The sequence below is a fragment of the Somniosus microcephalus genome, chromosome 30 (assembly GCF_052327205.1).
Source record: "Somniosus microcephalus isolate GS21.2 chromosome 30, FLI_Smic_1.0, whole genome shotgun sequence".
Classification (NCBI taxonomy): domain Eukaryota; kingdom Metazoa; phylum Chordata; class Chondrichthyes; order Squaliformes; family Somniosidae; genus Somniosus; species Somniosus microcephalus.
In genome coordinates, this window is record NC_141016.1 from 14,087,759 (window position 1) to 14,148,706 (window position 60,948).

The following is a 60,948-nucleotide window of genomic DNA, read 5'->3' on the forward strand; positions in this document are numbered from 1 at the left end:
TTATGTGCTTCTTTACGAAGTGTAAATTAGAACACCTTGTCCAGGGTGAACCATTGTTTCATTCTGAAAGGTTCAGCCTGCCGGAGCCTTTAACCTTCTGTTTCAATAAGGTTATTGATTCCATGTCAACAACTATCTTATCTCTATAGCCAGAATGCTTTCACAGCTTTTTCATAATTAGGTTTCTAGATTTCCAAACCCAGTTTGTCATGTTTTAATAAAGCCAGAATTCTTTCAAAAGATAGTGGCCTAGAAATTCGGTATAGCCGCGTTTGGGGCGCTCGTCCTGGCGATGCACAAAGTTTAGCGCCAGGCGCAATTTAACGCCACCTAGCACGATATTGGGTTGCAGCGCCCCTAAAGGTGATTGCGGCGCTAAATCAGGCACTGCACGCCACTCTTAAGGCGCTAACCCGGCGGCGCAACCCAATTTTGCGGCGGCGGGGCGCAGCGAGGGTGCTGTCAATAATCACTTTCCCTGAGACACACTGGCGCCGGCCAGCTCTTAAAGGGGCAGGTAAATTGGCATTACCAGGCACACTCACTGCCTTGTAGACCTTCAAAGCGGTGGGAGCCTACCTGTGGCGCACCAGCCTAGCAAGACATGGAAAGGGTGAGGCAGAGGGCGGAACGCCTCACTGATGGGGCATTGGATGCTTTGGTTGGCGCAGTGGAATCAAGGCCAAGGAAGATGGTCGGACTGTGATTTATGTTTTGGACAGTCTCCCAGGTGTGAGAGGCAGTTATGTGTCAGTGTATTAGTTTTGCTTTCTGTTGCTATAGCTTTCTCATGTTTGAAGGAACCACATTTTGTGTAATAAAACACTTTCTTCATTTACAATGGCCATGCCTTCTATTTACATGCATCTTGCCCTTCACAGGCTTGGGGGTATCAGACCGGTTCCATTCCTGTTCTTGGAATGGCAGCAAGCATTCCATGAGAGGGGCCTAGAAGCTACTTCTGATCAGCCTCTGATGCGCAGCTTGAGAAGAGCCGCTCGCGTAGAAGTTCAGGCCAGCAGGCATCTTCTCAGCCACCGACAGAGATGTCCTGCACCTTACCTGAGGCTGCAGATCTGACTGAAGCAGCTGGCACAGCTCAGTCACCACCTCCTTTCTAAATCGCAGCCTTCTGACACACTGCTCCTCCGGCATGTTCATGTAGGAAAACTGCTGTCGGAAAACCCTGCCAGCGTAAGGTCTGCTGTGGCGACGTCTGTTGGCCCTCCTCCGTCTGGCCATGCCTGGCCCCCTCTCCCAGCGTCTCAGTGCCCTTTCCAGATGATTCAGCAGCAGTAAGTTCCCCTCCAATGCAGCCCCCATAATAAGTGCCCACAGGAAGGTTCCCCATTGTCAAGGCTCACCAACAGCAAGGTGATGGTCAGAAGGCTGAAGATCATCTGCCTGCGCTGGCTCAGTGGTCAAATGGCTCTCAGTGTGCGGCTCAGCAACTCTTTGTAGCTCTCGAGGAAGTTGTGCTCCAAAAATGGCTGCCGCTTTTAAACCACACCAGTCCCCTTTAAATAACGCTCCTCCAGCCCGAGAGCGACTTGGTAAGGTTCCAGGTAAGCTGTCACTATTAGCGCCAGGTGCTACGGAGGGGGGCGCCACTGAATTTCCGGTCCGGGGTGCCCAAAAGGCGTTGCACACTCAAATGACGTCATAATCAGCCTGCGCCCATGAGCGGGCTTAGCGCTGGTGCTAAATGCATGCTCAATATGGGGTGAGGCGCTAGGCGCCCTGCGCCCGCCCAGAAATTGGCTAGCGCCCCACTTCTCGGCCTCTTTAGGCGTTAATCGGTGGCGCTAACAACCGAATTTCTCCCCCTATATGTCTTATTCCTTCACAACCTAGCCTTAGCTACTTCTTCAAAGCAACAATCAGCATTGGACAATATCCACAAAACAAAAATGGACAGAACTGAGCGAATGCTGTATGTTAATGTCTTGTGACTATTTGATGTTTAGGAGGGCCTCTGATGTTGCGCACCTCTTAAAATAAGAACATAAGAAATAGGAGCAGGAGTAGGCCATACGGCCCCTTGAGCCTGCTCCGTCATTCAATAAGATCATGGCTGATCTTTGACCTCAACTCCACTTTCCCGCCCGATCTCCATATCCCTCGATTCCCCTAGAGTCAAAAATCTATTGATCTCAGCCTTGAATATACTCAAAGACTCAGCATTCACAGCCCTCTGGGGGTAGAGAATTCCAAAGATTTACAACCCTCTGAGTGAAGAAATTCCTCCTCATCTCAGTCCTAAATATCCGACCCCTTATCCTGAGACTGTGACCCCCTGGTTCTAGACACTCCAGTCAGGGGAAACATCCTCTCAGCATCTGTTGTAATGTCAAGTCAATCAACTCTTATATGTCTCCTCTACATTGGGGAGACCAAACGCAGATTGGGTGGCTGCTTTGCGGAACACCTCCGTTCAGTCCGTAAGGGGGACCCCGAGGGTTTAGCTGTGTCGATGCAAATGACCCTTGCGTAGGGGTTTGTATTTTGGGGTTGTTAGTCTAATATAAATCGTAGGGATTTATACTGGGGATCTAATTGTGTGTGTTCAATAAACGACCGAATCAAAGGTTGAGCCAAAACCTTGTGCCGTGTGTAATTAGTTCTTATAAATCCTGACGTCCAAGAACTGTGTGCAATGGGGGACCAGTATCGGTCGACCCAACGGGTCCATGCCGGTGTTTATGCTCCACACCATCCTCCTCCCACCCATCTTCATCTCACCCCATCAGCATAACCTTCTATCCCTTTCTCCCTCATGCGTTTACCTAGCTTCCCCTTAAATGCACCGATGCTATTGTGTTTTTACAAACTATTTTGTTGCAACTTGGAGTACTGATGATCTCATTGATGGAGCTAGTGCCACAATGTAGATGTGCACAAGGCATAATTTTCCCCTTTGATCTCGCTGTGAAATAACCCATTACCGTGGACCAATTGCATGGCGCAATCTCACATCAGCTTTGATCCATCGCACAATTCCAATCACAAATGCTGACTCAACTGTAGAGGCACGGTGATTACATTTGTATTTACTGTCGAGCTGTAATAGTGCATCTTAAAAACTGTGACCTTACTCTGGGTTCACACGGAGTAAAACCATTTGCGTTCTGCCTCTGATTTAGGGTCACTTAAATTAGCAAATGTGTGAATAGCTCACAACAATTTTTATCTTAGAGGTCAGTCGGAGTTATCAGCAGGTTGAGAAATATAACAGAAACAAAAAAAGCTGCTACTGGAAATCTGAAATAAAAAAACAGAAAATGCTGGAAATACTCAGCAGGCCAGGCAGCATCTGTGGAGAGAGAAACAGAGTTAACGTTTCAGGTCGATGACCTTTCGCCAGAACTGGAAGATGTTACAGATGAACAGCTTTTTATACAAGTGGTAAGCCAGGGAAAGCAGAGGAGGGCAGGGAATGAATAAAAGGGAAAGGTCCGTCATAGGGTGGAGGGCAGGAGTGGTTAAATCATAAAAGGGATGATGGTGCAAAGCAGAAGGTGAATGACAATGGGACAAGAACATAAGAACATAAGAACATAAGAAATAGGAGCAGGAGTAGGCCAATCGGCCCCTCGAGCCTGCTCCGCCATTCAATAAGATCATGGCTGATCTGATCCTAACCGCCAATCTACTATCACAGAACCATCTCCTGAATCTAACAGAATTAGACACACGAAATAGGAGCAGGACCAGGCTACACGGCCCCTGGACCCGCTCCGCTACCCACAGGGCCATGACCGATCCAAACCTAGACTCATGTCCAAATTCCTGCCCGCTCCCCGTAACCCTTAATTCCCTTTACTTCTAGGAAACTGTCTATTTCTGTTTTAAATTTATGTAATGATGTAGCTTCTACAGCTTTTTGGGGCAGCATATTCCATGGACCCACCACCCTCTGAGTGAAGTAGTTCCTCCTCATCTCAGTTTTGAAAGAGCAGCCCCTTATTCTAAGACTATGCCCCCTAGTTCTAGTTTCACCCATCATCGGGAACATCTTCCCTGCATCCACCCAATCCAACCCCTTCACAATCTTATATGTTTCAATAAGATCGCCTCTCATTCTTCTGAACTCCAATGAGTAGAGTCCCAATCTACTCAACCTCTCCTCATATGTCCATCCCCTCATCCCCGGGATTAACCGAGTGAACCTTCTTTGTACTGACTCGAGAGCAAGTATGTCCTTTCTTAAGTATGGCCACCAAAACTGTACGCAGTATTCCAGGTGCGGTCTCACCAATACCTTGTACAACTGAAGCAACACCTCCCTATTTTTATATTCTATCCCCCTAGCAATGAAAGCCAACATTCCATTGGCCTTCTTAATCACTTGCTGCACCTGCATACTAACCTTTTGAGTTTCGTGCACCAGGAAGTATTCGCTGCTCACGATGCTGTCTCCTCCACGTTGGGGAGACCAAACGCAGATTGGGTGACCGCTTTGCCAAACACCTCTGTTCAGTCCGCAAGTGTGACCCCGAGCTTCCGGTCGCCTGTCATTTTAATTCTCCGCCCCATTCCCACTCTGGCCTCTCTCTCCTCAGCCTCTTACACTGTTCTAATGTAGCTCAACGTAAGCTTGAGGAACAGCACCTCATCTTTCGATTAGGCACTTTACAGCCTTCTGGACTCAACATCAAGTTCAACAATTTCAGACCATAACCTCAGCCCCCATTTTTTCAGACAGCAGCTGCTGATGATTCTGCCGTTCCCATTTACACCTCCTCTAAACCCATCTTTTGTTTCTTTACTTGTCCCATTACCGCTTCCTTCTGCCTTGAACTGTCGTCCCTTTTGTCATTTAATCTCTCCTGCCTTCCACCCTATCACAGACCTTCCCTTTTGTTCTTTCCTCCCCTCCCCCCTTTCCCTGCCCCTACACTTGCTTAAAAACCTGTTACATCTCCAACTTTTTCCAGTTCTGACGAAAAGTCATTGACCTGAAACGTTAACTCTGTTTCTCTCTCCACAGATGCTGCCTGTCCTGCTGAGTATTTCCAGCATTCTCTTTTTTTATTGAAGAAACATAAAATGGGTCCAGAGGAGGTGCAAATGGTTACAGCAGAATAGCAGAGGAGGAGAGAAGCATGGAACAATTGGCAAGGTGGAGAGGGTTGGCGTTACCTGGGCACATGGTGGAAGAAAGATAGGTCGACCCCAGGGCGGTGAACTATAACTAGCTTGTTCATCCATAAAGGGAAAAGAGAGACTTGCATTTGTGTAGCACCTTTCACGACCTCAGGATGTCCCAAAGCGCTTTACAGCCAATGAAGTACTTTTGAAGTATAAACAAAATGCTGGCAATATTCAGCAGGTCCGGTAGCATCTGTGGAGAGAGAAACAGAGTTAACTTTTGAAGTGTCATCAACTTTGTAAAGGAAGTCAAGCATTATTTCTGCTTCTTGAAAACAATGCTGCCTTAGATTTAATCTGATCCGATACTCTCTGGAGTTTCGAAGAATGAGAGGTGATCTCATTGAAACACATAAGATTCTGCGAGGGATTGACAGGGTAGATGCTGAGAGGTTGTTTCCCCTGGCTGAAGAGTTTAGAACTGGGGGGCATAGTCTCACGAGAAGGGGTCGGCCATTTAGGACTGAGATGATGTAAGGCGTTTCCTTTCGGTGCGTCACAGGTTTAAGATTCTGACCCGAGAATTATAAGTGAATAATTGACACAAACGCGGATTCCGACTTAACCCAACTTTACTGAGACGTCAGAGATCAAAGGTTACAATACAATGTCAAAACAAAACTTGTTGCAATACAATGCCCATCACCACTAACACATGTTGCGGATAGGATATACATACGATCACCCACGGATGGTCAGTCCGTGTTGATTGTAGGTTCCTTGGTCCAACCGACCAAGTCACACCCCTCTTCCGACTGCAGCAGGTCCTCATAGGTGAGATGACTGGCCAGGCCTCCTCGTTCCGACTGCAGCCCCGATATCTTTTTGGTCATTGACTTTTATTCTTCTCAGTAAATCACTCTGGGTGCTGCAAAGGGGCGTCCCCTTCTTTCTCCAGTATGTAGGAGGAGTTGGTCGAGTTGACATTCTTCCATTGTGTCCTGAGTCCTCTGGCTATTCTCAACTGTTAATGTCTTTATCTCCTTATCAGACTCGAGGTCACTTAAACAATGTCTGAGAGGGCTGCAAAGTTTGCAGTGGTGATCAGCAACATAACATGCACTGTGCAAAGGCCGTGAACCTGTCTTGCAGACCTCCTTTCAGCTACAGATGTCTTGATTGTAGCGCTGTGGCCTCACTCAGTCTGATCTCATTATCTGATATCAAGGTTATTCTCAGAATGTTTCAAAATAGCAAGTTTAAAGAAGTTTACTCATGAACATGACTTTCAGTCTCTTGAGGCATGCTGGTCCATTAAAATTCAGTCAAGCATATTTACAGCCAATCTTAATTATCAAAAGACATTTTGCTACAATGAGGAGAAATTTCTTCACTCGGAGGGTTGTAATTCTTTGGAATTCTCTACCCCAGAGGGCTGTGGATGATTAGTTGTTGAGTATATTCAAGACTGAGAGCGATAGATTTTTGGACTCTAAGGGAATCGAGGGATATGGGGATCAGACAGGAGAGTGGAGTTGAGGTCAGAGATCAGCCATGATCTTATTGAAAGGTGGAGCAGGCTCGAGGGGCCGAATGGCCTACTCCTGCTCCTATTTATTATATTCTTGTGTTCTTATCCTGGGGATTTGGCACCTCAGCTACAAGAAGAGACTAAGGAAACTATGAATGCTCATTATCAAAAGGCTCAGGAGAGACCTTATCGAGGTTCTCAGTATTTTAAAATGTACAGGAAACTCTCTTTTAACCGGCACCTAAATAACCAGAAATCTCTCTTAACCGGCAAAATTCAGGAGTAGGTTCAGGTAAGTTTTACCAAATATTAGTGGCCGTGTAACCTGGGTTCCTGCACCTGTGGCCGTGCAACAGGGACCCCTGGATCTGTGGCCGTGTACGGGGCTCCTGCACCTGTGGCCGTGTAACTGGGGCTCCTGCACCTGTGGCCGTGTATGGGGCTCTCGTACCTTGGTAAGTATACCTCTCTGTAATCTGCACTTTTTGATCAACCGGCACCCCGCCGGTCCCGTCGGTGCCGGATAAAAAAGAGTTTCCCGTACTGAGATTGTATAAACTGTCCCACAAAACCACATACCACAACCAGAGGTCACAGATTCAAGCTCGGAAGAGGGAAGATGAATAAACAGTTTAGATTTAATTACTTTACACAGAGAGTGCTATAGGTGTCGAACAGACTGTCCGGGGCGGCAGTGGAGATAAATAATATCAGAAAATTCAAGATGCAGCTGGATAATTTTTTGGATTGAAAAAAATAGGAGAAAAGGCTCGGATTTTTTGTTCTATCGAATATACTTCAAGTAAAAATCAATAACAGGAAAACATAAAGGAGGCACAGCATTCGAGAATTAACTGAACTAATTCAAGACATCTGACTTGGAAGGAAGCAAATCGCATATCAACATGAGGCAGATGAAGATCTAACCAAGATCTCCGAGGTAGAACAGTAAAGAACAGCGGTGTTCAATAAGGTTAATCTGGCGAATTCACTACAGTCCCAGTTAATATGTGGTCACAATTGTTGTGACCAAAGCAGAGCCAATAAAACATTCCAAGATTTGCTGCGATGCTGATCTTGGTTTCATCCTGAACTCATTTTTAAGAAATACAGGAGTGAAAAAAATGACTGGTTAGGTTTTGTGCAGAAGAACTTTTAGGAACAGGAAACGATCATTAGACCCAATGAATCCAACTCTTTTTGAAATATCAACACCTCTTAGCCACCTTCTCACCATAGTTAGGCAAGAAGCTTAATTTCACATCTCAAAGTTGAAGTCGTTCAGGACAATTCAGATTTTGAACGTGGGCTGTGAATTCTTTAAAAGAAGAAAGTGGGTACAAGCCATGTAACTGATCTGACTCCCCGTTACTTATTACCCTTTGAGGAGGTATCCAAGCAGCAGCTCTTCACATCAGCATGGCTGAGCTCAGAAACCTGGGGAAAATCAAGCTTGAGCGCCCCAGTTCCACTGTGGCTCACAGTCCCAAACCTGCGACCTCCACCACCGGCGCACCGTGGCTGCAGTGTGTACCATCTACAAGATGCACTGCAGCAACTCGCCAAGGTTTCTTCGGCAGCACCTCCCAAACCTGCGACCTCCACCACCGGCGCACCGTGCCTGTCCATTTTTAGATGCCTGGGCTACAATTCAGAGCCTTGTACTGAATCAGAAACAATGGCACACCACAGCTGGTGTGCACCACACCTGAGCAAATGTGCTGCAATCTGCTGGGGGGAATTTACCGCACTCCCGAATCCCACTTGCAGCACTTGTTCAAATCCTCGGAAACTGAAGGGATGTACCTATGGGATACATTCCTCCCATTAAGTTTTAAAGAGTGTGCAGGGACAGAGGGACCTGGGAGTTAATGGGCCTAGGTCCCTGAAGGTGGCGGGACATATTGAGAGAGTGGTTAGCAAAGCATATGGGATCTTGGGCTTCATAAATAGAGGTATTGAGTACAAAAGTAGAGAAGTTATGCTGAACCTTTATAAAGTGCTGGTTAGGCCACAACTGGAGTATTGCATCCAGTTCTGGTCACCGCACTTTAGGAAGGATGTGAAGGCCCTTGAGAGGGTGCAGAGGAGATTTACCAGAATGGTTCCGGGGATGGGGGATCTTCGCTACAAGGACAGGTTGGAGAAGCTGGGTTTGTTTTCATTAGAGCAAAGGAGGTTGAGGGGTGATTTGATAGAGGTGTACAAGATTATGACGGGTTTGGATAGGCAGGGCTACAGGGATAGAGCGGGGGAATGGGACTGACTGGATTGCTCCACAGGGAGCTGGCACGGACTCGATGGGCCGAATGGCCTCCTTCTGTGCTGTTATGACTCTATGGGCACGATCTTGCCAGCCCTGGGGAGGTGGGTATGGAGGCGTGACTGCCGGGAAAATGGCAGAACAGGTAGTTAACAGGCAGCAAATAGGATTATCACCATTTTGCCCTCACAAGTGCGGGCTTCCCGAAGGCTCTGAACTCCGCCAGGGTCACCGAGGCGAGTAGTGGGCCTGCAGGGGTCTGTGGGGTGCCAAAGTGTGCTGTGGATGTGAGTGATGGGTGCAAGTGTGGAGAGGTGAGTATCTGAGGCAAGTGCAAAGCGTTAGAAAAAGTTTACTTACCTTTGTTTCTTCCTGCAGGCTTCAGTCGGTGGGTATGCGGAGAGTCTTGCACCTCCGCGGTAGAGATGACCGATGGCCGTTGCATTCTCCAATGCAACAACCATCTCATTTCTGCAAAAGAAAGAGGTTTGATGAGGTCTTGAATTCAAGACCTCATCAAACTACAGAGAATGTCAGTGTTTGACAGCTTCACAGAGATGTCAAACGATGACAATTCATCTGTCAAAAATTTTTGACAGATGAAATGTCATACGTTGACGTTCTCTGCAACCGGCCTCCCCTCAATTGGCCTGCTAAGCCCACTGGGCGGACATAACAAGGTCATTCAAGGGAAGATAGTGTGGGTTGGCCAAAAGTTGATGGAGGCGGGACTGAAACCCGACAAGTGGGAGTCCCGCCTCCAAAAGCTTCCCATTGGCAAAATCACCCCCTATGATTCTATGACGAATGGCAAGTCGGCAGAACATGTTCATCTTGGAACGTGCAACATCTATCAGTCTTGCCTCACTTGAGAAAATCCTTTTATTTGAAGAGCAAAGGGTAAAGCTTCTTTTGCAATAACCAATAAGAATAATTGATTTGAATTGCATGGTGGGAAAGACTTGGATTGTAGAGCTCACAGAAACATCACAGAGCACTTCACATATCATGAACGACTTTGAAGTACAGTGAGTATCGTCATGTAGGCAAGTCCAGGACAAAGCAGCCCGCTTGATTGGCACCCCATCCACCATCTTAAACATTCACTCCCTCCACCACCGGCGCACCGTGGCTGCAGTGTGTACCATCTACAAGATGCACTGCAGCAACTCGCCAAGGTTTCTTCGGCAGCACCTCCCAAACCTGCGACCTCCACCACCGGCGCACCGTGGCTGCAGTGTGTACCATCTACAAGATGCATTGCAGCAACTCACCAAGGCTTCTTCGGCAGCACCTTCTAAACCCGCGACCTCTACCACTTAGAAGGACAAGGGCAGCAGGTGCATGGGAACACCGCCACCTCCAGGTTCCCGTCCAAGTCACACACCATCCTGACTTGGAAATATATCGGCCATTCCTTTATCGTCGCTGGGTCAAAATCCCGGAGCTCCCTCCCTAACCACACGGACTGCAGTGGTCCAAGAAGGCAGCCCACCACCACCTTCTCAAGGGGCAATTAGGGATGGGCAATAAATGCTGGCCTTGCCAGCGATGCCCACAGCCCAGGAATGATTGAATAAAAAAACAAAATGTCCCTGAAACATCAATTCGATTCCAGTGACTTGCGGTTAGAAGCAGAATCATCATTTTATGAAGAGTCTAAAGATCATAGACATCGTCTGCTGGCATTCAATTGGTTTTCTTTACAGAGTGCAGCCTGGTTCCTTTGGCAGCATACTTGACTCTGAATCATAAGGAGCTTCAGACCAGGAGTATCAGCTGATAATCTAAGTTAAAACTGGTATTGCGGAGAGAGGGTTCCATTACATTTCAGGTAAGAGGCCCCATCTGGTTGTTCTAGTGGTTTAAGCAAAGGTTCACGATCTGCCAGCACTATTCAAAGGAGAGGAGGGAGTTCTAATATCCTAAAGACAACGTTCTCCTTTCAACCACCATTACCTCATGACTCTTTGTGGCATCTTATTGTGTGTATTCACTACAAAGCAATCCGCTGCAAATAAGAACATAAGAAATAGGAGCAGTAGTCGGCCATTCGGCCCCTCGAGCCTGCTCCCCCATTCAATAAGATCATGGCTGATCTTCTACCTCAACTCCACTTTCTTGCACTATCCCCATATCCCTTGATTCCCTTAATATATAAAAATCTATCGATCTCTGTCTTGAATATACTCAAAGACTGAGCTTCCACAGCCCTCTGGGGTAGAGAATTCCAAAGATTCACCACCCTCTGAGTGAAGAAATTTCTCCTCATCTCAGTCCAAAATGGCCGACCCCTTATTCTGAGACTGTGACCCCTGGTTCTAGACTCCCCAGCCAGGGGAAACATCCTTCCTGCATCTACCCTGTCAAGCCCTGTAAGAATTTTGTATGTTTCACTGAGATCACCTCTCATTCTTCTAAACTCCAGAGAATATAGGCCTAGTCTCCTCAATCTCTCCTCATAGGACAATCCCCCCATCCCAGGAATCAGTCTGGTGAACCTTCGTTGCACTCCCTCTATGGCAAGTATATCCTTCCTTAGGTAAAGAGACTAAAACTGTGCACAGTACTCCAGGTGTGGTGTCACCAGGGCCCTATATAATTGCAGTAAGACGTCTTTACTCTTATAATCAATTCCTCTCGTAATAAAGGCTAACATACCATTTGCTTTCCTAATTGCTTTCTGTACCTGCATGTTAACTTTCAGTGATTTGTGTACAAGGACACCCAGGTCCCTCTGAACACCAACATTTCCCAATCTCTCACCATTTAAAAAATACTCTGCTTTTCTATTTTTCCTACCAAAATGGATAATTTCACATTTCCCCACATTATATTCCATTTGTCATTTTCTTGCCCACTCACTTAGTTTGTTTATATCCCCTTGAAGCTTCTTTGCATCCTCCTCACAACTTACATTCCCACCTAGCTTTGTATCATCAGCAAACTTGAATATATTACATTTGGTCCCCTCATCCAAATCATTGATGTAGATTGTGAATAGCTGAGGCCCAAGCACTGATCCTTGCGGTACCCCACTAGTTACAGCCTGCCAACCCAAAAATGACCTGTTTATTCCTACTCTCTGTTTTCTGTCCGTTAACCAATCCTCAATCCATGCCAGTATATTACCCCCAATCCCATGAGTCTTAATTTTCTTTAATAACCTCTTGTGTGGCACCTTATCAAATGCCTTCTGAAAATCCAAATACACCGCATCCACTGGTTCCCCCTTATCTATTCTGTTAGTTACAACCTCAAAAACTCTAACAGATTTGCAAACACGATTTCCTTTTCATACATCCATGTTGACTCGGCCCAATCCTATTATTATTTTCTAAGTGCCCTGTTACCACGTCCTTAATAATAGATTCTAGCATTTTCCCTACTGCTGATGTCAGGCTAACTGGTCTGTAGTTTTCTCTCTCCCTCCTTTCTTAAATAGTGGGGTTACATTTACTGCCTTCCAATCCGCGGGAACCGTTCTAGAATCTATGGAATTTTGGAAAATGACAAGCAATGCATCCACTATCTCTATAGCCACCTCTTTCAAAACCCTGGGAGTTAATGTGCATAGGTACCTGAAGGTGGAGGGACATATTGAGAGAGTGGTTAGCAAAGCTTATGGGATCTTGGGCTTCATAAACAGAGGTATTGAGTACAAAAGTAGAGAATTTATGCTGAACCTTTATAAAGTGTTGGTTAGGCCACAACTGGAGTATTGCGTCCAGTTCTGGTCACCACACTTTAGGAAGGATGTGAAGGCACTTGAGAGGGTGCAGAGGAGATTTACCAGAATGGTTCCGGGGATGGGGGATCTTAGCTACAAGGACAGGTTGTAGAAGCTGGATTTGTTTTCATTAGAGCAAAGGAGGTTGTGGGGTGATTTGATAGAGGTGTACAAGATTATGACGGGTTTGGATAGGCTAGACGGGGAAAGGCTGTTCCCACTAGTTGATGGTACAAGGACTAGGGGACACAGATTTAAGGTTCTGGCCAAGAGATACAGGGGGGACGTGAGGAAAAACTTTTTTATGCAGCAAGTGGTGATGACCTGGAACTCGCTGCCAACGGAAGTGGTGGAAGCGGAGACACTCAATGTTTTCAAGGGGAGACTGGATAGGCACTTGAGGGAAATAAACTTGCAGGGCTACGGGGATAGAGCGAGGGAACGGGACTGACTGGATTGCTCTACAGAGAGCCGGCATGGACTCAGTGGGCTGAATGGCCTCCTTCTCTGCCTCTATGACTCTATGGGCTGGATTTTGCAAATGGGGAGCTTTTGGAGGCGGGTCTCCCACTTGTCGGGTTTCAGTCCCGCCTCCGTCAACTTCTGGCCAACCCACACTATTTTCCCTTGATTGACCTTGTTAAGCCCACCCAGCGGGTTCAGCAGGCCAATTAAGGGAAAGCCGGTTACAGAGAACATCAGCGTATGACACTTCATCTGTCAAAAATTTATGACAGATGAACTGTCATCATTTGACAGCTCTGTGAAGCTGTCAAACACTGACATTCTCTGTAGTTTGATGAGTTCTTGAATTCAAGGCCTCATCAAACCTCTTTCATTTTTAGAAATTGGATAGTTGTTGCATTGGAGAAGGCAACGGCGATCTGACTTCTCTACCGCGGAGGTGCGAGACTCTTCGCATACCCACCGATTGAAGCCTGCAGGAAGAAACAAAGGTAAGTACACTTTTTCTAACACTTTCCACTTACCTCAGATACTCACCTCTCCACACTTGCACCCATCACTCACCTATTATTGGGCAGCACGGTGGCATAGTGGTTAGCACTGTTGCCTCACAGCGCCAGGGACCCGGGTTCAAATCCAGCCTCGGGTGACTGTCTGTGTGGAGTTTGCACATTCTCCCCGTGGTTGCTTGGGTTTCCTCCGGGTGCTCCGGTTTCCTCCCACAGTCCAAAGATGTGCGGGTTAGGTTGATTGGCCATGATAAAAAAAATTGACCCTTAGTGTTAGGGGGGATTAAATACGTGGGGTTATGGGGTTACGGGGATAGGGCTTGGGTGGGATGGCTGTCGGTGTAGGGACCGGGTGCTAGGGTTTGGATGATCAGCCATGATCTCGTTGAATGGCGGAGCAGGCTCGAAGGGCCGAATGGCCTACTCCTGCTCCTAGTTTCTATGTTTACCACAGCACACTTTTGCACCCTCTGACTCCCGCAGACCCACCACTCGCCTCAGTGACCCTGGCAGGTTTCGGAGCCTTCGGGAAGCCCGTACTTGTGAGGGCAAAATGGGGGTAATCCTCTTATCTGCCCGTTAACTATCTGTTAACAGGCAGATAAGTGACACTAATCCCCTTCCCGCCTCCAAGGAGACGGGACCTGGCACGGGTCGGCTTCCCGCCTCCTGGCAAGATGGCACGGAGGCGGGTTGGGCCCCTGCCCCCAAATTCTGCCATTTTCCCGGCAGTCCTGCCTCCAAACCCGCCTCCCCAGGGCTGGCAAGATCACGCCCAATATGACTCTATATAGGCCCTCAGGTGCAGGGCCTGAGACATGATAATGTGTTACAGAAACGGAAGTCCTTTTTTTTCCCCAAGTGGTAATGCATTGATGAGGACGATGAGCTGCTATCCAAGCGATCCTTCTGGGCAGCCGTGCAGAACTTGAGGTGCAGAATTTGTACAACCCGCCTCATTTATTTCCGAGCAGCAACTCATTTGGTTGACCTTTGCATCGCATCAGAAATGTGCGCGGCCAGATCTCTAACTAATCTGAGTCAATTGTTAGCTCATCCAGCGGACAAATAAGAGCAATCCTTGCCTTACTTTGCTATAATATCTGTCAGCAAATAGGTTCTGCCTAATTTAACTAAAACAATTGATTTGTGTTGAAACCCTCACAAATACTGCCCTAAGAGAAGCTCCTTAATGGTTATTAGAGTAACTTAACAAATTTGCTGAACGTCAGGATTCTTGGAGTAATGTGCATAGACATTTCCCGAGAAATCAATTGTGCTGCCTTGTTTGTTGTTTAGTTATAATTGCTCAAGTACCGCCCACGGTCAAGCAGCACTTGCCTGTAGTTTTGGCACAGAGCACAGGAGACAGAGTGAGCCTTATGGGATGGTCCAAGAAGCTGGTCCCGGTGGGCTGTTTCAATATTTAGGTGCTCCCGTCGTACTATAGCCTTTTGTCAGCCCTAACGTTGGATAGAAATGGCCCGCGGGTTGGCCGCAACTTTAGCATTGTCGCAGAGTCCTTTTCCCTTCAGTGACACAGAAGCTGCGATATCGTCTGCTCCCCGACCTGAAGGGCGCAGTGGATTAGCCTCTATAGGAGGCAGTCTCAGGCCACTTGGATTTGATAACTGGGTGGAGTAGGATTCCAAGAGGGCGTCGATGCTGCTTTACAACATGCTCAAGGGTCCCTTGGACCTCTTGGATGCCATAAGCCTGACTCTAACCCAAGGCTTTTGTTTCCCACAAGTGTACTGAGAATATAGATGCTCCTGTGGCGGAGCCACCAAGAGACACTGAACAATCTGTAATCATTCCTTTAACCACTCTGTAGTGCAGTTGTGGACTGCACCTTTAAGCTGTGTGTAGGTTCTTGTATTCCCACGTGATGACGTCATGACGCCGATCACGTGACCCCCAGTTGGCGCGGAAAACGTGATGACATCATGACGTCGGTTTCCAGTATTTAAGGGCAGTCTGAGAAAGGCTGGGGACCTGGACAGACCTGCTGACCTCTGCTCTTGTAGTTATCAGTTAAAGTATTTTGTTTATTAAAGTTTAATTATTTCGTTTCACTGCGTTGGACTTCGTTATTCGGATAGGAACTTCCGTTCCTACACTCCCACCAGCAGAGAATCATAGAATAGTACTGCGCCTTAAAGAAGATCAAGGTAGACATGGGACGGAAACAAGTAGAGTCAAGAGTTAGTATCCAGTACGACCTAAAAATGAGAGAGCCTTTTCTCTAATTACTGCAACGCTAGCTCATCTAAGCATGAAGCAGAGGATACTACTTTTCAACATTTGGCTGCATCAGTGGTTTGGTTTTGCTTCTTAACAGTGAAAGCTTGCTTTCCTGACTGAATTATTATGCTTTCAGTGGTGCTTCTCTCCTCTGTTCAGCAAACATGGACATCATGGCATCCATCAATTGCTCTATTTCCCTCGCTTTGCTGTACGCCGCGCTAAAAATAATTTTTGAAAGACTTACTCTGTGTATTCAGTTTGGAATGAATTTTCCCAGCTCATAGACCTCCCTCTGAGCAGCCAAGGCACAACAGGAGGGAACCTGCAGAATTAAGTTAACATTGGCTATCCCATTATGAATACAATGGCATAGTGTGAAATGCAGTGTTCATTCCCCAATTATCTTGACTCCAGAAATTTTGGAAAGCAACAATTTAGGACTATATATTTTGCATTGAGCTGTCCAAAAATCAAAGTCGTGAATGATAACTTCTTGCCTGCTCTGATTCACCGATTTCTAAAGGACAACCTTCAGACAAGGCTTAGTCATGTTGCAGAACAAAGAGGAGCAGAGGTTTCTTGGCCTTAAGAATACATCGCAACAATCAAGGGACATAACTGAGCCAGAAAATAAGATGAACATTTGATTTCATGGATTATTGACTAAAGGATCATGTATAACATCTATTATACGGTCCCTGGAAAAAAAATGAAGGAACCCATCAGCCACAGAAGCCACTTATCCCCTCAACCTCTCCGCCGTTACCTTTCTCACGTTAATATATCAGGAGGCAGAGTGTATTCTAGGACCTCAAGTCACTTGAGAAAGTTAAGGATGTTGTGCAAACTGGTTTCCATCAGCTGCATATTGACTCAACTTCCTTGGGCTCGATTTTCTCAATGGAGATGAGTTGGAGGCGGGACTGCTGCTTGTCAGGTCTATGTCCCACCTCCATCATCTTCTGGCCAACCAGTGGGATTTTGCCCTGATTGACCTTGTTAAGCCCGCCCAGCGGGCTCAGCAGGCCAATTAGGAGGAAGTCACTGACAGAGCACGTCAACGTCAGACGTGCCACCTGTCAAGACTTCTTGAAAGAAGAAATGTCAGCGTTTGACAGCTCTGTAGTTTGATGATTCCTCGGGGGAAAAATTGGGTGAGTAGCGCCACCTCTTAGCGCCTAAAGAGGCAGTCAGTGGCTGTAGCGCCACTGGCTGCGCCTCCCACGATAGTCAGCAGGGGCGCTAATGGTGGCGTTAGCCATTTGCGCTGCGCCACCACCGATGACATCATCGGTGTGCGCAGTGCCCCATTTGCGCCCCGTTCGCGATATTTGGTAGCGAACGCCGCAGTTGCGCCGTTCGCTACCCGCGCCTGGTTCACGGGGCCTTACTGTGCCGGCAGCGGCGCAAGTTAAGGTGGAGGTGCGGGGCGGCCGCCTGCCAGCACCTCCATCCCCGGCCTCCTAACCCCCGCCGCCCACGGCATTGCCGGCTGTTTCCCGAGAGCCCGGCACTTCTCCTTGGTGCCGGGCTCATTTGCCGGCACTCACGAGCGGGGATCGCACTGTTGCAGGCCCCTCCCCCTTAACAGTGGGAGGAAGGCCTGCAGTACCGCAGCGCACCGTGCCGCAGCATATGGCGCTGCGGCACGTTGCGCTGCGATATTCAGTTTCAGCGCTCTAAGAGGGACGCGGAGCGCCTCGAGCCGCGCCCCGTCTCCCTCTAGGGGCACTTCAACTGAATTTGCGGCGATCGCTAATGTGGCGATCGCGGCGCAAATTCCAGCGCACAAGCGAACTTTGTGCCGCTTGGGCGCCTCAGGCCAATTTCTAGGCCCTTGTGTTCAGGACTCATCAAACCTTTCAACTTTGTAGATTTCAGATGACTGTTGGGTCGGAGGATCCAACAGTCAGTCTGTGAAATCGACAAGGAAGATGTTGGGACTCCCGATCCAGAGCAGATGAAGGCTGTAGGCAGAAACAAAGGTAAGTGAACATTTTTTAACACTTAACATTCACCTTACATACTTACCACTCCACACTTGCCCCCATGACTCACCTCTATATCTTACTTCCAGGTGCCTCCAGCCCCCGCAGACCTCCTACTCGACTCCTCCAACCCGGCGGGGTTCCCCGAGGTCGGGGAGCCTTCACCTAAAAAGGTAAAATGGGACTAATCCTTTTTTCTGCCTGTTAACTACCTGTTAACAGGCAGTTAAAAGGATTTATTCCCTTTCACGCCTCCAGGAGACGGGACCTGAAGCAGCACATCTTCCTGCCTCCTGGCAAAAGGGCACAGAGGCGGGATGGGGACGGGTTTGCCATTCGCCCCCACTTTCTGCAACTTTACCGGCAGTCCCGCCTCCATACCCGCCTCCTCAGGCTGATGTGTCCAAGTTGGCCCGGTACGGTTGAAGAAACAGTGGCTGTAAATGTTAGATCCGTGATTCTGAGAGCATGATGTTTTTCTATAACCACACGGATGCTGTAACTTAACAATCAACAGGTATTTACTGGAGTAGGGTAGTCTCAAGACTGGGGGTACAGAGGCATGCTCAAGGCTTATATACAGGTGTGGTCACTGCCGGTACTACAGTATACAGGAGCTGTAAAAGTAGTTCTCTCTTAAAGGTACATACACTACAATTCCTCCCCTTTTAGATTAGCAGTACCCATAATATTCAAATAACAATTAACACTTTAACATGTACATTAAACAACAATAGTCCATTTATAGATTGAGTCTTTGGGGCGGCTTCCTGATCCTTTCGGGATAGCGCCTTTCCTGAGGTTCTTGTTCTTGGTGCGGAGGCAATTCTGACCCCTTTTCGTCGGTTAGTTCATCAGTTTCCACTGCTACTGGTTCTGAGGTAAATGCTACCGGTATGTCGGGTTCATCCCCAGGTACTCGAGACATGGGGTTGACTCGTTCCTGTGGCGCTAAGATCTGATCGACGTGGCGTCTCACAATGTTCTCCCCGACATCCACTGTGTACATTAATGGCCCCTGCCTTGTGCATATCGTTCCGGGTTGCCATTTCTCTGTTCGGTATTCACGGGCCAAGACTGGTTGTCCTACATTGAAGCTCCTTGTCGGCTTCTCATTGATGTGCTGGAATTGTTTATCCTCAACATTTCTTCGCACATTTAGTCTGAGCAAATCCAGATGAGATCTCAACCTTCGGTTAAAGAACATCATGGCCGGGGTCTGGTTGGTGACTGCATGTGTCGCATTTCTGTAGGCTAATAGGAAATTGTCCACCTTATGCTGTAGTGGAATTTCATCGTTGCACATGGCCTTTATCGCCTTTTTAAAGATTTGTACGAACCTCTCAGCCAATCCATTTGTGGCTGGATGATACGGGGCGGATGTGTAATGCCTGACCCCATTGCTTCTCATAAATTTCCGAAACTCTTCGGACACAAACTGTGGTCCATTATCAGAGCAAATCTGCTCTGGCAAGCCGTTCCTGGCAAATATGGTCCGTAGGACTGCAATCGTTTTCTCTGTAGTGGTTGAGGACATTTTTATCACCTTAGGCCATTTCGAGTGAGCATCCACTGCTATTAAGAACATTGAGTCCATGAATGGACCAGCAAAATCAATGTGCACCTGTTGCCATGGAGAGGAGGGCCACTCCCATGGGTGTAGAGGGGCATGTGGTGGTGCATTTTGGACCTTCTGGCATCCTGAGCAGCTCTTGGTTAGGTCCTCGATTTGTTGATCGATCCCCGGCCACCACACATAAGCCCTAGCAAGGCTTTTCATTTTCACCCCTCCCAGATGACCTTCATGAAGCTCATTTAGCACTCTCTCCCTTAACTTGGGTGGAATCACCACTCGGGATCCACACATCACTGTCCCCTGGCATACTGACAGCTGTTCTCTTCTGGATGAGAATGCTGGCAACAGTGAGTCGCCATGTGTTGGCTATCCCCTCACCGTCAAATCATATACCCGAGACAATGTTGGATCATTGCGGGTCTCCTTCTCTATATCCGTGTTCGTTACTGGCAATCGTTCAATTATTGACGAATAAAATATCTCGATAGGGTCCACTGCTGGTGCTTCCTCCACAGTAGGCAGTGGCAGGTGCGATAGCCCATCAGCGTTTCCATGCTGTTTCATGCCTTTATATTCTATTTCATATTGATTTGCCCTTAGAAACAGGGACCATCTTTGTAACCGTTGTGCAGTCATCACTGGAACGCCCTTCTTAGGATTAAAGATGGAGGCAAGTGGTTGGTGGTCAGTCAGCAAGGTGAACTTCTGCCCATGCAGATAGTGGTTGAATTTTTTTACTCCCCATACAAGGCTGAGGGCCTCCCTGTCAATCTGGGCGTAGTTGCGCTCGGCTGAGGCTAGTGACCGAGACGCAAAGGCTACTGGCCTCTCCAACCCATCTGGGAATTTGTGCGACAGCACCGCTCCAATACCATAGGGTGATGCATCACATGCCAAACAAATTGGTAGTGCTGGGTTGAAATGGGCCAACACCTCTTTTGATGTGATCAATTCTCTACACTTCTGGAAAGCTCGTCTACGTTCGTCATTCCACTTCCATGGTACCCCTGTTTGCAGTAGGGTGTTCAGTGGGTGTAATACCGTGGACAAACTTGGTAAGAACTTATGGTAGTAGTTTACCAGCCCAAGGAACGACCTCAGTTGTGACACATTTTCCGCTGCTGGAGCCTTGACTACTGCCTCAATCTTTTCAGGGGACTTATGTAACCCCTCTTCATCAATAACGTGGCCACAATACGAGATCTGCTTCTGGAAAAACTCGCACTTGTGGCGATTAGCCCGTAGCCCATATTCCTTTAATCTGGTGAGCACCTTCTCCAAGTTGGCGAGGTGATCACTGTCATTTTCGCCCGTGACCAGGATGTCGTCCAAATAACACTGGGTCCCTGGAATCCCTTGCAGGACTTGATCCATCGCCCTTTGCCAAATAGCCGGAGCCGATGCTACCCCGAACACCAGCCGGTTGTATTGATAGAGACCTTTATGAGTGTTGATCGTGAGGTATTGTTTCGAGGCTTCTTCTACCTCCATTTGCAAGTACGCCTGGGCTAGATCAATTTTGGTGAAGCGTTTACCTCCAGATAGCGAGGCGAAAATATCCTCAATTCGTGGAAGCGGATATTGTACCGTGTGAAGGACTGGGTTCACTGTCACCTTAAAATCCCCACACATGCGGACCTTCTTTGGTTCCCCAGGCGTATTACTCAACGACCTCTTCATTACAGGAACGATGGGTGTAGCCCACTCGCTCCAGTCTACTTTGGACAGTACTCCTGAATGTTCCAACCCTTCCAGCTCTGCTTCAATGGCTGGTCTGATCGCATAAGGCACTGGTCTGGCCTTAAGAAACTTTGGGCTTGCATTTTCCTCTATTTTAATCGTTGCTGTTATGCCTTTTAGTGTTCTGAGTCCCTCCTGGAACACTTCTTTTGCGTCAGTTAGCATTTTTGACAGTCGTCCAGGTGTGACGTCGTCATCCTTTTTGGCCTCAACCTTCAGTGCCTGTATGGAATGCCAATCTAATTGTATCTTCCGGATCCATTCATGTCCTAGCAGTGGTGGTCCTCCATCTGGCAATACATATAAGTCCATTTTAGGTATTTCCTGGCCTTTGTATATCACTTTCGCCCTTATTTTTCCTTTGGGGTAGACTTTTTGCCCCGTGTACATCTTCAAGACAATCTCCGTAGCTTTCAAGGGTATATGTGAAAATAGCCGCTTGTAGTCCCTTTGGTTTATGACTGTTAGGGCTGATCCTGTGTCCAATTCCATTTTCACTTGGACTCCGTCTACCTTGAGTGTAACCCAGATAGTCTGGTGAATCTCCATTTTGGTTACCTTATGTAGTTTCAGACAACCCAGCTCCTTGCTTCCGGAGTCTGTGTCACTTTTCTGTTTGTCTGAACTACTGTCCATCACCTTGTGTACCTTTTTGTACTTCTCCTGTGGAGATTTCTTATTGTTGGTTTTCTTCCCAGACCTGCAGACTCTTGCTATGTGTCCTGCTTTTCCACACTGTCTGCACACTTGGTCCTTGAACCAACAATCCTTCTGGTCGTGTGTTGTTCTGCCGCAGCGATAGCACTTCCCTGTTCCATAGGACATTTCATTGGTGCCATATTCTTGCGGTCTCCGTTGTATCTCTGCAGCGCCCCTTGCGGCTGCTTCGTGTGATACTGCCATACTGAAAGCCTTGTCCAGCGTAAGATCCTTTTCTGATAGAAGCCGTTTCTGGGTTCTGTCACTTTGAAGCCCACACACAAACTTGTCCCTTAACGTATCTGCTAGTCCCACTCCAAACTGGCAGTGTTTCGATAGCTTGCGCAGTTCCGTTAAGTACTCAGCATTGCTTTCGTCTTTGTGTTGGTTCCTTTTATGGAACTTAAATCGTTCTGCTATCAGCAGCGGTGTGGGGTTTAAGTGGTCCTGTAGGATTTCTACTATGCTTTCGAAATTCTTATTCACAGGCTTCTCTGGGGTTATTAGGTTTCGCAGTAAGCCATAAGTTTTTGCACCCATGGAATTTAACAAAACCAGTGCTTTCCTAGCATCTGGCACGTCATTCACCCTGCAGTACACCTCAATACGTTCCACATATGTCGCCCAATCTTCGACTTCATTGTCGAACGTAGAGATACTGCCACTCTTCGGCATCCCTGGGTGTGATTTAACTGTCAAAAATGGCGTCTCCCACACTTTCCCTTCTTCTCCGCTGGCACAAAATGGCATCTCCCGCGCTTTCCTTTCTTCCCGCGCTCGCCCTTCTTCTCTGCTGCGGCTTCTAAAAATGGCGTCTCCCGCGCTCTTCCTTTTTCTCCGCGGCTCAATGGCGTCTCCCGCGCTCTCCCTTCTTCTCCCCGTGGACACTGTTCAGCCCTTGAGCCCTGGCTGCGCTCTGCGCGTTTTTTTTTTCTGTGCGCCTTTCCCGTTTCCGCCGCTCGGTCCTGAACCCGGCTGCTGCTTTACCCTCTCTCTCTCCGTTTTGTTTTTCCTCGACGCCGCTCGGTTTTCAACCCCCGGCTGCGCCCTGTGCGCTTCACCCTCTATCTTACCCCATCGACGCTGCTCGGCTTTTTCTCTGCCATCGGTCAGCTCCAGCCGCCGCTGTCCGGGAAGGGTCTGCGCTGTACCTGGTACCTGTCGTCAGTCTGTTGCTGATCGTCGTGGCTGGGGAACCAAGCCCGGCTCTCCACAGCCTCCCCTGTGATGTTCACTCTCTGCCGGACGACTGGGCGGTTGCTCATGGTCGACGCCCGTGTTTCTGGCCTCGACTTTCTTCCACCGCCCTCCCGGAGCGAATCCTCGAAGGGAAATGCAGAGTTGCAGGTAGATTCGAATCGACACTCGTCGCCACTGTTAGATCCGTGATTCTGAGAGTGTGATGTTTTTCAATAACCACACGGATGCTGTAACTTAACAATCAACAGGTATTTACTGGAGTAGGGTAGTCTCAAGACTGGGGGTACAGAGGCATGCTCAAGGCTTATGTACAGGTGTGGTCACTGCCGGTACTACAGTATACAGGAGCTGTAAAAGTAGTTCTCTCTTAAAGGTACATACACTACAGTAAAGAACTGGTTTGACATTATATGTGCTTCTTAGGCATCAGCTTGAATGAGTATCTTCAAAGTACTCTTCCGTAAGAGAAGGTGCAATTGGGTGGGGACATTAAAGAACTATTGGCACACAGTGTTGTGCTCAGAAAAAGTATGAAACAACTTTTTAAGATTCACTTTGTTCCTGCTGTAGTTGTGCAAGACTATCTCCTCGGTACTTCTGTTAAACCCAATGATGCAGAGATTTCTGCAATTTTCCTGCAGGAATACATTTATCCAATACACATTTTGCTATGAAGCAAAGTAAGGTCTAGAACTAGCCCATGTCATGGTAGAAATTGTGTGCCAAGTTTATGACAATGTATCAAAAGGCAATGAACCTCAAACGAGAACCTGTAAAGAAAGAAAGACTTGCTTTTATATCACGCCTTTCACAACCTCAGGTCGTCCCAAAGCACTTTACAGCCCTTCAAGGATATTTGAAGTGTAGTCGCTGTTGCAACATAGGAAACATGGCAGCCAATTGCACACAGCAAGCTCCCACAAACAGCAATGTGATAATGACCAGAAAATCTGTTTTTAATTATGTTGATTGAGGGGAAAATGTTGGCCAGGACACTATCCAATTCAATTCAATTCAATTCAATTCAATTTTATTTGTCATATATGCAGCAGACATATGTACTGCACAATGAAATGTTGATTTTTACGAGTCCTCCCAACATTGGAATAAATATGGCATAGCAATGATAAAAATACTAATAGAAATACGGTAATAATAAATAAAACAACAGTAATAAATAATAATTAATTATTCATTCATGAGTCTTATGGCCTGGGGGTAGAAGCTGTTTCGAAATCTGCTGGTATGAGACCGTATGGTTCGGTATCTCTTACCCGACGGGAGCAGGGCGAAGAGGGAGAACTCCCCTGCTCTTCTTCAAAACAGTGCCATGGGGTCTTTTACATCCACCTGAGAGAGCAGACGGGGCCTCGGTTTCACATCTCATCCAGAAAGTGGCACCTTTGACAGTGCAGCGCTCCCTCAGTACTGCACTGGAGTCAGCCTAGATTTTTCTTATATTCAAGGGGGGGGTTTTGCCAGCCCTGGGGAGGTGGGTATGGAGGCAGGACTGCCGGGAAAATGGCAGAAACTGGGAGCGGGTATCGAACCCGCCTCCGTGCCATCTTCCCGGGAGGCGGGTCCCTGAGTCGTGCAGGGACTCGTCTCCTCGAGGCGGGAAGGGGATTAGAGCCAATTAACTGCCTGTTAACAGGTAGTTAAGAGGATTATCCCCATTTTACCCCTGCAAGTGCGGGCTTCCCGACGGCCGCGAACCTCGCCAGGGTCAGCGAAGCGAGCAGTGGGTCTGCAGGGGTCGGAGAGGTTGAAAAGTCCACTGTGAAGGTGAATGATGGGTGCAAGTGTGGAGAGGTAAGTATGAGAGGTGAGTGAAAAGTGTTAGAAAAAGTTTCCTTACCTTTGTTTCTTCCTGCAGGCTTCAACCCTTGGGGATCCGGAGGTGCCTTATCTCAACGGCAGAGATGACAGAATGTCTGCTGCATTCTCAGATGCAGCAGCCATCTGATTTCTGCTGAGGAAAGAGGTTTGGTGAGTCTTCAGTACTAGGACGCACGTTAGAACAGAGCTTGTCAGTGTTTGAGTGACAGCTTCTCAAAGCTGCCAAACGCTGACAATTCATCTGTCAAACATTTTTGACAGATGAAACGTCATACGCTGACGTCCTCTGTCACTGGCTTTCCCCTAATTGGCCGGCTAAGCCGGTAGGGCGGGCTCAACAAGGTCAATCAAGGGGAAATAGCGTGGGTTGGCCGGATGTTGTTGGGGGCGGGACTAAAACCCCAAAGCCAGCAGTCCCGCCCCCAACGCGCCCCCATTGACAAAAGCCAGCCCCAAGTCTCTGGAGTGGGACTCGAACCCATCAATCTTCTTGCTTCTAGAGGGACGAGTGCTACCCGCTGTGCCCCGCTGCTGACACTTACCTTAAGGGGTCAATTCTTACTGCGGTTCAGTTGGGCGTGCCAGCAGTAGGAGGGATGCACTTCCCATGCCTCAGACCTCTGCTCTCGAACCCCAGAAACACTAGGGGAAAAATTCAGTTGGTTTGCGCCTCCCGTTAGCGCCCTCTAGGGCGCTAATGGGGTGCAAAGCAACTGGCGCCCGGGCGCGGCGATGTTTGCGCCGCTCGCGAAATTAACTCGACATTTTGCGGCGGCGCTAAACACTACCGCCACGATCTCCTGCACCGGCAGATCGTGACGTCAGTCGAGTGCGCAACACCCCGTTAGCGCCCTGGACCGGATATTGAGTGGCGCCCCCTGCCTTACCGCCTGCCGCTAGCAATGACAGGTTGAGGGGAGCATTATGCTGTCAGAAAGGGACTGGGGGAGCGCTATTTAAAGGTGACCACTTCCTGCCTTTTTTTGTCGGTGACATTTTTGCACCACGCATTCTGAGAGAGAGAGAGAGAGAGACTTCTGGAGAGATTCAACGCTGTGTGAAGGAGTTTTGAGTACTGAGCAGCACTTTGCAGGTTTATTTTGATTTGCCCTTCCTTGCTTCGCCAGCGCTCTGAGGTAGCGCCTCGCTCCTCGGCCTTTGCGCCTTAGGACAGGTGTGAAGCGCCTGATTTAGTGCTCCAATCACCTCCAGGGGTGATAAAAGCCAAGTTTGCTGTCGGAGGCGATAATTAGCGCCAGGCGCTAAACTTTGCACATGGCCGATAATGGCGCCCCAAATGGGGCGATACCGAATTTTTCCCCCACTGACTCTTAAGGGTGGATGATGTATAGAGTCTGCTTGCTCTTTAAGACATGGTGTTGTCAGAAGTGTTGAGTTAACCTGGTGGTAGGCAACGTTTTTTTTAAAGTTATCGTAAGCCACTGGACTGCTCAAACTTTTTAAAAACATTGTTGAATCACTGGTTTTCAACATTCAATCTGAATTGGCATTGAGAAGCTGATCGATTGCATTGTCCCCTGGGCAGAGAGTAACTCACGAGCCAACAGTATCATGCTGGCTCTGCATCTACAGGTACCAGACTACTGCCTCGAGTCATCTGGACCTGTACATGCCCCCAAAGTGCTTTAATTTAAGGATGGCTTGCCCTTCAGCTCTACCTATGAACTGCAAGTCAGCTAATGAGCACTGGACTGTGTAATTGATCACTTTAGTCATCAATTTCAGAGAGTCATTTGGACACTGTTCAAACTGCAGACACTTCACTGAAACTTAACCATGGTTAATAAGGACTCTTCTTCGCGTCACCTTTACACAACCAGCCAACCAAGAGCAAAATGAAGATAGAATTCTATCTCTGTTGAGGCCTGAAAGCCACCATATATCAAGAATGGAGGATTTCACCTCCCCTCCTAAATGCTTCATCTCCTACCAACTCGGGGAAGGTTTGCTTACAATTGTTTCCTTTTCTTGACTTAATTATAATGAGCAGGAGAGGCAGGTTGTCACCCATTGGGGAAATAGACAGCAAGCCCCTCAGCTACCTCCAACATGGTTCCACTGGAAAACATATTCTGATGTCCTACAAACATATCTCTCGTTAATGAATGGATCGTCAAGCTTTCGGGATACACTCAAGCATTGGACAGAATCGCTCTAGTTCTGAACAAAGCAACCTTATGGCATTAGGAAGCTGCACTAAAGTCAACGGGGTTCCAATCCCAAAATGGGCCTCGCCCCCTCCCTATCTCTGTAATCTCCTCCAGCCCCACAAACCTCCGAGATCTCTGCGCTCCTCTATTTCCGGCCTCTTGCGCATCCCTGATTTTAATCGCTCCACCATTGGCGGCCGTGCCTTCAGTTGCCGAGGCCCTAAGCTCTGGAATTCCCTCCCTAAACCTCTCTGTCTCTCTACCACTCTCTCCTCCTTTAAGACGCTCCTTAAAACTTACCTCAGTGACAGCTGTGTCTCAGTGGGCAGCACTCTCGCCTCAGAATCAGAAGGTTGTGGGTTCAAGTCCCACTCCATGACACTTGAGCACAAAAATCTAGGCTGACGCTCCCAGTGCAGTGCTGAGGGAGTGCTGCACTGTCGGTGATGCCGTCTTTTGGATGAGACGTTAACTCGAGGCCCCGTCTGCTCTCTCAGGAGGATGTAAAAGATCCCATGGCATTATTTCGAAGGAGTCAGCCCCGGTGTCCTGGCCAATAGTTATCCCTCAATCAACATAACAAAAACAGATTATCTGGTCATTATCACATTGCTGTTTGTGGGAGCTTGCTGTGCACAAATTTGTTATCACGTTTCCTACATTACAACAGTCGTTGTCATACTTGTCTTCACACTGTTCCCTTTGGGGAACTGTATGAAGTGGTGGAAGGATTTCTGGCTGTGTTAATACTCCTTCCGTGACCACAACCACCTTCATACCAGCCATTAGGATGGTTAGTCCTATGGCAGGAGAGTTTTACAGGCTCCCACAACCCATAGTGGGGGGGGGGGGGGGGGGGGCACCCACACCAACACCAACACACACGTATCCCGCTGGATGTTAACCCAGAATTTAGAGCTAGAATTCTGACTCCACTTGCCGGGATTGTCTGGGGTGGGGTTCTGAAACCCTATCACCTTCTGGCACCAGCGGCGGGGATGCTACCGCTACGCCAAAGGCCCGCTCCGTTACAGCAGTGACTACACTTCAAAACAAGTACTTCATTGGTTGTAAAGCGCTTTGGGGCTTCCGGTGGTCGTGAAAGGTGCTACATAAATGCAAGTCTTTCTTTGACGAGCTTTTGGTCATCTGCCCTAATATCTCCTTATGTGACTCGGTGTAAAATTCTGTTTTGCGAACGCTCCTGTGAAGCCTTGGGACATTTTACTGTGTTTGAGGAGCTGCAGAAACGCAATGTGTTGCTCTAAGCGAGGTTAATGCAGGTCACCTCATGATGGGCGAACCGAATTGAATGAATTGGTGTATCTGGGGACTTGGGACATGAATCCATTCATCACGACTGACGTGGAGGCAAGCAGCGACTGAATCATCCGAGCGGATTCACCTTCCCTGCTGGGAATCTCTGGGTCCTCCCACAACAGAGAGAGTTAGTTCGCCAAAGGTATTCTCTCTCTCTCTCTCTCTCCAAATGATCTCCCCAGCAAAGTCCCGGGCAGTTTGCAATTTCCGCCCTCTGATCCACGGGCAGTGTTTGCAAGTCTTGAATCGCAGGAATTACAATCTTCTAGGGGAGGAAATACTAATTTTATTTTAGCACGGCCGCGATCTGTTGCCTGTGAACGCCGGAGAGAGTTCAGATATTTCACCAGCCAGAATGTAAGTAAGCAGTTCCCGCACTCTGGATAAGATCTACAGATATTGACCCGGTCGGGTTTTGATTAGCATAAAAAAAAGCTTTCTTCAACTTCTGACAGTGTAAAGGGACCATTATAATTGATAATATAAACTGAGTCCAATTCGCGATGATTGGGACAGCGCTTCCCCCTTCTTACAAGAATCCATTCTATTTTCTGCTTCTGAAATAGGTTTGCAAAAGTTAACCATTTCAAGCCCCTGCTTTCTTCCTCTATCCTCCACCATCTGCAAGAACATTCAAAGATCCACGCTCTCCGCCGCGCTCCTGTGAGTCTCTGCTGTCAGTTCCGACCCATCTGCTTCCAGTCTCCTGTGTCGCTGCCGCCAATCTCGGACTGTCGGGTGAGGACAACGAAAGGGAAATTCGATCGGAATAGCAAGGGGTGGAGGAGAGCACTGCTTTGAGTCTTGGTTGTAAAGGTTTCAATTGTGTAGCACTGATGTTCATTCAATGTCAACTCCTGGTTCAAGCCAGCAAAAAAGTGCGATCCACTGACTGTTGAATGCTCTCCTCCCTCCCCACAGGACCTCTCGGTTGTGGCTGCCAGAGCCAAGCTGGAAACTGGCCCTGAAGATTCGGTGCCAAGGCACCAGGAACCTCCTCGCCATTTGGAAGTCCAGCACCAGTGAAGGCGGCGGGGCGCGTTATTCCTCAGCATTGAAGAGTAAACCCCATTGAGAAGGTCCTCAGGTCGAAGAGCCGAAGACAGGGGGGGAAGGGGAGGGCGTTGCCCTGGTGGCTGCAACATCTCCGACAAAGGCGATCTACCAGGAAACATAAAAGGCAATTAAAATGGGGTTCCTTTCTGAAAATAAGACATCAGTGCTCATTCTGAATTGCTCAACTTGCAACTACCCCGTGAATCCGACCAGAGCTGTCGCCTTGGGCATCGTGCTTGGCTTTTTTATTCTCTTCGCCATCCTGGGCAACATCTTAGTTATACTGTCCGTGGCCTGCCACAGGCACCTCCAGACAGTCACCAATTATTTCATCATCAATCTCGCCATTGCAGATCTCCTCCTGAGCTCCGCGGTGCTGCCCTTCTCCGCTAGCTTGGAAATCTTTGGCCACTGGGCATTCGGGCGAGTCTTCTGCACTATCTGGGCAGCGATGGATGTCCTCTGCTCCACCGCGTCCATCATGAGCCTGTGCGTGATATCCATAGACAGGTACATCGGGGTCAGCTACCCTTTGAGACACCCGACCATTATGACCGAGAGGAGGGGGCTACTGACCCTGGTCGCGGTTTGGATGCTGGCCCTGGTCATCTCAGTTGGTCCGCTGTTTGGCTGGAAGGAACCCGCCCCAGAAGACGAGACTATCTGCAAAATTACAGAGGAACCCGGCTACGTCTTGTTTTCCGCCTTTGGCTCGTTCTACGTCCCGTTAACCATCATCCTCATAATGTACTGCAGAGTCTACATTGTGGCCAAGAGAGAAACCAAGAGTTTGAAAGCTGGGAAGAAGAGGGAGAGGTTACAGGCGGACGAGGTGACCTTACGCATGCACCGCAGGAACACGCCGGCAGACACATCTCCTCGGCTCTCCGCGCACAACGCCAAAAACAAAGGAACTCTGCTCAGAACTCATTTCTCAGTCTTGCTCCTTAAGTTTTCCAAGGAGAAGAAAGCTGCCAAGACATTGGGAATAGTCGTGGGAGGCTTCATCCTCTGTTGGCTCCCATTCTTTGTCGTTCTACCATTAGGTAAGGACCAATTCTGTTGAGGGGTTCAGATCTGTAACTGTTGGGTGGTTGGGTAAATATTGAAGCTGATTTGGTTTTTTTTTAATTAAAAAAAATGTTAGTTGACTATTACAAACACCAGGGAAATTGCACGTTTCTCTAACGTGACCTTGTGATGCATTGCCAATGTATTCAAACACTAACCTCTTACAATTTCAAAACACTAACAATTTCAGATCATAACCTCGGCCCCTATTACATTTTTACTTATATTTTTTCCCCACCCCTTTGTTTTGGGTTTTCCCTCTCTTTTTATATACATGCCAGCTGTCTCTCATCCTGCCAGTACATTTCACACCTAATCTGAGCTGCCTTTTGTCTCCACTAGTCCTATCACCATCTCGTCTGGTTTTGAATACCTCTTAATGTCTCTTCACTTCTTATGTTCCCTCCTCAACCCTCCTTTCGATCTATTTCATTTTCTTTCCAGTTTTGAAAAAGGGTTTCGACCCGAAACGTCGACTCTGATTTCTCTCCACGGATGTTGCCTGGCCTGCAGAGTTTTTCCAGCATTTTCTGTTGTTATTTCTAATCTCTTACTGTTACCAGATAACACGTCTGTTTGTGGTGCATAAATCAATTGTGAGCCACACACAGCGCTGTAAATTCCTAAGAACGTTGGTATCCATGACCTTACTAGATCTACGACAGGGAGGTAGAAAGCGCCCAATACTTCTAATAGTTTTTAAATGGCGGTATCTTGATTACATTATGTCAGGAGCCTTTTGAGAAATTGGTAGGCAGCCTGATCTAGTTGTTGCTTTGAGGCTCGTGAAGATACAGCACTATCACTTAAGCATCAGAGAATCATAGAATCAAGGAAATTTATGGCACAGAAGGAGGCCATTTCGACCCATCATGTCCGTGCTGGCCAACAAAGAGCTCGCCAGCCTAATCCCACTTTCCAGCTCTTGGTCTGTAGCCCTGTAGGTTACGGCACTTTAAGTGCATATCCAAGCACTTTTTTAATGTGGTGAGGGTTTCTGCCTCATCTGGGAAGGCGCCGAACACCTCGAGTCACTTCGTCGGGAACAAGCGTAAGCCAAGCGCAGGCAGCGCAAGGAGCGCACGTCAACCCAGGCACCCCACCCACCCGCCCCTTCAACCACCGTCTGCCCCACCTGTGACAGACACTGTAGGTCCTGCATTGGACTCATCAGTCACCTGAGAACTCATTTTTAATGTGGAAGCAAGTCATCCTCGGTTCCGAGGGACTGACTAAGAAGAAGACCACCCTTTCAGGCAGTGAGTTCCAGACCCCCACCACTCTCTGGGTGAAGACATTTCCCCTCGTAAACCTCCTACTAATTACTTTAAATCTATGCCCCCTGGTTATTGACCCCTCTGCTAAGGGAAATAGGTCCTTCCTATCCACTCTATCTGGGCCCCTCATAATTTTATGCACCTCTCCCCTCAGCCTCCTCTGTTCCAAAGAAAACAACCTCAGCCTATCCAATCTTTCCTCATAGCTAAAATTCCCCAATCCAGGCAACATCCTGGTAAATCTCCTCTGCACCCTCTCTAGTGCAATCACATCTTTCCTGTAATGTGGTGACCAGAACTGCACGCAGTACTCTAGCTGTGGCCTAACCCGTGTTTTATACAGTTCACATTTAAATACATGGCTGTGTACTACTGTGATGAAAACTAGCATCTAAAGGCATTGGAAAATAGGGCCACCTCAGTGTGGTGGAAATTAGCAATTGAATTATTAAAATGTACCACCTTAACAACAAAATACAAACTGAAGGGTTAGCAAAAAATCGCTTCATTTTTAGATTTGTATGACTCAATTTCAAGACAAAAAAAACCCAATTTTGAACAAGTAAGTTTCCATAACCTAAACGAACTAACAAATACTGTGAAGTAACTTGTCCCACCAAGAGTCAGTCCTCGCCTTTAAATAACAACAGCAAAGCTTTGGCTTACTGATTCCGAGACCCATTCCACAGTACCAAAAAAACAAGATCCCCCATGAGTCTAGATATAAATTAACACCGACAGTGCTGGAAATGTCAAATGGTAACAGAAACTGTTAGCAACCCACAGGAGGTCAGTCGCATCTGAAAAGAAGAGATAAGTTAATCGAGCTCAGAGTGAGAGGATGTTTCCAGCTCTTAGTATTTCCTTCAGTTGGCTCAGTCACTTAAACTGAGATAATGAAAAAAGATTGCATTTTTTTAAATTAATAAACCGATGTCAAGGGGGAGGTCCATAGTGCAAGCATCACCAAGGTTAGAAGAATAGGCGGTCAGGCACATTCGAAATTAGTGGTACAATGATAGTGAGAAAGAAAGAAAGACTTGCATTTATATAGCACCTTTCATGACCACCGGACATCCCAAAGCGTTTTGCAGCCAATGAAGCACTTTTTGAAGTGGAGTCACTGTTGTAATGTAGGAAACACGGCAGCCAGAGCACCCAGCAAGCTCCCACAAACAGCAAAGTGATAATGACCAGATCATCTGTTTTAGTGATGTTGATTGAGGGACAAATATTGGCCAGGACACTGGGGATAACTCCCCCTGCTCTTCTGCGAAATAGTGCCATGGGATCTTTTATGTCTGCCTGAGATGGCAGACGGGGCCTTGGTTTAACGTCTCATCTGAAAGACGGCACCTCCAACAGTGCAGCACTCCCTCAGCACTGCACTGGAGTGTCAGCCTAGATTTTTGTGCTCAAGTCTCTGGAGTGGGACTTTAAACCCACAACCTTCTGACTCAGAGGCGAGGGTGCTGCCCACTGAGCCACTGGCTGTGGGAAAAAGGGAAGATACAGGGATCGAAGGAATTCAACAGCTTGGACAACTCTGGGAAAGAATGATTAGCAGATAGTGTAAGAGTCGATTGTGACAGAGTGAGGATACAGAGCGAGTACAGTGGTACAGAGCGAGTACAGTGGTACAGAGCGAGTACAGTGGTACAGAGCGAGAACAGTGGTACAGAGCGCGTACAGTGGTACAGAGCGCGTACAGTGGTACAGAGCGCATACAGTGATACAGAGCGAGTACAGTGGTACAGAGCGAGTACAGTGGTACAGAGCGCATACAGTGGTACAGAGCGAGTACAGTGGTACAGAGCGTGTACAGTGATACAGAGCAAGTACAGTGGTACAGAGCGCATACAGTGGTACAGAGCGCATACAGTGGTACAGAGCGAGTAATGGTACAGAGCGAGTACAGTGGTACAGAGCGAGTACAGTGGTACAGAGCGAGTACAGTGATATAGAGCGAGTACAGTGGCACAGAATGAGTACAGTGGTACAGAGCGAGTACAGTGGCACAGAATGAGTACAGTGGTACAGAGCGAGTACAGTGGTACAGAGCGAGTACAGTGGTACAGAGCAAGTACAGTGGTACAGAACGAGTACAGTGGTGCAGAGTGAGTACAGTGGTGCAGAGCGAGTACAGTGGTGCAGAGCGAGTACAGTGGTACAGAGCGAGTACAGTGGTACAGAGCGCGTACAGTGGTGCAGAGCAAGTACAGTGGTACAGAACGAGTACAGTGGTGCAGAGTGAGTACAGTGGTGCAGAGCGAGTACAGTGGTACAGAGCGAGAACAGTGGTACAGAGCGAGTACAGTGGTACAGAGCGAGTACAGTGGTACAGAGCGAGTACAGTGGTACAGAGCGAGAACAGTGGTACAGAGCGAGTACAGTGGTACAGAGCGAGTACAGTGGTACAGAGCGAGTACAGTGGTACAGAGCGAGAACAGTGGTACAGAGCGCGTACAGTGGTACAGAGCGAGTACAGTGGTACAGAGCACGTACAGTGGTACAGAGCGCGTACAGTGGTACAGAGCGCATACAGTGATACAGAGCGAGTACAGTGGTACAGAGCGAGTACAGTGGTACAGAGCGCATACAGTGGTACAGAGCGAGTACAGTGGTACAGAGCGTGTACAGTGATACAGAGCAAGTACAGTGGTACAGAGCGCATACAGTGGTACAGAGCGCATACAGTGGTACAGAGCGAGTAATGGTACAGAGCGAGTACAGTGGTACAGAGCGAGTACAGTGGTACAGAGCGAGTACAGTGATATAGAGCGAGTACAGTGGCACAGAATGAGTACAGTGGTACAGAGCGAGTACAGTGGCACAGAATGAGTACAGTGGTACAGAGCGAGTACAGTGGTACAGAGCGAGTACAGTGGTACAGAGCAAGTACAGTGGTACAGAACGAGTACAGTGGTGCAGAGTGAGTACAGTGGTGCAGAGCGAGTACAGTGGTGCAGAGCGAGTACAGTGGTACAGAGCGAGTACAGTGGTACAGAGCGCGTACAGTGGTGCAGAGCAAGTACAGTGGTACAGAACGAGTACAGTGGTGCAGAGTGAGTACAGTGGTGCAGAGCGAGTACAGTGGCACAGAGCGAGTACAGTGGTACAGAGCGAGTACAGTGGTACAGAGCGAGTACCGTGGTACAGAGCGAGTACAGTGGTACAGAGCGAGGACAGTGGTACAGAGCGAGTACCGTGGTACAGAGCGAGTACAGTGGTACAGAGCAAGTACAGTGGTACAGAACGAGTACAGTGGTACAGAGCGAGTACAGTGGTACAGAGCGAGTACAGTGGTGCAGAGTGAGTACAGTGGTACAGAGCGAGTACAGTGGTACAGAGCACGTACAGTGATATAGAGTGAGTACAGTGGTACAGAGCGAGTACAGTGGTGCAGAGCAAGTACAGTGGTACAGAACGAGTACAGTGGTACAGAGCGAGTACAGTGGTACAGAGCGAGTACAGTGGTGCAGAGCGCATACAGTGATACAGAGCGAGTACAGTGGTACAGAGCGAGTACAGTGGTACAGAGCGCATACAGTGGTACAGAGCGAGTACAGTGGTACAGAGCGTGTACAGTGATACAGAGCAAGTACAGTGGTACAGAGCGCATACAGTGGTACAGAGCGCATACAGTGGTACAGAGCGAGTAATGGTACAGAGCGAGTACAGTGGTACAGAGCGAGTACAGTGGTACAGAGCGAGTACAGTGATATAGAGCGAGTACAGTGGCACAGAATGAGTACAGTGGTACAGAGCGAGTACAGTGGCACAGAATGAGTACAGTGGTACAGAGCGAGTACAGTGGTACAGAGCGAGTACAGTGGTACAGAGCGAGTACAGTGGTACAGAACGAGTACAGTGGTGCAGAGTGAGTACAGTGGTGCAGAGCGAGTACAGTGGTGCAGAGCGAGTACAGTGGTACAGAGCGCGTACAGTGGTGCAGAGCAAGTACAGTGGTACAGAACGAGTACAGTGGTGCAGAGTGAGTACAGTGGTGCAGAGCGAGTACAGTGGCACAGAGCGAGTACAGTGATACAGAGCAAGAACAGTGGTACAGAGCGAGTACAGTGGTACAGAGCGAGTACCGTGGTACAGAGCGAGTACAGTGGTACAGAGCGAGTACAGTGGTACAGAGCGAGTACCGTGGTACAGAGCGAGTACAGTGGTACAGAGCGAGTACAGTGGTACAGAGCGAGTACCGTGGTACAGAACGAGTACAGTGGTACAGAGCGAGTACAGTGGTACAGAGCGAGTACAGTGGTGCAGAGCGAGTACAGTGGTGCAGAGTGAGTACAGTGGTACAGAGCGAGTACAGTGGTACAGAGCACGTACAGTGATATAGAGTGAGTACAGTGGTACAGAGCGAGTACAGTGGTGCAGAGCAAGTACAGTGGTACAGAACGAGTACAGTGGTACAGAGCGAGTACAGTGGTACAGAGCGAGTACAGTGGTGCAGAGCGAGTACAGTGGTGCAGAGTGAGTACAGTGGTACAGAGCGAGTACAGTGGTACAGAGCACGTACAGTGATACAGAGCGAGTACAGTGGTGCAGAGCGAGTACAGTGGTACAGAGTGAGTACAATGGTGCAGAGCGAGTATAGTGGTGCAGAGCGAGTACAATGGTACAGAGCGAGTACAGTGGTACAGAGCGAGTACAGTGGCACAGAGCGAGTGCAGTGGCACAGAGCGAGTACAGTGGTACAGAGCGAGTACAGTGATACAGAGCGAGTACAGTGGTACAGAGCGAATACAGTGGTACAGAGCGAGTACAGTGGTACAGAGCGAGTACAGTGGTGCAGAGCGAGTACAGTGGTACAGAGCGAGTACAGTGGTACAGAGCGAGTACAGTGGTACAGAACGAGTACAGTGGTGCAGAGCGAGTACAGTGGTACAGAGCGAGTACAGTGGTACAGAGCGAGTACAGTGGTGCAGAGCGAGTACAGTGGTACAGAGCGAGTACAGTGGTACAGAGCGAGTACAGTGGTGCAATTGAGGCTTGGCAGGGACAAGGACGGAAAGTGCAAAAAAAGCACTGGTGTGTGAGAGGAAACACTTTGAGGATAGAGGAGAGGAATTGCAAAATCAGAAAATGAAAGCTGAACTGACTAAAGCAGAGAGGTGAAGAACCCCACAGACAAAGCTCTGGAGTACAAATAGGCTGACTAATGGTACACAGAAGTAACTGATGGGTCTAATAATCTGGAACAGAAAGCATCTGCTGCAGTAAAGTGCATTTCATCTTCATTCATAAAAAGAACTCGTTCAAATGCTATTGAAGAGAAGGACGAGGGCATATTTTCCCCTGGGTGTGAATTATATTGAAAAAAAACAGCAACAGAATGTGGCAATGGAGTTTTCATTCATTTCCACAACGAACAAGTTTCCAGGATTATTATGGCTTTCTTGAAGGAGAGGAAATTGTGCAATGTCACAGGGAATGGGAGAGGACCTAAAAAGGAAAAATGAGTTTTTAATGCAAACTCAATCTGCAGCCATGGAAAGGGCAGAGTGGACATCACTAAACTGTTACCTCACGAGAGATATTACTAAGAACGGCTTGAAAAATTGGGGCTTTTTTCATTGGACCAGAGCAAAGGAGGAAATAATTGCAATTTTGAAAATGATACAAGATGCTGAAAGGGCGAGGGATAAGTTGATCAATCAGTTGTTAAATCAGTAACAAGGATCATCACAACAAGCAAAGAGGGAAGTTAGAATTTATTATTTTCCACGCAGTTATTAGAACTTGCAATGCTTCAGCAGCTCCCTATTGCAGCAAGGACTGCCTCATTTAAAATGTAAGAAGTCACACAACACCAGCTTATAGTCCAACAGCTTTATTTGAAATCACAAGCTTTCGGAGCGCTGCTCCTGCTCCACACCATCATTTAAAAGGGAATTGGTTACGTTCTGGAAAAGGAGAAATATGGAAGGATGTGGGTTTAGAGCCCCAATTGAAGAGATACCACTGGCACAGGCACAATGGGTCAGACGTTATATTTTGGATTCTACAAAAAGAAAGAAAAGACTTGCAAAGAGAGTAGGAAAGAAGACTAGGTAAATTGGGATGTAAAGATTAGTTGAAAGAAAGACCTGCATTTCTATAGCGCCTTTCACCACCTCAGGACGTCCCAAAGCGCTTTACAGCCAATGAAGTACTTTTGAAGTGTAGTCACTGTTGTAATATAGGAAACGCAGCAGCCAATTTGTGCACAGCAAGCTCCCACAAACAGCAATGTGATAATGACCAGATAATCTGTTTTAGTGATGTTGATTGAGGGATAAATATTGGCCAGGACACCGGGGAGAACTCCCCTGCTCTTCTTCGAAATAGTGCCGTGGGATCTGACGTAATAAAACTCACTACGCACTTGGTTTGAGTATAAAGCAAGGCTTTAATCAACTTGTTTCAGAACATGGAGGTCTAGTTGTATTTCACTAGTTCCTTGTCTTACAAAATGTCCCTGGAAGCTGGGGCCAACGCCCGAGTATTTATACTCCTTGGATGGCGCCACCAGCTGGCTGTCCAGTGTTATTTCATAGGTAGTTTCTTGAGATTTATGACAGGATCTTTTACACCCTCCCTCAGCACTGCACTGGAGTGTCAGGCTCTGGAGTGGGCCTTCTGACTCAGAGGCGAGAGTGCTGCCCACTGAACCACGGCTGACACAAAGGCTTGAAAAATTGGGGCTTTAATCATTGGAACAGAGTTAGTGCTGTTGGCAATGATCAACAGTTCTAAACATTATCAAAAATGTTTATATAATGTTCAAACACAATACGCTCGAATTTTATATTATGGCTATCATCTAACCCCAGCCCCAGCACCCCCCATCAGAATTTTTGACTGCGGGCAGGAATGGGTGGAGAATCATTGGAACGAGGTCCCGCACCATAATTGTGCCCCTACAGGCCACCTACCACCCACCACCCCACCCCACCCCTCACATTCACTGAACTTTACTAGACAGAACAGGGAATGTGTCGGAAATTGAGCAATGAGGGCCAGGTGATCTAGGGCGGGGCGAGTGTGCAGAACATACTGCAGAAGGACTATCTGCAGTAGAACATGTGGGAACATCTTAGCATGTGAAATTAGCCAGAAGATGAAATGGTTGTGCGCTAGAGTTGGGGAAGTTAACATGCGTTGAACAAGCTGCCGGCTATAATGAATTGTTTTTATCTAATTGTAGATTATTGATATGTTGGTGGGGTGAGATGAAATAAGGTGGGAGGAGGCTCGTGTGGAGCAGAAACACCGGCACGGAGCAGTGGGGCCGAATGGCCTGTTTCCATGCTGTACATTCTCTGTTATATAATCTGCGAGTAAAAAGCTGATTCTTTTCAGATCCTGACCTTGTCACAATTCCCGTTTAACTTCCGTAAAATAGTTTCCTTAACCACCAAACCCAACTAAAATATTTACAAAGAGTAAGAGTCACTGAATTACACGTCATAGAGGTTTGAGTTTAATCTGTGACCAGAACACAGAGGCAGTCAGTTTGAAAAATTGATTCTTTGCTTTTCCTTTCCCAATGCACAAAAATCTAGCGTTTCCTTTTTTATTGCTATTCCCAATCTAATCCCTTTTTTTTTAACGCTTTGAATCATAACACACACATATTGCTGATGACCAGCCCTTAATATTTTTTAATTCACTCTGGGGATGTGGGCATCGCTGGGCAAAGCTGGCATTTCTTGCCCATCCTTAGTCGCCCTTGAAAAGGTGGTGGCGAGCCTCCTTTTTTGAACTGAGTGGCTTGCTCGGCCCCTTCAGTGGGCAGCTCAGTGCCAACCACGTAGGTGCGGGACTGGAGTCACGTGTAGGCCAGACCGGGTAAGGATGACAGGCTTTCTTCCCTGAAGGACATTAGTGAGCTTGTTGGGTTTTTAACAACAATCCAACAGCTACAAGGTCGTATTTACCGATAGCAGCTTTTTATTTCCAGATTTTTTAAAAACTGAACTCAAATGATCAAGCAGCTTTTAGTGAGATTCGAACTCTCGTTCGCTGTATTAAATATTAGTTTCCAGCTGCAACAAGTGGCTCGGAGTTGCTGACTGCTTGCATGACCCATCTGACCTGTCTCGACCTCTGCTCCAGATTGCTAAATAGATTTTTAATTTGATTCTAACAAGTGATCGGCGCACAGAACAAAAATCACGTATGATACCCTTCTTGCAAGAAGCACCTTCTTAATCAACACAAGCAGCTTCAGGTACAGGAAACTCTTTGGTATCCGGCACCGACGGGACCAGCGTGTTGCCAGTTGATCAAAAATTCCAGATGACGGAGAGGGTTATCTACTGAGGCTATTTTTAACAAAGAAAAATTAAAAAATCAAGAAATGTGCAGTATACAGTAATTGGGTACTCACCTACAGAATGTTGTGTTAAATGGATGGTGGAAGATGCTTGATTAAGTACAGTACTGCCAGTTGAGGGTAATGCAATGCAATGACTACCGGCAGCGCGGGAGACACACAGTACCCCTGTAAAATGGCGGATCAGAAGAGACTACCGGCAGCGCGGGAGAGTCAGACTCCTGTTATTGAGGTGTTCCGACTCCCGACAGCGCCAAGAGGCCGAGTAGTGGCAGTTTGGAGAACTACTCCCACTGACTAACTCGGCCACCGCGGGTGACTCGGGCTCGGCAACATTGCTGGTTATTGAGGTATTGTTTTCGGAGTGAGAATTTTGCTGGTTAATAGAGAATTCCGGATATTCAGGTGCCGTTTAAACGAGAGTTTCCTGTACATAGGGATCCATGCCATTTAAATGCTGAGATTTTAAAATTTTCTTTCTAATAGAAGAGTCTGCCATTTGTAATTGAACAACAACAACGATTGGCAGTACAGGTAATTAAATTCTCCTCCTTGTTTTCAAATCCCTCCATGGCCCTCGCCCCTCCCTATCTCTGTAACCTCCTCCAGCCCCACAACCCCCCGAGATCTCCGCGCTCCTCTAATTCTGGCCTCTTGAACATCCCCGATTTTAATCGCTCCACCATTGGTGGCCGTGCCTTCAGCTGCCTGGGCCCTAAGCTCTGGAATTCCCTCCCTAAACCTCTCCGCCTCTCTCTTTCCTCCTTTAAGACGCTCCTTAAAACCTACCTCTTTGACCAAGCTTTTGGTCACCTGCCCTAATATCTCCTTATGTGGCTCGGTGTCAATTTTTGTTTGATAATCGCTCCCGTGCAGCGCCTTGGGACGTTTTACTACGTTAAAGGCGCTATATAAATTCAAGTTGTTGTTTGTAATTGAGTCGTACATTTTAAGAAAATTAAGCCTTGGGGATGAATGGGGATTTGTGTTTTCCGATTTATGGAGTTATTATGCACAGATATTGCCCACTGTAGGGCTGGATTACAGAAGATTTATCAGCTATGCCAGCAAGTGTTTTTCTAGTTAGTTGAAAGGAATAGGAAGAGAATTATTACAGGTGTACATTATGATGAGCCAGTTTTCTAGTAACCAATTCAGATTTCAAAATAACACCCACCTACTATTTTGAGTGGCAGTCCTTAAATTTTGCAACACCTTAAGGTTATCGGGACTTCCTCCACACCAGAGACAATGAGCGCCCTTAATGAAAATGGTGTCATTATTCAATTACGTCTGCTCATGTACTTCAGTGCTTTTCTGTACAATTCTGACATCTGTCTCCTACTTCAATGCTTTTCTTCCCAAGACGTCAGATCACACTTTGAAAAATCAAACTCGGTGCCAAATTTACCCCTCAATCAAGCCTATGCTGGGTTGTCCTCAGTGTTTGTTCTGTAGCTGCAGGTTTGAAGTTGTCTGAAAGCTGGGCGGGACGAGGTTTATTTTGTCAGTCGCTTTCGGACGAAGAGCTTTTTGCTGCACCAACTAATAAGGGCGTGGCCTCAGTGCTGAGAACTGCTTGCGCAATTTCTTTAGGAGGAGAGGGATTTACTGGGACCTGTTTACAATAACCAACTCTGCTGAAACAGGTCAGTCAACCCCATAAAAACCTCCGGCCCTGGGACTGGAGTGGGTGCACAGGACTCGGTCTGTGAGCAGAGCAGTGTGGTGAGGGGCCTTGGCTCGACTTGTCATTAAGGTATAATTTACCCATTGATGGTGTGGAGATGCCGGTGTTGGACTGGGGTGGACAACTGTAAGAAGTCATGACACCAGGTTATAGTCCAACAGTTTTATTTGAAATCACAAGCTTTCGGAGCGCTGCTCCTTCGTCGACTTCGTCGACTGACCTGTTTGGACACGATTCACACCTTTGATTGCTGTGATTATCTCTCTGCCGAGGTGTGATAAATGGCAGTTAGAAAGATTACCTGTAATCATCTGGCATTATTCTCTGACTATATAAGCTGTGTCTTTATGCATCTCTCCACTTCACCTGATGAAGGAGCAGCGCTCCGAAAGCTTGTGATTTTAAATAAAACTGTTGGACTATAACCTGGTGTCATGTGACTTCTTACATTTACCCATTGATGACCAGTTTGGTTTCCAAAGTACAATATGAAAGGGTGGTAGAAGCAGATGCAATACGAACTTTCAAAAGGGAATTGGATATATACTTGAAAAGGAAACATTTTTGCAGGGCTGTGGAGAAAGAGAAGGGGAGTGGGACTAACTGGAGAGCTCTTTCAAAGGGCTGGCACAGGCACGATGGGCTGAATGGCCTCCTCCTGTGCTTTATGGTTCTATAACATCACTAAACCAGATTACAGGAAACTTTTTTTTATCCGGCACCGACGGGACCGACGTGGTGCCGGTTCATCAAAAATTCCGGATCACCGAAAGCTATAGTAAAAGATACGGAGCTGAGAGCTCCGTATAAAGCAACAAACCCTGTTGCTTAGCAACAGGTTCAGAACAATGGCCACAAGTTCCAAGCGTCTCTGTAGCTTAGCAACAGCTGCAGCCACACCCTTGCACAGCAACAGATCGAGGAAGGCAAGTAATAAAACTTACCTGAACCTACTCCTGAATTTTGCCAGTTTACCGAGATTTTTGGTTATTTAGGTGCTGGTAAATCGAAAGTTTCCTGTATCTGCTCATTATCACATTGCTGTTTGTGGGAGCTTGCTGTGCGCAAATTGGCTGCTGTGTTTCCTACATTACAACAGTGACTACACTTCAAAAGGTACTTCATTGGCTGTATAGCGCTTTGGGACATCCTGAGGTCATAAAAGGTGCTATACAAATGCAAGTCTTTCTTTCTTTCAATTAATAATAATAATAATTCAACTTTATTGTCATTGTACAATGCACATGTACATGAACAACAAAATGTGATCTTGCAAGCTCCCATGAGTCCAGTACAAATAACATTACCATTAAATGTAAATAGCACCGTCCTGGGAGAAGCAAAGCCGTTGTGTCTGTGCGCGCTGCCATTCCATTTCCACCATTCCTCCTATCTGACAATCTTCAGCCCAACGCCCAGGCTTGCTCACCAGCCGCCCCTCCCGGGGCTCCTTCTGTGACCTTCTCACCAACCGCCCCTCCTCGGGGCTCCTTCTGTGACCTTCTGCACCTGGTCTTCCCTGATGGTCACCCCTACCAGGTACTAACCAGGCCTGGCTCTGCTTAGCTTCCAAGCCTTGTCAGTGACCCTGTCCCTAGTCACAATCTTGGTGGTGCCCTACCTTTGGACCTTTGTCCTTCTTAAATTAAAAGAAAAACAACCTTTTAATGTGGCAAAAATATTTGGTCACGAAAAATAAAAGATCAGACAAGGTCGAGCTCCTGTGATTGCTGGGTGTGCTCAGCAGGGAGACTGCACTGGGTAAGGCTCTGGGTCAAGGCGGAATTACTCAGACGCTCCATAATTAAAGCCGTTTATTTCTTAGGAGGCATCACTTCCCAGTAGGTTTTATAAGCGCGAAACACAAAATAGGGAGAGATGAGGGAGGCCATTCAGCCCATCTAAGCTCGTACAGAAAGAACTGACGGTTCTCCCCCACCCCCACCAATCACAGCTTCCAGTGGTCTCGTAAATAAATCCAGGGGTTTTGGGGGGGAAAAACACTTGCATAGCACCTTTCATGACCTCAGGATTGAAGTGTAGTCACTGTTGTAATGTAGCAGCCAATTTGCGCACAGCAAGGTCCCACAAACAGCAATGTGATAATGACCAGATAATCGGTTTTAGTGATGTTGGTCAGGACACCGGGGATAACTCCCCTGCTCTTCTTCGAAATAGTGCCATGGGATCTTTTACATCCACCTGAGAGAGCAGACGGGGCCTCGGTTTAACGTTTCAACTGAAAGACGGCACTTTGACAGCACAGCACTCCCTCAGTACTGCAGTGTCAGCCTAGATTTTTGTGCTTGAGTCTCTGAGAGTGGGACGTGAGCCCACAACCTTCTGACCCAGAGGCGAGAGCGTGCCCCACTGAGCCACGGCTGACACGCCGTTTCCTCCTCTGCCCTACCTTTACTTCTGTTTCACATGTTGGCTGTTCTTGTGATAAACCTCCTGACAACATTCCTACATTTTTTTCACTAGTTTGAACCTGTGGCCTTTGTCCGACAGTCATGGTATAATTTGCAGCCTGTGTTTACCTTATCTTTGCTATTTTAAATACCCAAGTCGTGTTTTGCGTTTTTATTGTTGCGTATTTTGCCAGAGAAAGGATTTGGGTTAAAAACACCGCCAACATTGAGTTAATGTTGGGCTGTTAAAAGCAGAACGTATTCAACCAAGTTTTAAAAAAAGTGCTGTTAGGTAGTTTAAAATGCTAATGAGCTAGTCTTGATGTTTTCCCCACGGACTAAAATTATTAGCAATTGGTTAGACTGTCTCCGCATTCAAAAAAGCACCTCACCCGTTTGATCCCTTTCCTGGTTGCGAACAGGGACTGGACACAAGGGGAAGAGAGACTTTTGAAGCAGTAACTCTACAAGGGCGGTCAGGTTAGTTACAGAGAAAGCTGTGAGGGATTTCATGGAGGGATAAGGACTGCTGGAGGATAGCTAGAAGCCACCGTGTTGAAGCTAAGTAAGAGAACCCACTGGCGTCAGGAAACATGGCGTGCTCGTTATTTTGTATTACATTAAATTGCGTCCAATCGTAATTGCTGTTCTGTATGTTCACCTCATTATGAAATAACGTGGCTGCTTGATCTGCATCAAGCCTCATCTCACCAAGTGTTCATTAGGTCTGCCTTTGGAGAGATTTAAGAAGTACACAGTCCAAAGACAAGAATATCCGCTTCAGGTCACAAGGGCATCTTACTGGGTTTTCATGATCATGTAAGTCAATGTAAGGTGGTGAAATTCAACTCCTATAAAAATCGGATGCACAGTGAGTGATGTACGCTGGAACTGAGAAGGTGTCTATGACAGACCTGAATTTATAATAACTTGTATCAATCCGTTTCCTTCAAAGCTGAATATCCCAGGCTGTTTCCCCTGGCTGGAGAGTCTGGAGCTTGGGGTCACAGTCTCAGGATAAGTGATCGGCCATTTAGGACTGAGATAAGGAGGAATTTCTTCACTCAGAGGGTTGTGAATATTTGGAATTCTCTACCCCAGGGGGCTGTGGATGCTGAGTCTTTGAGTATATTTAAGACAGATTTTTTGGGCACTAAGGGAATCATGGGATATGGGGATCAGACGGGTTGATGTAGAAGATCAGCCATGATCTCATTGAATGGCGGAGCAGGCTCGAGGGGCCGTATGGCCTACTCCTGCTCCTAATCTTATGTTCTTCAGTTTCTTGCTTCCTTCATTCTAACCCAGCCCTCCGACAGTAGGCATCAGATTGGAGAATTAAAATAGTTTCCCTCGCCAGCAAACCCAAGTAAGATGTAGTGTGACCAGGACACCGCAAGCATTCCCTGGATGTAATTATAATATAATCCAGCATTAAATGGATTGTGTCTTGACAAAGAATTACATTTATGCCTCAGTTATAGTGCAGTATCAGACATATGTGATTGGGCGGAAACAGTGGCAATGCTTTTGAACTGGAGAGCATATAGTTTTAACACATGGAGATGTCACCCTTCTTCTCCTCAGCATCCTGGCATAGTTCCTGTTGGGCAAGTGAACCAAGAATGAGATTACTGTCCTTCCACATCTTGTATTTATCTTGTGATGCACAATGCCGGCAAAGTGAATCCTGATTATCATGGTGGTCTTATTGCCAACTGCAAAATCCCTCACTTTTGTGACATTAACATAGTACTGCACACTTGGGACTGGATTTTGGCCATTGTAGTGTTGGGGTTGATGTGGAGTGGTGTTAACCTGGCGCATCATGTGGCAGCCAGGGTGTACAGCGTCAAATGAAGTAAATCTGGCCACGGTGATGCCATCACTGGCCTCCCGGGCAGCAATGTGGTCGGGTGCCTTGTGTCAGGTGATTGCATCAGGTGATTGCGGAGAAGGTTGGTGTTGTTGTTGGTGATGTTGGTGTTGGGGCTGATCGTGGAGGGATTCAGAGGACCAAGGTGAGATTTTTTCAAGGGCACCGATGTTGCTGGAATAGATGGCAGCTGAAGTTGAGATGACAGAAGCGATCTGTCAGTGGTGAGAGAGCTTGCTCCAAGGAGGTGACAGTGGATAGAGAGTTTACTCCAAACACTTCCAAACTGCATAAAGCTCAAAAGTGTCTTCCAAGTCCTGAAGGCTCAAGCTTCTGACATTGGAAAGTGACCAGCTGTGAAATGGTAGCTTTCATACCACTTTTGCAGCTGTCACCTATTCACAGCAATGGGGAGACACAGAGGACCCGACCTACTTACCTGACCTGATCTCCGAACCAAAATAGCAGTTAACAAGCACTTAACAAGAAGTTAACTATCTTAAATGCCTCCCCTTGGTGTCGGGTCTGTTCTGGAATCGCAGACCTGACGCTTTGGAAACTTACATGGAGCCAGGTTCCCAACCCGCTGTCAATCATTTCGAATTTAACAGCTGACCCGCCTCCGAGCCGACCCTCTGAGCGCCGGCAAAAATCGCGGCCTTGGTGTGCCAACGCTGCACCTCACCAACCATTAGCAGTCACAGGAGCATTAGTTAATACAATGCAAGCTGCCAAAACGACCTTGAAGTAGGGAAGCGCCAACACAAATGTATCGACTGCGAGCCCAAGTTGTTAATGGAAGGAAAACATATCTCTTGACTTACGACCAGTAACGCTCGTGGTGCAATAACCTGTATGTATTGCAATCATTTGAAAAGCTGAATGGCTGGTAATAAAAGCATTAATAAGAACATTGGTTTATAAGCGTGATCTGACACAGCTGGATATAAGCGCAGACAGCTAGCAAGATTTATAGCAAGATAAATAAGATATGACAGCTTTGTGTAATTACTTTCTGGAGTATCTGCGCTTGTTTTGAGCTTGTTAGTTCCAGGATCATCCATGATGAATGCTGTAAACAAATCAAGAGGAGAATAGCTGCCCTGGTACTTCCGATAATGCTTCAGAAGAATTTCCGAACGCTATTACTTGGTTATAGGAAAATCAGAATATTCCAATTTATAAAAAGATTCACTATCTGGAGTTCCTGAAGGACAGAATGAAGGATAATAAGTAAATGAAGTGGGTTTAACCCTTCCAAATGCTATTTTTAGGGCGATCGTTAACATGTTTCCATATGTCCCGTCTGCAATATTTTATGAGCGCATTAAAATAGCAAAGACAGGAATTTGTCCAAATACATCAACAGTCCCACAAAAAGTAGTGCAGAGGGAATTGAATCTAAAACTAGCTATTAATGAATTGGGTGGGAGTGAGCCTCTGGGCCCGAATAGTGTCAGGGTTTGAACCCCACTCCAGACAGTCCCGGCCTGTGGAATCGGAGCTCCGGCTTTCAACTCTGGGCTGACGTCCGGCAGCGGGATGTGTGGGTGTGGGTGGCCCCTCTACTCATTGTAGAGAGCCCATAAAACAATCCTGCCCAATAGGACTAACCACCCGATCGGCTGGTATAAAGCTGGTTATGGTCATGGGCAGAGGCGTTAACGTGGCCAGTCAGACTGCTAATCCTTCTACTACTTAAGGCTGTTCCCAAAGGGGAACAGAGAAGACATCTTCTATTCCTTCCTCCTCTGCTAACCACCCCCCTGTCTCGGCACCTGCTTAATATCCGTTACATCTCCAGCTTTTTCCAGTTCTGATGAAGGGTCCCAGACCTGAAACGTTAACTCTGTTTCTCTCTCCACGGATGCTGCCTGGCCTGCTGAGTATTTCCAGCATTTTCTGTTGTTATTTCAAAAGAAGATGATTTGGATACTGCAACAACTTGCAATTATATAGTGCTTTAATGTAGGCGACTAAAAGCTTGGTCTAAGTGGTAAGATTTAACGGAGGGTCTTAAAGGAAGAGCAAGAGATGGAGGGAGGGAATTCCAGAGCTTAGGGCCTATATACAGCTGAAGGCATGGCCGCCAATGGTGAGGTGAAGGAAGCGTGGGATGCGCAAGTCCAGAGTTGGAGCAATGCAGAGTTCTCGGAGGGTTGTAGGGCTGGAGGAGGCTACAGAGATAGATGGGTGAGGCCATGGAGGGATTTGAACACGAGGATGAGAATTTTAAACTTGAGGCATTCGGGCACCGGCAGCCAAGGTAGGTGAACGAGCGGGTGATGGGTGAGCAGCACTTGGTGCGAGATAGGATAGCAGAATTTTGGATGGCACTGTTGATAAATGGGTGCTTTCTCAGGATCCCACACTTCTGAGTAACGTGCCGGCCAGTTTGAAGTCCTAACCCCCTCCTGTTTCCTATGAAAGACTTCGTTATATAGCACCTTTCACGGCCTCAGGACGTCCCAAAGCGCTTTACAACCAATTAATTATAATTGAAGTGTAGTCACTGTTGTAATGTAGGAAACGCGGCAGCCAATTTGCGCACAGCAAGCTCCCACAAACAGTGGTAATGCCCAGATAACCTGTTTTAATGATGTTGGTTGAGGGATAAATATTGTCCAGGACACCAGGGAGAACTCCCCTGCTCTTCTTCGAAATACTGCCATGTGGGGTCTTTCAAGTCCACCTGAGAGAAACAGACAGGGCCTCGGGTTAACGTCTCATCCGAAAGACGGCACCTCCGACAGTGCAGCGCTCCCTCGGCACTGCACCGGGAGTGTCAGCCTGGATTTTTGTGCCCAAGTCCCTGGAGTGGGACTTGAACCCACAACCTTCTAACTTCAAGAGGTGAAAGAGTGCCGCCCACTGAGCCACAGCTGACACCATGCAGCGTTCGCGTGCAAGAGGTTAATCCCCACCAGGTTCCTTAATTTAAAGTTGAAGACATTTCTGCTTTGTCCATACTGTTTTTCAATATAAGAAGAGGCAGTTTACTGAACAATTAAGTACTCCCCACAGACTTCACTTTTGACTTCTTCATATTCTTCTTGTGCTTTATTGTATCAAATTAATTTAGCACTTCTTTCTCAGTTCAACAGCAGATGTAGTTAGAACTGGGTACAGCGAAAGAACCATTATGCACTTAATTAGAACAGAGAGCCTGTGCTTTCATTGTAGTCTTCAGCAAGCTTCACGTTGCACTGTAATTTTGTGCTTCTTACATCTATCATAGAACAAAGGAGAATCAGACTGGTCGGAACTAACCCACTTATGCAATCGAGCAAAAAAACAGCAAAAGGGTCCAAATTGCAGGAAGGATAAATGATTTTGATTTTGCATTTTTTTGAACTGCCTCTTGGAAGCATTCACACAAAACACAATTCATTTAAGATAATTCAGTTGAAGCAGAATCAATAGTCTTTATCGATCTCAGTTTATCAATAACTCCTTTACTGAGAGAGCGGCGCGAACAGAGAGCGGTTGAGGCAAATAGGGTAGATGCACTTAAGGGGAACCCAGACACATACATGAGGGAGAAAGGAATAGAGGGATGTGTTGATGGGGTGAGATGAGGAGGGGTGGGAGGAGGCTCGTGTGGAGCATAAACACCAGCATAGATCTCTTGGGCTGACTGACCTGTTTCTGTGCTGCAATGTCTATGTAATTCTATGCAATATTCCAGATTTTGTTTTAATTTAAACAATTGCACGCTGCATTTGTCTAATTTATAACACCACCATAAGGGCATAAGAAATAGGAGCAGGAGTGGGCCATTCGGCCCTTCGAGCCTGCGCCGCCATTCAATAGTTTCATGCCTGATCTCCTGCCTCAACTCCACCGTCCCGCACTAGCCCCCTATTCCTTGATTCCCTTAGTATCCAAAAATCTATAGGCATTATCTAATTCCATAGATTATAATTAAGGTCACCATTTTCCTGGATAATGGACGGAATTGTGGAATGGGCTCCCCAACAATCAAATAGCTCCCTCCCTCGGAACTTGCAGCACTCCATTCTCTTAGATCCAACCCTGACATTGTCATTAAACCCGCTGACAAGGGTGGTGCTGTTGTTGTTTGGTGAACTGACCTCTACCTAGCGGAAGCTGAACGCCAACTCTCTGACACCTCCGCCTACCTCCACCTGGACCATGACCCCACTACCGAACATCAAGCCACCATTTCCAAGACCGTCACTGACCTCATCTCCTCTGGAGATCTTCCCCCCGCAGCCACCAACCTCATAGTTCCCCAACCCCGCACAGCCCGCTTCTACCTCCTTCCCAAGATCCACAAACAGGACTGCCCTGGTAGACCCATCGTTTCAGCCTGTTCTTGCCCCACCGAACTTATCTCTTATCTCGACTCTATCTTTTCTCCCCTTGTCCAGTCTCTTCCCACCTACATCCGCGACTCTTCGGTCGCCCTCCGCCACTTTAACAGTTTCCAGTTTCCTGGCCCCAACCGCTTCCTTTTCACCATGGACGTACAATCCCTCTACACCTCCATCCCCCACCAGGATGGCCTGAGGGCGCTCCGCTTCTTCCTTGAACAGAGGCCCAACCAGTCCCCATCCACTACCACCCTCCTCCGCCTGACTGAACTTGTTCTCACATTGAACAACTTCTCCTTTGACGCCACTCATTTCCTCCAAATCAAAGGTGTTGCTATGGGTACCCGCATGGGTTCTAGCTATGCCTGCCTTTTCGTGGGATACGTGGAACACTCTTTGTTCCAGTCCTACTCGGGTCCCCTCCCTCACCTCTTTTTCCGATACATTGATGACTGTATCGGTGCCATTTCCTGCTCTCGCCCTGAACTAGACAATTTCATTCACTTTGCCTCCAATTTCCACCCTTCCCTTACCTTCACATCTCTGACTCTTCCCTTCCCTTCCTCGACTTCTCCGTCTCAATCTCTGGGGATAGGTTATTGACCAACATTCACTACAAGCCCACTGACTCCCACAGCTACCTGGACTACACTTCCTCCCAGCCTGCCTCCTGTAAGGACTCTATTCCATTCTCCCAGTTTCTCCGTCTCTGCCGCATCTGCTCCGACTATGCCACCTTCCACACCAGTGCTTCCGACATGTCTTCCTTTTTCCTCAACCGAGGATTCCCCTCTACCGTGGTTGACACGGATCCTCGACCGTGTCCGTTCTATCTCCCGCACTTCTGCCCTCACCCTTGCCCCTCCCTCCCGGAACCACGATAGGGTTCCCCTTGTCCTCACCTTTCACCCCACCAGTCTCCACATTCAACGGATCATCCTCCGCCATTTCTGCCACCTCCAAAGTGATCCCACCACCAAACGCATCTTCCCCTCCCCTCCCCTTTCAGCATTCCGTAGGGACCGCTCCCTCTGAGACACCCTAGTCCACTCCTCTATCACCCCCAGCACCCCTTCCCCTTCACCTGGCACCTTCCCATGCAAGCGCAGGAGATGTAACACCTGCCCTGATACCTCCCCCCTTCCCGCTGCCCAGGGCCCCAAACACACCTTCCAGGTGAAACAGCGATTTACTTGTACTTCTTGCAATCTAGTATACTGTATTCGCTGCTCACGATGTGGTCTCCTCTACATTTGGGAGACCAAACGCAGATTGGGTGATCGCTTTGCGGAACACCTCCGTTCAGTCCGTAAGGGTGACCCCGAGCTTCCAGTCGCCTGTCATTTTAATTCACCGCCCCATTCCCACTCAGACCTCACCGTCCTCGGCCTCTTGCATTGTTCCACGGAAGCTCACCATAAACTCGAGGAACAGCACCTCATCTTCCGATTAGGCACTTTACAGCCTACCGGACTCAATATCGAGTTCAACAATTTCAGACCATAACCTCGGCCCCCATTACATTTTTGCTTATATTTTATCCACATCTTTGTTTTGGCCCTTTACCCCCCTCTTTTTTCTCTCCCACATGGCAGCTGTCTCCCATTCTGCCAGAACATTTCACACCTAATCTAGAGCCGTCTTTTGTCTCCACTAGTCCGATCACCATCTCGTCTCATTTTGAATACCTCTTAATGTCTCTTCTCTTTTGTTCTCTCCCAGCCTGGCCTCTTAATCTATTTCATTTCCTGTGCCTCTTTAGTCTTGATGAAGGGTTTTCACCCGAAACGTTGACTCTATTTTCTCTCCACGAATGTTGCCTGGCCTGCTGAGTTTTTCCAGCATTTTCTGTTGTTAAAGCAAATAGCAATCCCATACAGTAACAAGAGATTCGAATTATTCTGTCACTTAAAGTCAGGGGCCCTAGTCATGGCATACAAAAGGAAAGGTATGATTTGCGATTTCTGGCTGTTAATCTGCCATTGTCCTTCATTACTCAGTGTCAAACAGTGCATCTGACTACACTCATTAGGAGCCATCAGTGTCAAAGAGCACTGTGCAAAGCTATCAACTTTGCAAAGTCCCCGCCACTTACCGCAGCACTCGTTCTAATCAGTGACAAAACACCCCATCTGTATTCTCGTTTAAGAACATTGTGGCTCTTCACAGTCAGAGCTAAGAGCCTTTAGAGTTCTGCAACAAATGCAATCGCGTAGTGTCACCGGGAGATCCGAGGAGCAGCTGAAACCTGAATTCTTGTGATCATGTAGGCTCCTCTCCATTACTGAGAACCCATTGCGCTGGCAGTCTCAACATTACCATACAAAGGGTGTGGGGGACCCTGGCCACTTTTGCACACCTCTGCTTATGGTTTCCTGGACAGGGAGACAATGACAAGGGTGAGGGGGAGACAGCAAATTTTTCTCAATCGTAATTATACAACTGCCAATATTTTATGATTCATATTTTAGCTACACTTTATATTAAACATAGACATAGAAACATAGAAGATAGGAGCAGGAGTAGGCCATTCGGCCCTTCGAGCCTGCTCCGCCATTCGGTCAATCATGGCTGATCATCCAAATTCAGTACCCTGTCCCTGCCTTCTCCCCATATCCCTTGATCTCTTTAGCCTTAAGAAATATATCCAACTCTTTCTTGAATATATTTAATGAACTGGCCTCCACCGCCCTCTGTGGCAGAGAATTCCACAGGTTCACCACTCTCTGGGTGAAGAAATTCCTCCTCATTTCAGTCCTAAATGGCTTACCCCTTATCCTTAGACTATGACCCCTGGTTCTGGACTCCCCGGCCATCAGAAACATCCTTCCTGCATCTAGTCTGTCCAGGCCTGACAGAATTTTATAGGTTTCGATGAGATCCCCTCTCAATCTTCTAAACTCCAGTGAGTATAAGCCCAATCGACACAATCTCTCCTCATACGTCATTCCTGCCACCCCAGGTATCAGCCTGGTGAATCTTCGCTGCACTCCTTCCATGGCAAGAACATCCTTCCTCAGGTAAGGCGACCAAAACTGCACACAGTACTCAAGGTGCGGTCTCACCAAGGCCCTGTACAACTGTAGCAAGACATCCTTGTTCCTGTACTCGAACCCTCTTGCTACGAAGGCCAACATACCATTTGCCTTCTTAACCGCCTGCTGCACCTGCATGCTTACCTTCAGCGACTGGTGCACAAGAACACCCAGGTCTCTTTGCACTTCCCCTTCTCCCAATCTATTGCCATTCAAATAATAATCTGCCTTCCTGTTTTTGCCACCAAAGTGGATAACCTCACATTTATCCACATTATAGTGCATTTGCCATGTTTCTGCCCAATCACTCAACCTGTCCAAATCATACTGGAGTTTCACGACATCCTCCTCACAGCTTACCCTCCCACCCAGCTTTGTGTCATCTGCAAATTTGGAGATATTACATCCAATTCCCTCGTCCAGATCATTAATATATATTGTGAACAGCTGGGGTCCTACAGATGGGTCATTGTTAAAGGCATACTGAAAAGAGGCATCAATAGCCAGTCAAACTTGATTTCCTTTCATGTGCTTGATGCATTAAACCTTTAGGGGTACGGTAACATAGTGGTTATATTACTGGACTAGCAATCTAGGAACCTGGACTAATGATCCAGTAGGCATGAGTCCAGGTCCCGAGATGACCTTGCCAGCAACACCCACATCCAGTGAATGAATTTTGGATAAAGGGATATGGGAACAGTACGGGAAGGTGGAGTTGAGGTAGAAGATCAACCATGATCTTATTGAATGGCGGAGCAGGCTCGAAGGACCGAATGGCCGACTCCTGCTCCTATTTCTTATGTTCTTATATTATGTTCTTTTCATTGCTAGTACGTCAAATGAACACCTTCTTGATGACCTACCTCACTGGAGTCATTTTACTACACACGTTTTTATATTGTTTTATTCCACGTTTAATAACATTCAACTTTCTACAAAAATACTTTGCAACAACAACTTGTACTTATATAGCGCCTTTAACGTAGTAAAACGTCCCAAGGCGCTTCACAAGAGTATTATAGAACAAAATTTGACATCGAGCCACGCAAGGAGATATTAGGGCAGGTGACCAAAAGCTTGGTCAAAGAGGTAGGTTTTAAGGAACGTCTTAAAGGAGGAAAGAGAGGTAGCGAGGCGGAGAGGTTTAGGCAGGGAATTCCAGAGCTTAGGACCTCGGCAGCTGAAGGCACGGCCGCCAATGGTTGAGCGATTTAAAAAAAAATTCATTTATGGGATGTGGGTGTCGCTGGCAAGGCCGGCATTTATTGCCCATCCCTAGTTGCCCTTGAGAAGGTGGTGGTGAGCCGCCTTCTTGATTATTTTGTTTCGTAGTGGTTTGTTACAACTGAGTGGCTGGCTGGGCCATTTCAGAGGGCAATTAAGAGTCAACCACATTGTTGTGGGCCTGGAGTCAAGTATAGGCCAGATCGGGTATGGACGGCAGACTTCCTTCCCTGAAGGACATTAGTGAACCAGATGGGTTTTTATGACAATCCGATAGTTTCATGGTCACCATTGCTGATACTAGAAATTATTCCAGATTTATTTAATTCACTGTATTTAAATTCCCCGGCTGCCGTGGTGGGATTTGAACTCACGTCTCTGGGTCATTTGTCCAGGCCTCTGGATTACTAGTCCAGTGACATTACCACTGCTCACCCCTCCCACCTCCTCCTTTGGCATCTATTTTGGGCCCGGCCACTCCTCCGTGAAAGCGCTTTGGGATGTTCTTCTACTTAACAGTACATAAATACAAGTTGCTGTGGTCAGATGTTACTCCCATTAGTGATGACATTGTGTAAACACTGCTTCAGTCTGGGAGTGCAGGCAAGTCAGAACTAAAATTACTTGTCGCTTGGCACAAATGAATACCAGAACTCCCCTGGCCTTGTTTATTCGGTATCTTGGTGCCTGGGCCATGGTTTATGATGTTTACAGCTGTGCTGCTCCACAGTCCTGGATGGACACTCACTCCGGCCCTGCTCCCTCTGCTGCCATTTCTCAATCTTGAGGGCGCTCTCTCGCCCCACTACTACTCCTGTTCCAGTTTGCCGATGCAGTATGTTACAACCATTTGGGGAGGGCTAATAAAACAAGGGAATAGACATTAAATGGTCAGACACTGGCAAGTGTAGAGGAACAAAGGGACCTTGGCGTGCAGGTCCACAGATCCCTGAAGGTAGCAGGCCAGGTAGATAAGTTGGCTAAGAAGGCATACAGGATACTTGCCTTTATTAGCCGAGGCATAGAATATAAGAGCAGGGAGGTTATGCTTGAACTGTATAAAACACTAGTTAGGCCGCAGCTAGAATACTGCGTGCAGTTCTGGTCACCACATTACAGGAAGGATGTGATTGCACTAGCGAGGGTGCAGAGGAGATTTACCAGGATGTTGCCTGGGCTGGGGAATTTTAGCTATGAGGAAAGATTGGATAGGCTGGGGTTGTTTTCTTTGGAACAGAGGAGGCTGAGGGGAGACTTGATTGAGGTGTATCAAATTATGAGGGGCCAAGATAGAGTGGATAGGAAGGACCTTAGCAGAGAGGTCAATAACCAGGGGGCATAGATTTAAAGTAATTGGTCGGAGGTTTCGAGATTTGAGGGGAAATTTCTTCACCCAGAGGGCGGTGGGGGTCTGGAACTCACTGCCTGAAAGGGTGGTGGAGGCAGAAACCCTCATCACATTTAAAAAGTACTTGGATGTGCACTTGAAGTGCCGTAACCTACAGGGCTACGGACCAAGACCTGGAAAGTGGGATTAGGCTGGAGAGCTCTTTGTCGGCTGGCGCAGACACGATGGGCCGAATGGCCTCCTTCCGTGCTGTAAATTTCTATGATTCTAACCCCACACATGGCCGCTTCCTACTGCTGGCTCTGCAGCCTGATCAGCCCAACAACCAATCAGAAGGCAAAACAAGTCCATACAATCATACACCCTAATACTTCTCATTGAGTGGATTGGTTACACTGAGACCCAAATATAACCCATAATTAAAAAGGCAATCATAATCACTTTTGACAGAGTGGCCTCCTGTCTCAAAGTCAAGCAAGTCATGTGTCAATCAGCCTTAGGGGGATATAATGGTACCACCTCGCCCCCCACCCCCCGCCTCCGCCCCCATATGTTGATGTTCCAGTTTAACTAGTTTCAATTAGTATAGGTCGATAACCTACAGAGGGCACAGATTTAAGGTGATTGGTAAAAGAAGGAAGGCGACAGGAGGAAAGCATGGTTCGTGGGATCAATTGGACAGCTCTACCAAAGAGCCGGCAAAGGCACGATGGGCCGAATGGCCTCCTTCTGTGCTGCATCATTCTACGATTCTATGGCTGATTAACAAGGAATTATTTAGCAGCCCGTCCAAGGTAGGAGCTTCATCTGTTTGTCACTTTCTGAACTCCCCTTATCTTTTCCCATCATGTCACTCAGCCCAGAATACCCAGCCTCTGACCTGCTCTTGTTGCCACAGTATTTATGTGGCTGGTCCAGTTAAGTTTCTGGTCAATGGTGACCCCCAGGATGTTGATGGTGGGGGATTCGGCGATGGTAATGCCGTTGAATGTCAAGGGGCCGTGGTTAGACTCTCGCTTGTTGGAGATAGTCATTGCCTGACACTTGTGTGGCGCGAATGTTACCTGTCACTTATCAGCCCAAGCCTGAACGTCGTCCAGGTCTTGTTGCATGCGGGCATGGACTGCTTCATTATCTGAGGAGTTGTGAATGGCACCGAACACTGTGCAGTCATCAGCGAACATCCCCACTTCTGACCTTATGTTGGACCATACATGACCTTACATTACCCCTAAAGCACCAAATGCAGGAAAGGATGTAAACAAGGCTACAGTTTCCATTCTCCAATGACTGGCTGTAGGCACCTCCTGTTCTACCATAAGGTCCCAGGTTGAATCGCTGATCAGCACTTACTTAATCTCAGTGAGGCAGTGGGGGTTAGGTAACCTACTGGTTATGATACATAAGAACATAAGAAACAGGAGCAGGAGTAGTTCATTTGACCCTTCGAGCCTGCTCCACCATTCAATAAGATCATGGCTGATCTTCGACCTCAACTCCACCTTCCCGCACTATTCCCATATCCTTTGGTTCCCTTCATATCCAAAAATCTATCGATCTCTGCCTTGAATATACTCAACGACTGAGCCTCCACAGCCCTCTGGGGTAGAGAATTCCAAAGATTCACCACCCTCTGAGTGAAGAAATATCTCCTCATCTCAGTTCTAAATGGCCGACCCCGTATTCTGAGACTGTGGCCCCTGGTTCTAGACTCCCCAGCCAGGGGAAACATCCTCCCAGCATCTACCCTGTCAAGCCCTGTAAGAATTTTATGCGTGACTGGTACTAGAACCATCCAGTGGTTACGAGTTCATATCTCACCAAGGCAGGTTGTGAAATTGGATTCAATGGGCCAGAAATTCGGGTCCCCACGGGTGAGTACGCGCTGGGTACTCACACGCAGGCCAAACGAAAGTGCTGGTTTCATGCATGCACTGCGCATGCGCGGGAAACCGGAACTTCCGGTCCCTTAAAGGAAGGGGTTCAGAGGTCGAACGCGTGCGCCGGAGAGGCAGCGCGTGCGCCTGGAACTTCCGGTTTTTTTGCAGGTTTCTCCGGGAGGGTAAGGCTCCAGGAGCTACGCTTTTAAAAAGCAGTCGCAAGGCCTGCTTTTAACAAGGTAAGTGGTGAATTAAGTAAAATTAAAACATTTTTTCCACAGGTTTATTATTTTTAAATACTTTGAAGAAAGGTAAGTTTATTTTTAGCCCTGTTAGAAACTGTAATTAATTTTTTCAAAAATTTAAATTGTTTAAAATAGTTATTTTATGTACTTTATAGTTATTTTAAAAATGTGATGTTTTTTTTAATTTATTTGAAGTTTTAGTTATGTTTTGGGGCTGAACTCTAATCATAGATTTGACAGGACCTTGTCAAATCTATGAATACAGATTCCCTGCTACCATTGGCTCTCCAAGGCCCACATGATCCCAGGGGACGCATCGAACTAACTGCACCCCTGGGATACGCAAGCACTGCGCGCCGGCAGCTGGAGGAGGCCCAGGATCGGAATCCCACAGGGGCCCACAGCTCAACGGCCGGCGCGCTTGGTAAGTGCGGGTCTGAGGCTTGCACCCGCGGGAAGCCTCCGACCCGAATTTCTGGGCCAATAAATCAGGCACCAGAAACATTACAGTGAGACCTGCTGGGTTCAAGCATGTCCTTCAAGGAAGGGAACCTGCCAGTTCCTACACAGCCTGGCCTACATGTAATTCCAGTCACACTCAATATGGCTGGCTCTGAGGGTGACGGGGGGGGATAGGAAAGAAATACTGCGTGGCCAAGTCTCAGCCACATCTCAAGAACAAATCTATTAAAAACGGCAAGGAAATGGAAGAAGATTTGTCTGCACTTGAAATGTTTATTGAACAGGATTGCAGAATATTTTAGTTGTGGCTTCTGCCTGCTTTATTTCAACCTAGAACCTTCCAAGAGTTTCTTCCTGCCACCCGTCTCTTGCTTCTGTGCTGCCAAGTAATTGGGGTCATAGTTCAGTGCCACTCTAGTGCTCTTGGCTGGTCTTCAGGGGGATCATTTTGAGTCTCTTACGTTTAGCTCAGCATCACCTGTGTTTTTTAAAGTCGCCAGGAAGCTTTGAAAGGAAGAAGCAAATGTTTGCAATCTTGGGTGAGTAATGTCCTCTACCCCAGCTGCCAGCACGATGCATTCAGCTTCAGGAAAAAAAAAAAATTCTGGGCCAGGCTTAACCTTCGAACTCCCAAGTTTTAGTGCTGATTCCATATTGGCTTTTTACATTTTGTGCGGTGCTCCTATTTCCACTCAAGCTCGCTGGCCCCTCACGCAGCTCATCATTCACTGCGATTAGGCGCATTACCTGCGTTGCTGGTGTTTGTACAGTGGATATATCTACTGTCTGCTTTCAATTACCTTCTCAAAAGCAGCGCTCTAAATCCCACTTCCGTGCCAATAAATATCGAACAGTGCCTTCTCGGCTTTCTGCGACCTTTGACCAGCCGCTTATTATATTTAGCTACAATTGAAATACCAGCTTTAGCTCGCATGCCCAGCACTGTGGGCTGCGTGTCATGGAGTTTCTTGGAGGAGTATAATATTGCTGAACGGAATCACTGATTAAAAATTCGACTTGATGTCAATACAAAAAGAAAATACTGCAGATGCTAGAAATCTGAACTAAAAACAGAAAATGCTGGAGAAACTCAGCAGGTTCAGGCAGCGTCGGTGAAGAGAGAAACCGAGTTAACGTTTCAGGTCGATGACCTTTCGTCAGAACTGGAAAAAAGCAGGAAATGGAACAGATTTTTAAGCAAGTGAAGAGGCTGGGAAAGAGGGGAGGGGAGGAAAGAACAAAAGGGAAGGTCTGTGATAGGATAGAAGGTGGAAGAGGTTAAGAGACATTAAGAGATATTCAAGGCAAAATTAGATGGTAATGGGACAGGTTAAGACACAAAGGACGGCTCTAGATGAAGTGTAAATTGCGCTGGCAGAATGAAAGACAGCTGCCCTGTGGGAGAAGAAAAAAAGACAGACAAAGAGTGTGGATAAAAAATATATATGATATATATGATAGGGGCCGAGGTTATGATCTGAAATTGTTGAACTCTATGTTGAGCCCAGAAGGCTGTAAAGTGCCTAATCGAAAGATGAGGTGTCAATACATGCGTGCACCTTAAGTAATGGCATTTCTTCTTTGCTCACACAGGTTCCTTCTTCCCTGCGTACAAACCCCCAGAGATTATCTTCAAAATAGCATTTTGGCTTGGCTATTTTAACAGCTGCATAAACCCGATCATCTACCCGTCTTCGAATCAAGAGTTCAAAAAGGCTTTCCAAAACATCCTGAAGGGCAAGTGCCGCCACAGGAAACAGGCATCCATCCAACACCCGCTGAGCTACAGCACGGCCAGCAGCCACAGCGCAGAGGGGCAGAGGGACGTGGTGCGCGTCCCCGTCGGCTCCAGGGAGACCTTCTTCAAGATCTCCAAATCAGACGGGGTGTGCGAATGGAAATTGTTTTCCGCCCTGCCAGACCACGGAGCCAAGGATAAGGCCAACTCCAGCTGCAGGCCTCGCGACAGGAGGGACCGAGCGGTTCTGCGCTCCTGTTGCGCCGACGCTGGTGTGTCGGACTGCGACGCCTACGGCGCCCCCAGTTTGAAACTGCACACTCACCCGGCTGGCGATTACGGTGATCCCGTTTGAGAGAGTGACCCAGCACTTGACCGGATGCTTCCCGACGGGGCAAATCCACAATCTCACAATTTCATTGAAACTTATAAAATTCTAACAAGACTAGACAGACTAGATGCAGGAAGGATGTTCCCAATGGCGGGGGAGTCCAGAACCAGGGGTCACAGTCTAGGGATAAGGGGTAAGCCATTTTGGACTGAGATGAGGAGGAATTTCTTTACCCAGAGAGTGGTGAACCTGTGGAATTC

General features: G+C 47.4%; 1 protein-coding gene across 1 annotated transcript; it reads left to right on the plus strand.

Moving 5' to 3' along the window:
* The first annotated feature begins 29,558 nt into the window (after nucleotides 1-29,558).
* On the plus strand, nucleotides 29,559-60,712 carry LOC147097925 (alpha-1A adrenergic receptor-like). The gene is made up of 2 exons (XM_085970849.1): nucleotides 29,559-30,471; nucleotides 60,213-60,712. The coding sequence occupies exons 1-2, from the start codon at nucleotides 29,559-29,561 to the stop codon at nucleotides 60,710-60,712; spliced, it is 1,413 nt and encodes a 470-aa protein (XP_085826975.1).
* Nucleotides 60,713-60,948: the final 236 nt, after the last annotated feature.

Coding starts and splice junctions, on each gene's coding strand:
- LOC147097925 (XM_085970849.1), top strand. CDS start 29,559: ATGGGGTTCCTTTCTGAAAATAAGACATCAGTGCTCATTCTGAATTGC. Junction 30,472..60,212: donor CTTTGTCGTTCTACCATTAG/GTAAGGACCAAT, acceptor TTGCTCACACAG/GTTCCTTCTTCCCTGCGTAC.